This window comes from Bos javanicus, chromosome 23 (genome assembly GCF_032452875.1).
Source record: "Bos javanicus breed banteng chromosome 23, ARS-OSU_banteng_1.0, whole genome shotgun sequence".
NCBI classification, from domain to species: domain Eukaryota; kingdom Metazoa; phylum Chordata; class Mammalia; order Artiodactyla; family Bovidae; genus Bos; species Bos javanicus.
In genome coordinates, this window is record NC_083890.1 from 35,271,167 (window position 1) to 35,343,255 (window position 72,089).

The 72,089-nt window shown below is 39.2% G+C and overlaps 3 protein-coding genes and 3 non-coding genes across 6 annotated transcripts; 3 read left to right on the top strand and 3 right to left on the bottom strand.

Annotated features, from left to right (window-relative positions):
• Window positions 1–6,026: 6,026 nt before the first annotated feature.
• LOC133236013 (chorionic somatomammotropin hormone 2-like) lies at window positions 6,027–17,336 on the bottom strand. Its single transcript, XM_061397756.1, has 5 exons — window positions 17,162–17,336; window positions 10,883–11,064; window positions 8,883–8,990; window positions 6,843–7,022; window positions 6,027–6,218 (listed from the first exon to the last, which is right to left on the bottom strand). The coding sequence occupies exons 1-5, from the start codon at window positions 17,334–17,336 to the stop codon at window positions 6,027–6,029; spliced, it is 837 nt and encodes a 278-aa protein (XP_061253740.1).
• Window positions 13,441–13,549, top strand: LOC133237123 (U6 spliceosomal RNA). The gene has a single exon (XR_009733153.1). It is a non-coding gene; the product is annotated as a U6 spliceosomal RNA (small nuclear RNA).
• Window positions 17,337–32,637: 15,301 nt separating the features above from the next.
• LOC133235958 (chorionic somatomammotropin hormone 2-like) lies at window positions 32,638–45,282 on the bottom strand. Its single transcript, XM_061397724.1, has 5 exons — window positions 45,228–45,282; window positions 37,619–37,800; window positions 35,617–35,724; window positions 33,462–33,641; window positions 32,638–32,833 (listed from the first exon to the last, which is right to left on the bottom strand). The coding sequence occupies exons 1-5, from the start codon at window positions 45,280–45,282 to the stop codon at window positions 32,642–32,644; spliced, it is 717 nt and encodes a 238-aa protein (XP_061253708.1). The 3' UTR covers window positions 32,638–32,641.
• On the top strand, window positions 40,214–40,322 carry LOC133237114 (U6 spliceosomal RNA). The gene has a single exon (XR_009733144.1). It is a non-coding gene; the product is annotated as a U6 spliceosomal RNA (small nuclear RNA).
• Window positions 45,283–58,804: 13,522 nt separating the features above from the next.
• On the bottom strand, window positions 58,805–70,733 carry LOC133235959 (chorionic somatomammotropin hormone 2-like). The gene is made up of 5 exons (XM_061397725.1): window positions 70,679–70,733; window positions 63,525–63,709; window positions 61,553–61,660; window positions 59,622–59,801; window positions 58,805–58,996 (listed from the first exon to the last, which is right to left on the bottom strand). Exons 1-5 carry the CDS (start codon window positions 70,731–70,733, stop codon window positions 58,805–58,807), a joined length of 720 nt encoding a protein of 239 aa, XP_061253709.1.
• On the top strand, window positions 66,027–66,133 carry LOC133237105 (U6 spliceosomal RNA). Its single transcript, XR_009733136.1, has one exon. It is a non-coding gene; the product is annotated as a U6 spliceosomal RNA (small nuclear RNA).
• Window positions 70,734–72,089: the final 1,356 nt, after the last annotated feature.

The following is a 72,089-nucleotide window of genomic DNA, read 5'->3' on the forward strand; positions in this document are numbered from 1 at the left end:
TTTTAAATGTCATAATATATTAGAATACCAATGCATATATAATACTTTTACATAATATAATTACATCACTGACAGTGTGTTGAAAAATGGAAATAGTTTGGAGATGAGTTCTTCAGGAATCAGAAAATTATCAAAATTTGCTGCATAAAATGTTACTTAATTTTAGGGAGTTTACCAACAATTTTTTATGAAACTAATTCAACTGAAGAGAGGCAGAATGTTCAGAACATGCATATTTGCATGAGTTTGCAAAAAGCCTCAAAGACGGAAACATTTGAAAAAAAAATTATACTAGTTTTTTTGTTTTCTTTATCCAAAATATAATTATATTCCTTTTCAAAAATTTTCCTAACATAGGTGTGTGTACCTATATGTTTATATATATAAATACAATCCCATCTAGTCAAAGCTATGGTTTTCCCAGTAGTCAGTATGGATGTGAGAGCTGGACCATAAGGAAACTGAGCACCAAGGAATTGATGTTTTTGAACTGCAGTGTTGGAGAAGACTCTTGAGAGTCCCTAGGACTGCAGGGAGATCAAACCGGTCCATACTAAAGGAAATCAGCCTTGAATATTCATTGAAAGGACTGATACTGAAGCTGAAGCTCCAATACTTTGGCCACTTGATGCAAATAATTGACTCATTGGAAAAGACCCTGATACTGGGAAAGATTGATGGCAGGAAGAGAAGGTGATGGCAGAAGATGAGATGGTTGGATGGCATCACCGACTCGATGGGCATGAGTTTGAGCAAGCTCCAGGAGATGGTGGAGGACAGGGGAGCCTGATGTGCTACAGTCCATGGGGTCTCAAACAGTTGGATATGACTGAGTGACTGAAGTAAATTGAAGGTATGATATGTGCTATGTCCATATTATAATGATTATATGACCATTATATTATAGAAATCATTACATAAGTCACATTGACAAATATGCTATTTCAGTTTCAGGTATCATTATACATAGATAATATTGACATATGATGTTATTTTGGTTTCAGGTGTACAACCTAATAATTTGATATATATTGCGAAATGATCACCATATAGTTACAATTTTCTCCTTGTGATGAAAACTTTTATGATATCTTGGCAGTGTTCAAATAGGCAATAAGTATATACCCTTTTTGACTTAGTGCAGTTAAATGAGACAAGTGGTGCTGAGTCTTAGAATCACAGAATCATGTTGAAACAGTTGAGTTGAATCAAACTTCTCAGTGCCAACTCATATAGAGCTGTCTTGAAAAATCCACCCCTGATTAGGCCCACCTGACTCCCATCACACATGGTATGGTGTGCAGGCATAGATCAGTGTTTAAGGCTTATGGTGTCTTTTCCACTTGTCCATGCATTTCTTTCTTGATATCTTTCAGTGCTTCATCTGTCTCCTGTCTTCACTATCCAAAGAGGTTATAATTATGGCAGAAGATGTCCAAGTAGCTAGACTCACAATTGCTGCCCACTGGGCATTTCCAAAGCAGATACATTACTTTGCCAACGAAGGTTCGTCTAGTCAAGGCTGTGGTTTTTCTTGTGGTCATGTATGGATGTGAGAGTTGGACTGTGAAGAAGGCAGAGCGCCGAAGATTTGATGCTTTTGAACTCTGGTGTTGGAGAAGACTCTTGAGAGTCCCTTGCACTGCAAGGAGATCCACCAGTCCATTCTGAAGGAGATCAGCCCTGGGATTTCTTTGGAAGGAATGATACTAAAGCTGAAACTCCAGTACTTTGGCCACCTCATGCAAAGAGTTGACTCATTGGAAAAGACTCTGATGCTGGGAGGGATTGGGGGCAAGAGGAGAAGGGGACGCCAGAGGATGAGATGACTGCATGGCATCACTTACTCGATGGATGTGAGTCTGAGTGAACTCCAGGAGTTGGTGATGGACAGGGAGGCCTGGCGTGCTGCGATTCATGGGTGGCTGAGAGTCGGACACGACTGAGCAACTTCACTTTCACTTCTCACTTTCATGCATTGGAGAAGGAAATGGCAACCCACTCCAGTGTTCTTGCCTGGAGAATCCCAGGGATGGAGGAGCCTGGTGGGCTGCCGTCTATGGGGTCACAAAGAGTCGGACACGACTGAAGTGACTTAGCAGGAGCAGCAGCAGGCTGGGTCTGTAAAGGTATGTGTTGTTTCCATTTGATTTCCATTCATCCTCTATGCTTTACAATGTATATCTTATTTAAGTGTTGAACATGATTAGTGACTTACTGCTTGTTATCACTGGGTAGTCCTGCCTTGGTTCTGGTGTTCCATAGGGTCTAGCAGAGGCACCTTAGAGTACTTATTTCTATCATTTGCTGCAGAACCTTAACATTTTTTGGTGATTTCTGGTACTAAGTTGATGAAATTCAGGAAAATAGAGCTCAGGTGCTTTTGGATAAAACCTTAATTTATCTCCCCCCTTTTCTCTGACGTTTCAGTCATTTATTGACTCAGCTAGTCCCATGTTGCTGGATGCCTTTTTTGGCTCTTCTGACTGCCTCATTCCTTGCATGTGGTCAAGGTCTATTTCATTTCCTGTATCTCTCACATACTTTGTGACTTTTTTCTTGGCAGAGCCCTCTTTGATTTTTAGTGTCATAATATTCCCAGCTCTTTCTGGTCTTTTTTTTTTCTCTACCAGCCCCAACAGACACAACTACTTAATCCACATTAAAGTTTCTGTTATCTAATTCTGGACATAGTGCTCTCTTGGACTGAATGTTCTTGGTTACCTGTTGCATTGTAGAATAAACACAAACTCTCCATTTGCAATATATGATTCTCCCTAATGCATAAAAATCCATACAAGTATTTCCCCATTCTAACCCTACAAAATATATGCAATATACCATGGAAGGTTAACCATGAAAGATACAACATGCATGGTAAAAAATGAACATTTCTTGTGTTTTTGTCAGACTTGATTATTCAATGATACCTTATAATGCTATGTGTATTAATATCTCAGTTGCCTTGATCTAGGATGTCAGAGATCCTTACTTCATAAGATGATCATACATGAATTGATAGATATACTGTTTTCCTATTTTTGCACATCAATATCCCATCAACTTTTCAAAACTCCATCATAAAGCCATCCCATTTGAGTCACTCCTATGACACACTCAGATGGCTGCTAGCTTTACTTCAATCCACTGTAGCCCCGTGGTGGCTCCACATCTTCTTCTTCCCCCAGCCATGCAATATAGCAGTTTGTGTGTTTATATCACCCTCTCCTTCTCCACAACTTGTGGACCTGCTTTGGGAAAAAAGAGATTATTTTAAACCTCAGTTTAAGTCCTCATTGTATCCATGACATGTGACTTACTAATCTATAAGGTCAGTGAACGTCAAAGGTTCTTCCTTTGTTTCCTTTTGGTCACCACTGCTACTATTCTTGATATAATAGGGCCATTTCTTCAAATGTAATTTTACGTGGAAATTTGTAAAAGTTGGGAAAATCAACGCTTTCTGGATGGCAAGGGAGTGGTTGTTAAATCCTGTCCAAATATCCCTGCTTTGGCTATTCCTGACTGACTCTATAGTATATCTATGGCTCTGTTCAATATTGTCTGGCACCTACAGTATTCACTTTATATGTCACAGTCAAGCAAGGAGAGCGCTCTGAATGTCACCACTTCTGTTGTTGATCTAAAGTCCTAAATTTATGCTTGAAATAAATTTTATAAGAGACAAATACATGAGGATGTGTGTGGTCTATTGGTGTGTGTATATTTCCTCCAATGGCATTGTCCCCCTTACCGCCAAATTTTCCCTCTAATAAATATCATCCTCTCTGCTGGAAATATTGAAACATTGAATGAAAGAAAGTTAAGCAAGTAACAAAATAGAATTAGATGTTTAGGGCAGTAAATGACTTAGAAAGTGCTTACAAGGTTTTTTCATGGAAAGGGAATATGAGATATTTGCTCTAGGATATTAAAAAGAGCATATACATTTGGGTCCTTCAAAATAAAGTGTTCTAACAGCATTTCATCCTTCACTACCCAAGTCTTAGACTCACTTTCCCTTTGCTGCTTTTCCTTCCTTCTGTCTTTCTCTGCTTCTCTCTTATTCATCCCCCTTTCCCTTCTACCTTTTTATTTCCCATTTTTTTTTACCATGAATCACTGCTAAAGCCGGAAAGATGCTGCAAAACCAGCCTCTTCTTAGGAAGAGCCACTATCTTCCTAGTGACTGACTTCTAGGTACTGACTTCTTAGGAGAGCCAGTCAAGTGATTGGCCCTCATCCCAGGTTGTTTGGCGGCTGTTGAACAAGCTGAGCATCACTAATCCAGTCACATTGCTCCAGTCTCAGTAGAGACTCAGTCTATTTGGAGAATTTTATAATTCAGGGACCTACTAGGGCATGTTTGTAAGGCAAATAATTAACGGCCAGGATAGTTACTCTAAAAGGAAGACAGAATGGTATCTCATTTTCAGATAAATGTGTTTTTGAATCCAGCTTTCTGATCTACTCAGTGTCTACGTGACCAGTTGGACAATTGTCCAGAGGCCTCAGGCGGTGGACAGATGCACACCCATATTTCTGCCATTCAATTGATCAGAGTGTTTATTATACATGGGGTTCCTGTGGGTCAGTTAGTAGGCAGCTCACTGTGGGCTGCTAATTTTCTCCAGATGGTGCTTGCAGAGTGAGGGAAACAGAAAGGCTGTGGAGAAAACTGCAGGTGTGGTGCTGTGGTTCTAGAACATTTTCCCTGATAAAAAAGGAAACCAGGAATTTGGGGATCCCCAACTTGTGAATATCCTGGAATATAATCAGGTTACCCCTCAAGAGAAACACTTGTTAGTCAGGGGGAATTTCAGATCAGTCCGTGGACCAAGGGAAGGCTACAAGGGCACCATGGAAGTCAGTGATGTCAGAACTTTCCCATCTCATTACCATCTTCCCAGTTCCAACATGGCCCAAGGAATGAAGATCCAGAGAGGGAGAGAGGAGGAACGTTGCAGAAATGGACACATCTGTACTTCCTGGTAGGTCCCCTGGGCCTCAGCAGGGGAGAGGGAGACATTGAATAGGCTGAATATGAGATGGAGCTGACACTTGACTGACCTGGACTTGTGAAACCCAGAGTGATAGAATGTATGGAATGGCTGCAAGGTGATGCAGGAAATGAGGATGCAGTGGAGTGTGGGTGACGACAGCCACTGGAGGAGGATGAGCCGGTTCACCTTTGTATCTGCTATAGTCTCAGCCTTTGTGTCCCCCAGAAATTTCATATGATGAAATCCTGATTCCCATGGTTATGTTACCCCTAGGTGGGGCCTTTTTGAGGTGATGGAGTTGTAAGGATGGACCCTCTTCTGTGAGATGTGTGCTTTTATATATAAGAGACACTCAGAGCTCCCGAACCCTGCCCCGTGTGAGGATACAGTAGGAATTGTGTGACCAGAAAGGACCCTGCATGACCCCGCTGTGGAAATCCATTTCCATTGTTTTTAAGCCTGTGATATTTTGTTATAACATCCCAGAAGCACTAAGACAACATCCTACCAATCTTTAGACAGTTCAGTAAACCTCATGCTATTTACACAAAAGTGCAAAGCACTTATCTTGTCTGGTGTAACACTGTGATAGTTGGCTGAAAGTCGTGGCTGGGTTTCATAAAGAATCCTGAGATTCAGCCTTCTTGGTAGCATGACCAGAACCATGAACAATTGTCTAATTCTTTGACTCTAATAACTTGACCCAGAATAATTGGCTGTGATTCTTACACAATCTCTTAATGGTCGTCTTTGTAATGCCAGCTTCTGCTATTTGTGACCAATTTTAATAGGCGCTTCATTCTCTCAATTGTAGGGGTGGATTTTCTTTTAATTTACTCTTAATGAAGATAAGAAATGTTAACACATTGCCCTCTTAGATTTTGACATCTCTAAAGCGTCTGTGTTTATTTTTTAAGAGGAGACCCATTACAGAGCATGCATTAAAAAGCTCTAAATTTCAAGAAGCTCGCTATGGGATAGATCATTATGCCCATCTCAGAGCTGGATGGGATGGGTGTGGATTTAGCACGTTTTCTGTGTTCGGCACGCCAGGATGTTGATGTACATGTCAACTTTACGTGAATCCCTGCACAGGCAGGTGAACAGGTTATAAAATTCAGAAAGACGCCTATCTTCATCGCTGAACTTCATGGATGAGAATCTTGACCAGGGAATGTGAGCCTCGTGTATCGTCTTCAAGACTGGAAAAATAATCTGAATACCCAAATGATAATGACCTCTTATGTGTTTTATTAGTATTTGCTTATCTTTTTGCCTTCTAATTATCAAATAAAGATTTGGGGAAGACATATGAATATAAAACTCTCTAGATATGGATTTTGGAGCCAGCATCTGAGAAAACAATTAGAAATCTAAAAACTAGAAATGGAACTCAAGTTTAAACTTTCTCTTTTCTTCCTTCCCACTCTCATCCTTTGATTTGAGGAGAACAGAGAAAAAAGACAAGTGGAACTTCAGTAGCAGATGTCCTGGGATACTTTAGAAAAATGCTGATCTTGGAAATTCTGTTCTCTAGTACTATTACTCTTGAAAACATTACAACCACCAGTACCCAGGAAGAGGCAAGCTGTTGGTGGAAGTGTGTGCAATGCAGGGAAGGCTGCACATGTCAAAAATTGCAGTGAAATTCGGATTCCTTTACAGTAGAATCTATCACTATGAATGTCTAGGCTCCTGGTTTATGTAGTAGCCACCTAGTATATAGAAGTCATGAATCTTTTTCTTACAAAATGAGATATTTCCAAACTCCTTATGCATTACAGTGGTCACCTCTTTCATTCATGAACAAAGCAAGAAAGCCCTCTGCAGGATGCTCACCTTCCTGAATTGACTCTCTATGATTGTTTCAAGTTTCTCTGACATATTCTCAATCTCCATGGCACTTGATATGACAGCCTCTGACAGATTTTTCATACTCTGAATCTCCATGGCTAGATAATACAGAGGATTATTCCAGGAGTACAGTAACACGAGTGTCCACTTACTAAGGTCTTCATTCTAAGCAACCAGAAGAAACGGTCTCATTAAAAAAATCATAATTCAATGGTTTTGGTAACGTGATCTTTGCTCAGAGCAGCTGAACAAAAAACTTTTGGTTATTCCTATGTGCATGCAGAGATTTTTGAAGGTAGTAAAAGTTGCAAAAGTATAAAATGTAAGCTATTACTTCACACTTTGCTGAATTTTTAAACATCTAGGTTATTTTAGGAACTAATTCTTCTGATGCATTCTAATGTATAACATGAAGAAATTTATTTTTACTTCTGAAATTCTACCACCACTCAGTGAGTTCTTTTGTGTTTGTATATTCCCGTGAGAGAATCTAAGTATTTACGCAAGTCAGTATGTGCTGCAGTGCCTGACCCAGGAAAGAGGGATTCCACCTGTGCCCACATCATTGTCACCCAGTGATTCACTCGTATTAATGAATCAGATGAGTCCTTCCTATTGATTGTAGATTGGTAATTGCTTTATGATATTATAACAAAGAGACAAGGAAGAAGACATGACGTTCCTAAATAGGTTTCTCTCCTCAGCTGATCCCATACCAGCCCCCTACTGATATCAGAACAGTCTGTTTGTTGACAAGTGTCTGGGCAGAAAATGGCACAGTGTTGTCTTTAGTAACAGCATCAGTGGGATTCACAATGGAGGGTCCCCCTAGTTCACTACTACTAGCAGAATTGAGCCCGAAAAACCCAGGGGCTGAAGATCTCTAGTTAATATGCTTGATTTCTTTACAGCCATGAAGTGTTTTACTGGTAAAGAACAGAGAACTGAATAGGATTAAATATAGTAACACACATAAAGTGAAGTTCTCAGTCATGCCCGACTCTTTGTAACCCCATGGACAGTAGCCTGCACCAAGCTCCTCTGTCCATGGGATTTTCTAGGCAAGCCACCAGGGAAGTCTTGTCACATAAAGTGCTGAGTAAAATGTAAGGCCATGTAGTAACTCTCAATAAACTTTACATTTAAGCTTATTGAAAATCCCTCCTCTTATTCCTCTTTGTCCTTTTTCCTTTACTTGTTCACCCTCATTATTAATGAGCTTAACAGGAGAATACAATGCTAGTATCATTAAGAAGGTTGTAGAGAGAGAAGATAGAATTTTAAGGGGGGATACATGTGAAAATATTTTAAATAATGTTAGGAGGAAGAATAATGCAGGAAATCAGAAAGAGATTATAACAGTGAAAATTTGGAGTTGCCATAAATGATTGAGGCTTGATACATAAACTGTGTTGTCCTCAGAACAGATGCAGTTGTTGCCGCCATGAGAAGCAAAGCAATGTTTTATAGGCCATTGTGGGGGAGACTTACATATTAAGAATATAAGGTGACAGAGGAGTCGTTGAGAATGACGAACGAAGAAGGTGTCAGAGAAGTAGAAGCAGAATCAGGAGAGCTTTGAAAGGCAGATGCGAGGGCTCGGTTGGTGCACTATAGGATTCCCAAGTAGGAGTCACTAGTAACAGGGTGTACTCAAAACTGGGGTGTGTTTCTTACATATTCATGAATTTTGCAATCTTATATTTTACACATGGAAGTTCCCATTCATTTCCTGTTTTCATACAGAATAATAGCTGCGATCCTGTGTCTAATGCATGGGTTGAACTAAAGTTGTCTGCATGGACAATTTATGGATCTGTTATTTATCTTGCTACTACAGATCTTTAGTCATCCCTTGATTTCGCTCATGCTTCATCAGCTGCATAATACAGTTTCTCTTCTATTGCTTACGGTTCCTCCACCTTTTTCTGCATATACAGTTAACATAACCTCTAATAATCTGAAGTCTGGTTACCTACAGACTGTCTCTTTTGATCCGGTGAAAAACCCAGGTGAAAGACTCACATTCATCTGCTGGGCTTTATCTCTTTCTTCGGGAGTATGGAAGGAATTGGTGTGGCAGCTCTTGGTGGCATTGATATGGTACAGTTTGCCCTGGGCATATTTTTCTTTCTGAAAGTAATCAGGCAATTAGTTAGGGTTGTTGGGCATTCAGTAGATGAACCCATTACCAGAACACTAACATGTTTGATAGACGTGTATTTTTTTAACAGGGGGAGGGGGGGGATCACAAAATTTGAAAGTCATTCTTTTCCTACTTTTCTATATATTGTCTCTATAAAAATGATTTTAAATTTGACTTTTCTAAATTTAACCTTTTCCCTTCTCTGTTTTATTATTATCCTTTTTTTTTTTTACTATTTAAATCAAATATAGCACATATGTACCAATATTTGGTGCTTCCCAGGGGACGGTAGTGGTAAAGAATATTCCTGCCAATGCAGGAGATATAACAAGACTGAGGTTTGAACCCAAGGTGAGGAGCTTCCCTTGCAAGAGGGTACAGCAGCCTACTCCAGTATTCTTGCCTGGCCAATCCTATGGACAGAGGAGCCTGTTGGGCTACAGTCAGAAGGGTTGTCAAAAATTGGACACAACTGAAGTGACTTAGAATGCATGCATGCACCTCATTTAATCATTTAATATTTTGTTTACTTGTAAGAGTTGGAAAAAAAATAGACAGTCAAAATGGAGGATGAAAGAAAAGCTAATGAGTAAAAAGATCTACGTGAATTTAATAGAAGTCTTTAGCTCCACCTTTTATTAGCTGTCTGCTCTACTGTGTGCTCCTTGATTGACCTAAAAGAATTAACATAACAACTTTCAAATACCTTGCTCAGAAAGAGAATAATTGTTTCCAATTGTAAACACCCCTTCTATTGCAGCTCGAAACCTATTCACTGAAATCTTAGAACAATAATTTGTACCTTTAAAAAAACTACAAAGTATTCGTTTCTGTGACCGGGATTCAGCTTTGTTTTACATGTTCCACCCACCCAGTTCACTGCAGAGCAGTTCTCATTTATTGGCTATTTACTCTGAGCCTGGAGAAGAAAGCTCAGAGAGAAAGGACCCAAAAATCAACACACTTCCTTTTCCCCAGTCCCACCTGAAAGTGCTTTGTGTCAGGTAGTATTGTGGGCTGAATCTCTGTTCTTCAAATTCATGCATTAGAGCTTTAACTGCCAAAGTGCTGTGTTTCGAAAAGGGTTCTGACTTTTGGGAATCCCATGGTCTATAGCCCACCAGATTCCTCTGTCCATGGGATTTCTCAGGCAAGAATACTGGAGTGCTTGCCGTTCCAGTCTCCAGGGAATCTTCCAGACCCAGGGATAGAACCCAAGTCTCTCACACTGCAGACAGATTCTTTACCATCTGAGCCACCAGCAAAGCCCATTAAGGTCAAATGAGCTCTTAAGGTGGAACACTGATCCAATAGGTTTAGCATCTTCATGAATTGAAACACCAGAGAATTCACTCTGTGTCTCTGTGTCTTTTCCTCTATCTCTCTTCCCCACCCGCCATGCTTTGGGAGGAGTCACAGAGAAGCCAGCCTGGGAAGAAAGAGTTCTTACCAGAACCTCACCTTGCTGGCACCCTGATCTGGGACTTCTATCCCCCAGAACTGTGAGGAAAGCAATTTCTGTTGTTTATTCCACTGAGTCTATTGTATTATTTTATGGCATTCCTAGCTGATAAATACCAAATCATTTATTTTGGAAATTTAAAAAAGAAAATGAATGAAAGGAAATTGAAAAAATTATTGCACTTCTTAGGAATCTTTGAGATTTCACAAAACTGATCCTTTCTTCGATTTCAACTTCTTATGAACTGACGGCCTCTTTGACCTAGAGAGGGTGTTATTGCAGCCTTCTTGTTTAAAGAATAGTATAGCCCTGTCACTTAGGCGAATTTTCCTTCTGGGAGCCTGGCAGGCTACAGTCCACAAGGTCTCAAGAGTTGGACACGATTTAGCAACTAAACCACCACACCAGAGTACTTACAAACTCATTGAACATTATTGTGGAAAGGTTATGGAAGTCGTGGGAGAGGCTGGCGGCATTGATAAACACATCAATAAGGGATTTCTGTAAGGAGACAAACATGTCAGGACGGCAGGACAGGCATGAGATGCCTTGGCACAGGAGCAGATTAGACACGACCAGCAGCAGCAGCAGGCAGGACCCTGTTTAAATAAAAACATGAGCCATTCTGAGATGATCTAGTCACCTGAGGTCATCAAATCCATCCTGTGGAGGGAAGCCTTTTCTTTCCCTGTTGCTCTGACCAGGAGTTCTTGCTGTAGAAGCTGGGGTGGGGAAGAAGGAGCACCTTCTGTGTAAATTTAGATGGTTGATGATATTTGCACAGATAGACAGTTGGAGAAGTAGGTTTTTCCATGTATTTTTGAATTGCTCCCAGAAGTACTTCTGTGCTCTGCAAACATTTGGAACTTAGTTCTGAGCCAGAGTGTTTAGGCCATTCTTTTAAGACAGTTTAATCTTGGGACTCTGCATACTCTGAGCAGTGAGGCCTTCTAGGAGTTTGAAATTTTTTTACTCTACATTGACTAATGCTTGAATTTTAGACACTGAAATGACATGAAAAGTCCAGTCGATCTGTATAGTTTACCATCACACTGGGGTAAGAGTAAACACGTGACTGACTGATCACCACTATTGAGTACAGAGAGAATACTAAGAGAAAAAGATACTGTACCTTGGATCTGCTCACTCACCTTAGTAACCCCATGCATGTTCTGATACTTTCACAAAAGCTTTAAAACATCTTAAAATTTATGTTTCGCAGGAACCCTGTGAGAAAACTTTAATCTCACTATGATCATCAAGTTCTGTTAATAAAGATGTGATGACTTGGAGAGGGCAAGTAACTTTCCCCAGGTCACATTATTAGCAGATGCAGGTGACTGGGCACCAGTACACTCATCTGTTCACTTCCTGATGTCACATCACACATGCCTGTGGCCCTCGGTCTCTATGTGTGTAACCAGGACCACATCAGGAGCTGTGATGACTCTGCCTAAAGAGAAAAATATTTTGTCTTTGACTGCAAAACAGCAGTGACCCTCGAACATTGCTTTTATCCACTTATTCTGCTCTGTCTATAAAACACTCACTAAGTCTTTGACAATTATCAGTGTGGGGGCCTGATTCTCTTGGCTAGCCTTTCTTCTTGGCACCTTGGCAGCTCTTCTACTTTTATGCATCTTTATTCTTCTCATTATGTTTGTTTCTTCAAGAAAATAGCAAATAAATCTCCAAATGATAACACAAGAATATTACCTGGTCAGCACCCAAGACAACGTCATGGGCTCTGCAAACAAGGCCTGTCTCTTCCTGACTTTGACTTTTTAGGGATAAAATTTACCTGTCTGGTCAGGAATACATCCTGACAACCCATGGGGCTTAGTTTTTGAACCATCTCCAAACATCTCCTCTTTGACAGTAGAACTAGACCTTCATGCTTCCACGATGTATTGTAATATTTCAGAAATTATTCCTGGCCCTACCTTTGGCCAACTAAGCATAAATCATAGACTCTTGCAAGCATGATTTTAATATTACTTTTCCTGTCTGACCTTTGTAAGTAAGCAGAATTTAAGACTAAAGTGAGCAAGAATTAAGTTTGGACAAGAGAACTGAAAAAATAGAGATTTTATCCTCCTGAATGAGATCTGAACATGATTCTTTTTCCAATTTACCAGAAGAGTGATAATTTAATGAAGGATAAGATATCAGCCTTTATTAGGTTTTCTCTGCTCTTAGTTAGTTTAAATGGGCATGGTATCTAAGAATAAAATGAATATTTAAAATTAGGTGATGAAAATAAAAGAAAGTGAAAGGGAAGTCACTCAGTCCTGTCCGACTCTTACTGACCCCATGGACTACAGCCCACCAGGCCCTCCTTCCATGGGATTTTCCAGGCAAGAGTACTGGAGTGGGGTGCCATTGCCTTCTCTGGAAAATAAAAGAAGTGGTCCTCAAAAACAAGACATATAAGTTGGAGTAATTTGGGACCATCTCTCTCATCAAGTAAAGATCTTATTGTGACAGGCCAGGAGGATAATAGCTTATATAACATATATTTCTGTGCATATATTTCTGTGCATGTATACATGTGCTATGCATAAATATGTGCTTAATTCCTTCATGAAACTTTGGACCTTATAAAATTCAATTTTATAAGAGGCGGTAAATATAGCAGAATACCCTAATTCCTAATGTAATTGATCATCTATTGGTAGATGACTAACTATATGATTTTTTTTCTGTTAAATTGTTTTTTTAATATTTTATCTCAAATACTTATTTTTTTATTTTTTTAATTTAAATTTATTGATTTTAATTGGAGGCTAATTACTGTACAATATTCTATTGGTTCTGCCACACATCAACATGAATCCGCCACGGGCGTACACGTGTTCCCCATCCCTAACCCCCCTCCCACCAGCCCCAAGGATCCTGTTTCGAACCTGGACTAGTGATTCGTTTCCTATATGATATTCTACATGTTTCCAAACATTCCCCCAATTGTTATACGTGTGTTTGCTTTCATAGCACATATATTAAAAATTTGGAATAATACTGAGAAGATTAGCATGACCCCTGCCGAAGGATGACACACAAATTTGTTAAGGCTTCCATATTTTTCTGCAACAGCTTCAAGGGGTGGGATGGGAAGGATGGTGGCAAGGAGGTTCAAGATCGTGGGGACATAGGTATCCCTATGGCTGATTCATGCTGATGTTTGGCCAAAACCAGTACAGTATTGTAAAGCAATTACCCTTCAATTAAACATCAAGAAATTCAATTATAAAAACTGTTATAGGGGATCATATAACAGGTTCAGATATCCATTGTATGACTAAAGAGGATCTGACTGGAAACTGATGGTGTCAAATATCATTGGTTAGTGATTCATTAACTTTATAGTTGAATGAGAAAAGCAAACTCACAAACACTACTGTCTGTGATTCAGTGTCATAGCAAGCTATAATACTTGTCTGCGTTTGCTTTTCGGTGGTATGGTGCCCAAACTTTGAAACTGCGGCTATTCCCAGAAGCGCACAGTCGTGAGTCCTGCCCAGGGTTGTTGTTCTTGATGCTGGAGGCTTCTGTTCGCTGGTCACTAAGGCCGAAACTTTCTCTGCTGAGAATTCTCTGGGTCTATCACGTGCACAAGTCTTTATATTTTGGTTTTCTAATTTGATTATCTTATTCTTTTCATCAGACTACTGATGATTTATTTTTCAGACCTTTTGTGCTTTGATCTTTCTGATGCTCATTAGTGTATTTGCTTCCATGTCTACCTCTCTGAGTAGTTTTCAGCATCACATAAACCCTACCCTATTTTCTTACTGTCTGGATTTTGGCGTTTAGTATCAGCATATTTTTATGAACTTCATTTTCCTTCTGGTGAGGTTTCTGGTACACAGCTTAAGCTGGTTGGCTCACATCTGGCTTGTTCGTGTTGTCTCCAAACAATTAGAGAACTCTGCTTTCTTTCTAGGCAATACTGCACTTCGTTTTGATACCGTTGCTAATTTTCTGTGATTTCCCTTCCAGCCTCATAAGCTTTGTCTTTCTCAATCTACTGTACCCTGAGCACTATGTGCTATATGTTGTTATTACTATTTTAAATCAATATCCACTAGTATAGCAGAGAATTAAAGGCAATAAAATTGCAATAGTATTACTAATAATACATTCCCCAAAAATGTAATTCAGTAATGCTCCCAGTTTTAAATGACTTCTATGCATGTATTACTTAGGTCCCCTATTCATTTTTCCATACTAGGTGTTTCAATTTTGAAAAAGAATGTAGAAAACAATGGAGTGGAAAATACTAACAATCACCTTAGATTTCAAATGCCTCAAGATTAAGTATGTAATTATTAGTTTGTTATAGTTAATAAGGCTATTCTGAGCACATATAGCTCAGTGTCGGGTGATTGCTATTGGGTAAAGGATGTATACTGTGAACTGCATCACCAAACAGATGACTGGAGATAAAGAAAGCAATGCCAGGAAGACACAGGCTTTTTTTTCTGGAAGGAAGAACTTACAGGCTCTGTCATCTACAGTCTACTCATCAGATTTTTCAAAACACTTACTCTTCCTTTGCTCATTTAATAATTTGGGTTGTTTGATTTCTTTTCATACTGAGTTGCATAAGTCTCTTATATATACTTGGATACGAAGCCCTTAGCAAATATGTGATTTGCAAATATGTTTTTTCATTCCATAGGTTGTCATTTCATTTTATTGATGGCTTCTTTTACTATGCAGAAGGTTTTGAGTTTGATGTGGTCTCACTGGTTTATTTTTGCAGTTCTTGCCTTTGCTTTTGATGACTGAGTTGTTTGAGCTGCTTGTATTTTGGAAAGCAATCCTTTATCGGTTGTTTTATTTGCTATTATCTTCTTCCATTCTTACCAAAAGACTCAGACTGGCTGAATGGATACAAAAACAAGATCCATATATATGCTGTCTACAAGAGACTTACTTCAATCCTACAGACGCATACAGACTGAAAGTGAGTGGATGGAAAAAGATATTCCATGCAAATGGAAATCAAAAGAAAGCCAGATTGGCAATGCTCGTATCAGAAAAAACAAACCTTAAAATCAAAACTATTATAAGAGATTAAGAAGGACACTACCAAATGATCAAGGGATCAGTCCAAGAAAAAGACATAACAATTTTAACTATTTATGTACCCTACATAAGAGCACCTCAATACATAAGGTAAACACTAACTGACACAAAAGGGGAAATTGACCATAACACAATAATAGTAGGCATGTTAACCCCACACCTACACCAGTGGACAGATCATCAGAACAGAAAATATAAGGAAACATAAACCTAGAAGGAAATATTAGAGCAAACAGAACTAACTGATATCTTCAGCACATTCCATCCAAACGCAGAAGAACACACTTTCTTCTCAAGTGCACATGGAACATTCTCCTCATCTTGGGCCCCAAATCAAACCTCAATAAATTTAAGGAAATTGAAATTATATCAAGAATTTTCTCTGACCACAACACTATGATACTGCTATTGCTACTGCTGCTAAGTCGCTTCAGTCGTGTCCAAGTCTGTGCGAGCCCATAGGCAGCAGCCCACCAGGCTCCCCCGTCCCTGGGATTCTCCAGGCAAGAACACTGGAGTGGGTTGCCATTTCCTTCTCCAATGCATGAAAGTGAAAAGTGAAAGTGAAGTTGCTCAGTCGTGTCTGACTCTTAGCAACCCCATGGACTGCAGCCTACCAGGCTCCTCCATCCATGGGATTTTCCAGGCAAGAGTACTGGAGTGGGGTGCCATTGCCTTTTCCGTGTGACCTATATAGGTAAATACTATTTAGCCTTTAGAATTGGAAAGAAATCCTTCCATTTGTGGCAACATGGATGAAACTGGAGGGCATTACACTAAGTAAACTAAGTCAGAGAAAGACAAATACCATAGAATCTCAACTATAAGGAGTTTCACAAAAAAAAAAAAAAAAAAAGGGAACTCAGGGTAGACAAATGTTTGCCAAAGACTGAAGGGTAGGACAAATAGGGAGAGATTTTTAAAGGTTACATATTTTTATGTATAAAAAATTATTAAGATGAAGATCTAAGTTTGAGCTTCGGGTCTAATCATGAGATTGAACAAGCTGTGGGAGTCGGGATGTACAGAGAATCCTGGCGTGCCACAGTCCCTGGGGTCACACAGCGTGGGACACGACTGAATGACTGACTGAACTGAAGAGAGTGGAACTTACCTGTGTTCTCCTCAAAAAGCAAAAGTTAAATGTGTGTGGTGACGGCAATGTTACTTAATAGAAAGGGAAACTCGTTTCTAATCCATGCACAAACGGGGTGGACAAGATGACGGAGGGGTAGGTGGAAGTGGGGTACACCTCTCTCCACTGATGCATCAAGAACGTCTAAAGAAGCAGCAGTTCTCACAGAAGACCAGGTGAATCCTGGCAGGACTCCCTGACTACTGAGAAGGAACATCTGGATCCACACAGAACTTGGTAGGACAAAGGAAAGAAGGGACAAGGAGGAAGGGGAAAGAAGGAGGAGAGCAAGTGGGACCAGCCTGCACCTGGAGTGAAGGGGCTGAAGCACTGGGAGAGATCCCCGTGTCCATGGCCATCCACTGGGACGGGGGAGGCATTTGAAGCAGTTGGGGAGTGAGCTCACTAATATGTGACAGTCTGAATGGAGTGAGAACCACATAGACAAGCCATGCTGCAGCCTCTCATACCTCGGACAGGGTTGTAAGTCCACTGGAGTCCACAGAAGCTGGGAGCTGGAGCCCTGGCGAATGGGGAATGATCCCAGGGTGAGGATGCCTGCTGACCAGGGGGAGTCAGCCTGATGGGATGGGGTGGAAAAAATGTGCTGCATTGAATGCTTCTTAAGGAAAGCCATGAGGCCATAAAAGAGGATTCAACTGCCTGTGGAGTAGAGCTATCTCCTTCTCCATGCTGGTACCTGTAGGTTGAGCAATAAAGACTTCAGTGAGGGTGGTCCTTGAGTGCCTGATGCACTAATCAATGGAGAACTTGGAATGTCTATATACCCGACCCCACACTATTCTCTGTCTAAATTTTGGGTTTTAGCATCATAATGTTTTTATGAACTTAAATTTCTTCTGGTAGAGTTTCTGGTTTACAAATTAAGCTAATTCCTGACAGCTGGCACGATCTTGATGTTTCAAGAAACTTTGAGAACCTTCGTTCCTCTCAAGGTAAAACTGCCCTTTACTACCATTGCTGACTTCCCATACTTTCACTTCTTGCCTAATATATTCTATGTCTTTCTCTATTCCCTATAACTTTAGTAGTATGTATCCCTGTGTTGGTATTAATATTTATCATAAATTATTAATGGATGCAGTAGAGATTCGAAAGGACTACAGTTACAACAGTAGTAATAAATAACCCCCAAGTTATAATCCATTAATGCTCCCATTTAAAACTGATTTTCTGTCTATATATTATTGAGGTCTCTTAACTCATTTTCCTTACTAGGTGGCTCAATTTTGAAATGAAATATAGAAAACAATGTAGTGGTAAACTCTGGAAATTACCTTCCTTTGGATATGCCTCATTAGTAAGGATTCAAATATTTGATATTTTTCCCCTGGTGGGGCTGTTCTTAGTACATATTATGGCTCATTGTGGAGTGATTGCTATTGACTGAAGAATGTACACATTGAATTGTAATTGTCAAATAAGTGAGTTGAGATAAAGAAAGTAATGCAGGAAGGCACAGGCTTTTATTGTTCTAGAAGGAAAACCTTGCTGTGTCTCTCATCTGTAGTCTAATCTTCAGATTTATTGAAAGTCTTACTATTCTTATGCTCCACTAAAAATTTGGATTATTTGGGGGTTTTTGTCCTTGAGTTGTATGTGTCATGTATTTTTGGATATTAAGCCCTTATCAAATATATGATTTGGAATATCTTCTGTCAATCTGTAAATTGCCATTTGATTTTACTGACGTTCCTTTCTTTGGACTCAGATGTGGATCCACTTGTTTTGCAGTTGTTGCCTTTGCTTTTGGTGTGAAACCCAAAACCTCATTGCAAACACCGATGGCAAGACGATTACCGCAGTGTCTTCTTCTAAGAGTTTAATTGCTTAAAGTCTTATGTTCTAATTTTTAATCCATTTTTTATGCATGGTAAAGACAGGGGTACTGTTCCATTATTTCACTGGACTATCCAGTTTCCCCAGTGCCATTTTTGACAAGCTTGTCCTTTCCCCACTGGATAGTCTTAGCTCCTTTTTCATAAGCTAACCGACAATATATGTGTGTGTTTCTTTCTGGCTTCGCTATTCTACTCTGTTGATCTATGTGTCTGTTTTCATACCAGAAGCAAAACATTCTGTTTTGATTACTTTAACTTTCTAATACAATTTGATATCAGCAACCCTAGTCTCGAACTTTGTTCTTCTTTCTCTAGATCACTTTTATATTTGGTGATTTGTGACTTAATACAGCAGAATAGACCAAGAAGAGATGGAAAAAGTACACAGAAGAACTATACAAAAAAATATCTTAATGACCCAGATAATCACAATGGTGTAGTTTCTCACTCAGAGCCAGAAATTCTGGAATGTGGACTCCAGTGGGTCTTAAAAAGCACTGCTGCCAGCAAAGCTAGTGGAGGTGATAGAATTCCAACAAAGCTATTTAAAATCCTGAAAAATGGTGCTATTAAAGTGGTCCACTTAATATCTCAGAAAATGTGGAAGAGCCAGCAGTGACCAGAGGATGGGAAAAGATCAATCCTCATCCCAGTTCCCAAGAAGGGCAGTGTTAAAGAATGTTCAAGCCACTGAACAGGTGCACTCATCTCCAGTGCTAGTAAGGTTATGCTCAAAATCTTTCAGGCTAGGCTTCAGCATTATGTGAACCTAGAACTTCCAGATGTTCAAGCTGGGTTTAGAAAAGAGAGATGAACCAGAGATCAAATTGGCAACATTTGCTGGAACATAGAGAAAGTAAGGGAATTCCAGAAAATCATCTGCTTCATTGATCTCACCAAACTGTGTGGATCATAACACAGTGGAAAATTCTTAATGAGATGGGAATACCAGACGAGAAACTTGTATGCAGTTTAAAAAGCAACAGTTAGAAGCAGACAAGGAAAAATAAACTGGTTCAAAATTGGTGAAGGAGTCCATCAAGGCTTAATATTGTCACCCTGCTGGTTTAACTTATATGCACAGCATGTCATGTGAAATGTTGGACTGGATGAGTCCTAAAGGCTGGAATCGATATTGCTGGGAGAAATATCAACAACCTCAGATATGTGAATGATACAATATTAATGGCAGAAAGTAAGAGGAACTAAAGAGCCTCCAATCAGGGTGAAAGAGGAGAGTGAAAAAGCTGGCTGAAAACTCAATATCAAAAAAGCTAAGATCATGGCATCTGGTCCCATCACCTACATGCAAATAGAAGGGGAAGAGGTGGAAGCAGTGATAGACTTCTGCTTCCTGGGCTCTAAAATCACTGTGGATGGTGATTGCAGGCACAAATTTAGAAGAAGATTGCTTCTTGGCAGGAAAGCTCTGACAAACCTAGACAGTGTGTTAAAAACAAAGACACCACGTTGCTGACAGAGGTCTGTATAGTCAAGGCTATGCTCTTTCCATTAGTCATGCACACATAAGATCTGGACAGACAATAAAGAAGGCAGAGTGCTGAAGAACTGATGTTTTTGAACTACGGTGCTGTAGAAGACTCTTGAGAGTCCCTGGGGCACAAAGGAGTTCAAAACCAGTCAACCTTAAAGGAAATCAACCCCATATACTCTTTGGAAGGACTGATGCTGAAGCTCCAATACATTGCCCACCTAATGTGAATAGCTGACTCATTGGAAAAGACCCTGATGCTGTGAAAGACTGAAGGCAGAAGAAAAAGAGGCTGACAGAGGATGAGAATTGGTTGAATGGAATCACCAATTCAAAGGGCATGGACTTGGGCAAATTCTAGGAGATGGTAAGGGACAGGGAAGTCTGGCGCACTGCAGTCTATGGTGTCAGTAAGAGTCAGACATGACCTGGCAACTGAACAACAACAACAGTTTTATACAAGTTGTAGAATTTTTTTGTTTGTTTTGTGAAAAGTTTTGAAATTTTGAAAGATACTGCAGTGAATATGTAGATAACTGTGGGTAGAATGGATGTATTAACAATATTAATTCTTCCAGTCAATCAATATGAAATATGTTCCTTTTTTCTGTTTTAAACATTTTCTACATGAGTGTCTTGAATGTTTCCATACATAGATCTTTCAACACCTTGCTTTAATTTATTTAAGTATTTTATTTTTTGATGCAATTGTAAATGTGATTATTTGTATTTCTGTAATGTGTTTTGGTGTGTGGATAGGTAACTGAGTTTTATATATTCAAATACAGTATACAAAATACATGCTATTTATTCCAGAATAGACAATTTCCCCCTAAATATAACAATTTTAATCTGGACAGTTTTTTATCTGTATCTTTCAAAATTCTGCAATCCCCTGGGTATATACTAGGAGAAATCTATAATTCCTTAGTCCTTGGCTTCGTATCAGCACTACAGAGCATTCAGTATGGATGAGGCTCTGGGTTACCTTAGACAAGTCATTCTCTTCGTTGGGTGCCATGGTCTAATTCTTGTGTTCTCCCAAGATTCATATGTTGAAATCCTGATCCCCAATGTGACGATTTTAGATGGTGGGACCATTTGAAAATAATTAGGTCATGAGTTCAGAACCCACATGAAGGCAGAGCCCATACGAATGGGATTAGGGCTCTTGTGAAAGCCCTAGTTCACTGTATGCTGTGAGAGCAGCATCAAAAATTCATTGAAATTTTATTCTGCACAAATAAAAGTGTTTCACTGAACAAACACATAACAAAGGCCTGATGGGTGCAAAGAATGGATAGCAGTGAAGGGCACACATGTGGACTTGATGAATTAGGACTTAAATTTTAACAGAAAAACAGAAATGAGGTGAATTTCAAAGTTAAATGTTGCACTACAATTGGGACACGTGTCGACAGGGAAAAGCACAGAATGCCCTATGTCCACATAACAAGGAGACCTGAGCTGTGTCAGCATCAGGAAACACTGTTTGGAGGAACTGATTTTTACTGAGATCTGAAAGATGTCGAGGAGGTAATCATGTAAGAGAGAGAGGGTGTTCCAGGGAGAAGAAGGCATTTATAAAGAGCTTTAGCCATATGTGAGAATATAGAGTGAGAAGAACCGACATGCCAGGATTGAGCTTTCAAGGAATTTAATTTGCTTGGTAAAACTTATGCTAACTGGACAATGAATACAAGGTGGAATATGATCAGTTCTGTGAAAGAGATAAGAATCAAGTTTTTCAGAGCATAGGAGATATTTCCTTTTGCAGGGTAATTCGGTAAAGATTGATTTAAACCTAGGAAACCTGGTTTCTATTGCTACTTTTGCATCGAGTTTCATAAGTTTAGATAAGTGACATAATCATTCATGGATTTACTTATATATTCTTAATATGGGAGAATTGCCTAGATAATTTCCAAGGTTTCTTACTTTTCTGAATATCCAATGAATCCCACTGGTTATTATCTGGAAAAAAAAAAAAAAAACCCTTTACACACCAAGTGTAATATTTGAAATAAATTATATAAAAAGCATTGAAATTCTTGCTATTTTTGTTTTTCAGTTTTTTGTTTGTTTCTTTGTTTCTTAAAATTAAATTTATTTAATTGGAGGCTAATTGCTTTAAAAATATTTTTCCAGATAAAATTGCAAGATATTTAAAGAATACATGACAATTTATATAGGTATACATTATTAATGGATTTCCTCATTGATTTAATTAACATATCTATTAATATCACCTCACATATCTCCTTTCAAGATCTTTTTGGTGAGGACTGTTAAGCTTTACTCTCTTACATGTGTGCTAACTGACTTCAGTCATGTCCAACTCTTTGTGACCCCATGGACTATGTAGCCTGCCAGGCTCTTCTGTCCATGGAGATTATCCAGGGAACAATGTTAAGGTGGGTTGCCATGCCCTCCTCCAGGAGATCTTCCTGACCCAGGGGTTCAACTCTGTATTCTTTATGTAATGTGCTTATATTCCTTTGTCTTTGGAAATTTTCTTTGCTCTCAACTCTACTTTATCTAATATTAACATATGTTTTTATCCTTTTATTTTCCAAATATCCATGCCATTATTGAGTTTCTTGGGCTTCCAGGTGGCTCAGACAGTAAGGAATCCACTTGCCTTGTGAAGACCCGGATTCAATCACTGGGTTGGGAAGATCCCCTGGAGGAAGACATGGGAATCCATATTCTTGCCTGGAGAATTCCATGGATAGTCCAACCTGATGGGCTACTGTCCATGGGGTCACACAGAGTCAGGCACAGCTTAGCAACTAAACCACCACCTGGTGTTCCCTCACATTTGTTCCTTGGGAGGAACAGCCCTACTCAGGCTGCCTTCTGACGCTAGGTTGGAGGTCAGGAATGCTGGGCCTGGCTTGTCTTCTCTTAGGTGCTGCTGTGTTGCTCTTCCATTCTTCAGGCCCTAATCTAGTTCACCTTCTTCTTGCCAACTATACAAGGTCTCCTTTAGTGGTCTCTTCTTTTTTCCAGAACACACAGAGGAGTGGGCACAAAGAGATCAATGTCATCTTGTCTGAACCAGAAGCCCAAGGTGTGTTTTATAACCTAGGGAAGAGATTTCATGGAGGGAAGTTGAGGAGGAAAGTGGAAAGGAGTCCTCAGTAGGCTGGAGATGAAAGTCATGGGGTCCCTTTCTTTAGAAGTCATCAGAAACTGAGAAAGTATTTTTTCTAGGTGATATGTATATTCAGCTCTGAGAGAGTACACTTTCTGTTTCAGCAAACTGTAAGTCTGTATTTTTTCATTAATTGTCTTTACAAATGCATATATATCATGATGTCCATAAGACATTTTATTCATTCTAGGCCATTGTTCCACTTTTATTATGACTTGAGATTTAAACCCAGAAAATAAGATATCTATTGTAGAGTTTGGATTATTTACCAGTAGATGAATTGATGGAATAACAAAAGAACTAAAGATGATTACTTAATTGAGCTCACACAATTTTATATATGCATATGAAGAGAGTTATTGACATACAATTGTATTCCTGGCCCCTTGTGGTATTCTGAGAACTTTGATTGAAACTATATGTAAAAGATATTACTTTATCATGATAGTTAAATAACTGGTATAATTATGTGTGTACATTCATAATCCATTAGTCCAGTGGCCATAAAAATGAGTGTCCTCATCCCCTGGGGAAGAAAATGTTACCATTTCCATTTCTATTTCTATTTATCTCAGTGTCATTTAGTTTATATTTTGTGTATATTTTTTAAATGGCATAATATATTAGAATAGCAATGCATATAATACTTTCGTAGAAGGCACTGGCACCCCACTCCAGTATTCTTGCTTGGAAAATCCCATGGACGGAGGAGCCTGTTAGGCTGCAATCCATGGGGTTGCTAAGAGTCGGACATGACTGAGTGACTACACTTTCACTTTTCACTTTCATGCATTGGAGAAGGAAATGGCAGCCCACTCCAGTGTTCTTGCCTGGAGAATCCCAGGGACAGGGGAGCCTGGTGGGCTGCCGTTTATGGGGTCGCACAGAGTCGGACACGACTGAAGTGACTTAGCATAGCATAGCATATAATACTTTTACATAATATAATTACGTCACTGACAGTGTGTTGAAAAAAGGAAATACTTTGGAGATTAGTTCTTCGGGAGTCAGAAAATTATCAGAATTTGCTGCATAAAATGTTACTTAATTTGGGGGAGTTTACCAACAATTTTTTTTTTTTTACCAACAATTTTTTATGAAACCAGTTCAACTGAAGAGAGGCAGAATGTTCAGAACATGCATATTTGCATGAGTTTGCATAGAGCCTCAAAGACATAAACATTTTTTTAAATTTTATTTTATTTTTAAACTTTACAATATTGTATTAGTTTTGCCAAATATTGAAATGAATCCGCCACAGGTATACCTGTGTTCCCCATTCTGAACCCTCCTCCCTCCTCCCTCCCCATACCCTCCCTCTGGGTCGTCCCAGTGCACCAGCCCCAAGCATCCAGTATCGTGCATCGAACCTGGACTGGCGACTCGTTTCATACATATTATACATGTTTCAATGCCATTCTCCCAAATCTCCCCACCCTCTCCCTTTCCCACAGAGTCCATAAGACTGATCTATACATCAGTGTCTCTTTTGCTGTCTCGTACACAGGGTTATTGTTATCATCTTTCTAAATTCCATATATATGCGTTAGTATACTGTATTGGTGTTTTTCTTTCTGTCTTACTTCACTCTGTATAATAGGCTCCAGTTTCATCCATCTCATTAGACCTGATTCAAATGTATTCTTTTTAATGGCTGAGTAATACTCCATTGTGTATATGTACCACAGCTTTCTTATCCATTCATCTGCTGATGGGCATCTAGGTTGCTTCCATGTCCTGGCTATTATAAACAGTGCTGTGATGAACATTGGGATACACGTGTCTCTTTCCCTTCTGGTTTCCTCGGTGTGTATGCCCAGCAGTGGGATTGCTGGATCATAAGGCAGTTCTATTTCCAGTTTTTTAAGGAATCTCCACACTATTCTTCATAGTGGCTGTACTAGTTTGCATTCCCACCAACAGTGTAAGAGAGTTCCCTTTTCTCCACACCCTGTCCAGCATTTATTGCTTGTAGAGTTTTGGATTGTAGCCATTCTGACTGGCGTGAAATGGTACCTCATAGTGGTTTTGATTTGTATTTCTCTGATAATGAGTGATGTTGAGCATCTTTTCATGTGTTTGTTAGCCATCTGTATGTCTTCTTTGGAGAAATGTCTATTTAGTTCTTTGGCCCATTTTTTGATTGGGTCATTTATTTTTCTGGAATTGAGCTGTGGGAGTTGCTTGTATATTTTTGAGATTAATTATTTGTCAGTTGCTTCATTTGCTATTATTTTCTCCCATTCTGAAGGCTGCCTTTTCACCTTGCTAATAGTTTCCTTTGATGTGCAGAAGCTTTTAAGTTTAATTAGGTCCCATTTGTTTATTTTTGCTTTTATTTCCAATATTCTGGGAGGTGGGTCATAGAGGATCCTGCTGTGATGTATGTCAGAGAGTGTTTTGCCTATGTTCTCCTCTAGGAGTTTTATAGTTTCTGGTCTTACGTTGAGAAACATTTTTGATGTTGGGTAGTCTATGGGGTCCCTAAGAGTCGGGCCCGACTGAACGACTTCACTTTCACTTTTCACTTTCACGCACTGGAGAAGGAAATGGCAACCCACTCCAGTGTTCTTACCTGGAGAATCCCAGGGATGGGGGAGCCTAGTGAGCTACTGTCTATGGGGTCACACAGAGTCGGACATGACTGAAGCGACTTAGCAGCAGCAGCAGCAGACGAAGATCAAGAGACCTGCCGGGACAGGGGAAAACTTGACTCTTGAATGCAAGAGAGCATGTTTGCTCCCCTCAGTGTGGTCTAAGTTGTTTTTCTTTAAATCACCTCCCTTTCTTCACCTTTATTCCCTAAACCCCATCCTCTGCTTTACTAGTTCTTTTCCAATAGTACAGATCACCTGTTAACATACCATAAAATGTACTTGGATTCATGTTTATTGCAGATTATCTGTCTTCCCCCAGCTAGAATATCAGTTCCATGAGGATAAGTGTCTGCCTGCTTTGTGTATTGATGTAAACAAAGCACCTATAAGTGTTTCTGAGTCAAGGAGGAATTAAGTCAATAATAAATTGGTTAAATGACCAATAGCAGAGCACTGGGCAAGCGTATAGGTTTCAAAATTTTGTGACTTTAATTAGCTATTGTAAATAAGCTGTTCTACAGTTAATGTTACAAGGTTAAGACATGTTTCTGTATCTATTATCAGCATAAACATAAACTACATTTAAAGAGAAGGTTTTAAACCAAACATGATAGCCAAAATGCACATTTGAAAAAAAAATTATACTAGTTTTTTTGTTTTCTTTATCCAAAATATAATTATATTCCTTTTCAAAAATTTTCCTAACATAAGTGTGTGTACCTATATGTTTATATATATAAATACAATTCCATCTAGTCAAAGCTATGGTTTTCCCAGTAGTCAGTATGGATGTGAGGGCTGGACCATAAGGAAACTGAGCACCAAGGAATTGATGCTTTTGAACTGCAGTGTTAGAGAAGATTCTTCAGAGTCCCTAGGACTGCAGGGAGATCAAACCGGTCCATACTGAAGGAAATCAGCCCTGAATATTCATTGAAAGGACTGATGCTGAAGCTGAAGCTCCAATACTTTGGCCACCTGATGCAAAGAATTGACTCATTGGAAAAGACCCTGATACTGGGAAAGATTGATGGCAGGAAGAGAAGGTGATGGCAGAAGATGAGATGGTTGGATGGCATCACCGACTCGATGGGCATGAGTTTGAGCAAGCTCCAGGAGATGGTGGAGGACAGGGGAGCCTGATGTGCTATAGTTCATGGGGTCTCAAACAGTTGGATATGACTGAGTGACTGAAGTAAACTAAAGGTATGATATGTGCTATGTCCGCAACATAATGATTATATGATCATTATATTATAGAAGTCATTATATAAGTCACATTGACAAATATGCTATTTCAGTTTCAGGTATCAATATACATAGATAATTTTGACATATAATGTTATTTTTTTTTCAGGTGTACAACATAATTATTTGATATATATTGCAAAATGATCACCACAATAAGTCTGGTGAACATCCCTCATTGGAAATAGTTATAATTTTCTCCTTGTGATGAAAACTTTTATGATCTCTTGGCAGTGTTTAAATAGGCAATAAGTATATACCCTTTCTGACTTAGTGCAGTTAAATGAGACAAGTGGTGCTGAGTCTTAGAATCAAAGAATCATGGTGAAACAGTTGAGTTGAATCAAGCTTCTCAGTGCCAACTCATATAGAGCTTTCCTGAAAAATCCATCCCTCATTAGGCCCACCTGGCTCCCAACACACATGGTATGGTGTGCAGGCATAGATCAGTGTTAAAGGCTTATGGTATCTTTTCCACTTTTCCAGGCATTTCTTTCTCGACATTTTCAGTGCTTCATCCATCTGTTGTCTTCACTATCCAAAGAGGTTATAATTATGGCAGAAGATGTCCAAGTAGCTAGACTTCCAATTGCTGCCCACTGGGCATTTCAAAAGCAGAAACATTACTTTGCCAACGAAGGTTCGTATAGTCAAGGCTGTGGTTTTACCTGTGGTCATATATGGATGTGAGAGTTGGACTGTGAAGAAGGCTGAGCACCGAAGAATTGATGCTTTTGAACTCTGGTGTTGGAGAAGACTCTTGAGAGTCCCTTGGACTGCAAGGAGATCCAAATAGTCCATTCTGAAGGAGATCAGCCCTGGGATTTCTTTGGAAGGAATGATGCTAAAGCTGAAACTCCAGTACTTTGGCCACCTCTTGTGAAGAGTTGACTCATTGGAAAAGACTCTGATGCTGGGAGGGATTGGGGGCAAGAGGAGAACGGGATGCCAGAGCATGAGATGGCTGGATGGCATCACTGACTTGATGGATGTGAGTCTGAGTGAACTCCGGAAGTTGGTGATGGACAGGGAGGCCTGGCGTGCTTTGATTCATGGGGTTGCAAAGAGTAAAACATGACTGAGTGACTGATCTGATCTGATCTGGCCATTTTGGGAAGGAGTCCTTCCAGAATTAGAGTTTTACTTTCAGGGGATTAGAAAGCCTTCATTTGAAGAGTCCATCACTACAAATATGTTTCAGGAGTGAACACTGTTTAATTATTTATTTGATTAGTGATTAGCTGACCGTCTGTTGAGGGTAAGGCAATGAAGGGTTAGTAAAGAAGGGAGATTCAGGCAAAAGGAATGAGAAACTCTTCCAGAAAGTGGGAACATGATTAAGGAGACCATTACCTCTATTTGGTGTAGGTTTCAGGTTTTGTTTAGGCTGGCTCTCGGAGAAGACAATGGCACACACTCCAGTACCCTTGCCTGGAAAATCCCATGGACGGAGGACCCTGGAAGGCTGCAGTCCATAGGGTCGCTGAGGGTCGGACAAGACTGCACGATTTCACTTTCACCTTTCACTTTCATGCATTGGAGAAGGAAATGGCAAGCCACTCCAGTGTTCTTGCCTGGAGAATCCCAGGGACAGGAGAGCCTGGTGGGCTGCTGTCTATGGGGTCACACAGAGTCGGACAGGACTGAAGTGACTTAGCAGGAGCAGCAGCAGGCTGGGTCTGTAAAGGTATGGGTTGTTTCCATTTGATTTCCATTCATTCTCTATGATTTACAGTGTATGTCTTATTTAAGTGTTGAACGTGATTAGTGACTCACTGCTTGTTATCACTGTGTAGTCCTGCTTTGGTTCTGGTATTCCATAGGTTCTAGCAGAGGCACCTTAGAGTACTTATTTCTATCATTTGCTGCAGAACCTTAACATTTTTTTGGTGATTTCTGGTACTAAGTTGATGAAATACAGGAAAATAGAACTCAGGTGCTTTTGGATAAAACCTTAATTTATCTCCCCCCTTTTCTCTGACTTTTCAGGCATTTATTGACTCAGCTAGTCCCATATTGCTGGATGCATTTTTGACTCTTCTGTCTGCCTCATTCATTGCATGTGGTCAAGGTCTATTTCATTTCCTGTATCTCTCACATGCTTTGCGACTTTATACTTGGCAGAGCCCTCTTTGATTTTTAGTGTCATAATACTCCCAGTTCTTTCTGGTCTCTTTCTTTTTCTCTACCAGCCCCAACAGACACAACTACTCAATCGACATTAAACTTTCTCTTATCTAATTCTGGACATAGTGCTCTCTTGGACTGAATGTTCTTGGTTTGCTGTTGCATTGTAGAATAAAAACAAACTCTCCATTTTGCAATACATGATTCTCCCAAATGCATAAAAATCCATACAAGTATTTCCCCATTCTAACCCTACAAAATATATGCAATATATCATGGGAGCATAACCATGAAGGATACAACATGAATGGTAAAAAATGAACATTTCTTGTGTTTTTGTCAGACTTGATTATTCAATGATACCCTATAATGCTATGTGTATAATATCTCAGTTACCTTGATCTAGGATGTCAGAGATCCTTACTTCATAAGATGATCCTAAATGAATTGACAGATATACTGTTTTCCTATTTTTGCACATCAATATCCCATCAACTTTTCAAAACTCCATCATAAAGCTATCCCATTTGAGTCACTCCTATGACACACTCAGATGGCTCCTAGCTTTACTTCAATCCACTGTAGCCCCGTGGTGGCTCCACATCTTATTCTTTTTCACGCTACCATGCAATATAACAGTTTGTGTGTTTATATCACCCTCTCCTTCTCCACAACTTGCAGACCTGCTTTGGGAAAAGAGAGATTTTTTTAAACCTCAGTTTAAGTCCTCATTGTATCCATGACATGTGACTTACTAATCTATAAGGTCAGTGAACTTCAAAGGTTCTTCATTTGTTTCCTTTTGGGAACCGCTGCTACTATTCTTGATATGATAGGGCCATTTCTTCAAATGTAATCTTACGTGGAAATCTGTAAAAGTTGGGAAAATCAATGCTTTTTAGACGGCAAGGGAGTGGTTGTTAAATCCTGCCCAAATATCCCTGCTTTGGCTATTCCTGACTGACTCTATAGTATATCTATGGCTCTGTTCAACATTGTCTGAAACCTACAGTATTCACTTTATATGTCACAGTCAAGCAAGGAGAGTGCTCTGAATGTCACCACATCTGTTGTTGATCTAAAGTCCTAAATTTATGCTTGAAATAAATTTTATAAGAGACAAATACATGAGGATGTGTGTGGTCTATTGGTGTGTGTATATTTCCTCCAATTGAACTGTCCCCCTTATTGCCAAATTTTCCCGCTAATAAATACCATCCTCTCTGCTGGAAATACTGAGACATTGAATGAAAGAAAGTTAAGCAAGTAACAAAATAGAATTAGGTATTTAGGGCAGTAAATGACTTAGAAAGTGCTTACAAGGTTTTTTCATGGAAAAGGAATATGAGATATTTGCTCTTAAGATATTAAAAAAAAGCATATACATTTGGGTCCTTCAAAATAAAGTGTTCTAACAGCATTTCATCCTTCACTACCCAAGTCCTAGAATCACTTTCCCTTTGCTGCTTTTCCTTCCTTCTGTCTTTCTCTGCTTCTCTCTTATTCATCCCCCTTTCCCTTCTACCTTTTTATTCCCCATTTTCTTTACCAGGAATTACTGCTAAAGCCGGAAAGATGCTGGAAAACCAGCCTATTCTTAGGAAGAGCCACTATCTTCCTAGTGACTGACTTCTAGGTCACTGACATCTTAGGAGAGCCAGTCAAGTGATTGGCCCTCATCCCAGGTTGTTTGGCGGCTGTTGAACAAGCTGAGCATCACTAATCCAGTCACATTGCTCCAGTCTCAGTAGAGACTCAGTCTATTTGGAGAATTTTATAATTCAGGGACCTACTAGGGCATGTTTGTAAGGCAAACAATTAATGGCAAGGATAGTTACTCTAAAAGGAAGACAGAATGATATCTCACTTTTCAGATAAATGAGTTTTTGAATCCAGTTTTCTGATCTATTCAGTGTCTACATGACCAGTTGGACAATTGTCCAGAGACCTCAGGCAGTGGACAGATGCACACCAGTATTTCTGCCATTCAATTGATCACAGTGTTTATTATATATGGAGTTCCTGTGATTCAGTTAGTAGGCAGCTGACTGTGGGCTGCTAATTTTCTCCAGATGGTGTTTGCAGAGTGAGGGAAACAGAGAGGCTGTGGAGAATACTGCAGGTGGGGAGCTGTGGTTCCAGAATATTTCCCCTGATTAAAAAGGAAACTATGAATTTGGGGATCCCCAACTTGTGAATATCCTGGAAAATCACCCGGATACCCCTCAAGAGAAACACTTGTTAGTCAGGGGGAATCTCAGATCAGTCCGTCTGGACCAAGGAAAGGCTAAAAGGGCCCCATGCAAGTCAGTGATGTCAGAACTTTCCCATCTCATTACCATCTTCCCAGTTCCAACATGGCCCAAGGAATGAAGATCCAGAGAGGGAGAGAGAAGGAACGTTGCAGAAATGGACACATCTGCACTTTCTGGTAGGTCCCCTGGGCCTCAGCAGGGGAGAGGGAGACACTGAATAGGCTGAATATGAGATGGAGCTGACACTTGACTGACCTGGACTTGTGAAACCCAGAGTGATAGAGTGTATGGAATGGCTGCAAGGTGATGCAGGAAATGAGGATCAGTGGAGTGTGGGTGATGACAGCCACTGCAGGAGGATGGAGCAGTTCACCTTTATGTCTGCTATGGTCTCAAGCTTTGTGTCCCCCAGAAATTTCATATGATGAAATCCTGATTCACATGGTTATGTTACCCCTAGGTGGGGCCTTTGTGAGGTGATGGAGTTGTAAGGATGGACCCTCTTCAATGAGATGAGTGCTTTTATATATAAGAGACACTCAGACCCCCCGAACCCTCCCCCGTGTGAGGATACAGTAAGTAGTGTGTGACCAGAAAGGACCCTGCATGACCCCGCTGTGGAAATCCATTTCCATTGTTTTTAAGCCTGTCATATTTTGTTATAACACCCCAGAAGGACTAAGACAGTATCCTAACAATCTTTAGACAGTTCAGGAAACCTCATGCTATTTACACAAAAGTGCAAAGCACTTATCTTGTCTGGTGTAACACTGTGATAGTTGGCTGAAAGTCGTGGCTGGCTTTCATAAAGAATCCTGAGAATTCAGCCTTCTTGGTAGCATGACCAGAACCATGAACAATTGTCTAATTCTTTGATTCTAATAACTTGACCCAGAATAATTGGCCTTGATTCTTACGGAATCTCTTAATGGTCTTCTTTCTAATGCCAGCTTCTGCTATTTGTGACTAATTTTAATAGGAGCTTCATTCTCTCAATTGTAGGGGTGGATTTTCTTTTGATTTACTCTTAAATGAAGATAAGAAATGTTAACAAATTGCCCTCTTAGATTTGACATCTCTAAAGTGTCTGTGTTTATTTTTTTAAGAGGAGACACATTACAGAGAATGCATTAAAAAGCTCTAAATTTCAAGTAGCTCGCTATGGGATAGATGATTATGACCATCTCAGAGCTGGATAAGATGGATGTGAATTTAGCATGTTTTGCGGGTTCGGCACTCCAGGATGTTGATGTACATGTCAACTTTATGTGAATCCCTGCGTAGGCAGTAGAACAGGTTATAATATTCAGAAATACTCCTATCTTCATCGCTGAACTTCATGGATGAGTATCTTGACCAGGGAATGCGAGCCTCGTGTATCGTCTTCAAGACTGGAAAAATAATCTGAATACCGAAATGATAATGACTTCTTATGTGTTTTATTAGTATGTGCTTATCTTTTTTTCTTCTAATTATCAAATAAAGATTTGGGGAAAACATATGAATATAAAGCTCTCCAGATATGGATTTTGGAGCCAGCCTCTGAGAAAACAATTAGAAATCTAAAAAGTAGAAATGGAACTCAAGTTTAGTTTTAACTTTCTCTTTTCTTCCTTCCCACTCTAATCCTTTGATTTGAGGAGAACAAAGAAAGAAGACAAGTGGAACTTCAATAGCAGATGTCGGGGTTACTTTAGAAAAATGCTGATCTTGGAAATTCTGTTCTCTAGTACTGTTACTCTTGAAAACATTACAACCACCAGTGCCCAGGAAGAGGCAAGCTTTTGGTGGAATTGTGTGCAATGCAGCGAAGGCTGCACATGTCAAAAATTGCGGTGAAATTCTGACTCCTTTACAGTAGAATCTATCACTCTGAATGTCTAGGCTCCTGGTTTATGTAGTAGCCATCTAGCATATAGAAGTCATGAACCTTTTTCTTACAAAATGAGATATTTCCAAACTCCTTACGCATTACAGTGGTCACCTCTTTCATTCATGAACAAAGCAAGAAAGCCCTCTGCAGGATGCTCACCTTCCCGAAATGAGTCTCTATTAATGATTCAAGTTTCTCTGACATGTTCTCAATCTCTTCGGCACTTGATACGACAGCCTCTGACAGATTTTTCATACTCTGAATCTCCGGGACTAGATAATACAGAGGATTATTCCAGCAGTACAGTAACACGAGTGTCCACTTAATAAGGTCTTCATTCTAAGCAACCAGAAGAAACAGTCTCATTAAAAAAATCATAATTCAGTGGTTTTGGTAACATGTGATCTTTGCTCAGAGCAGCTGACCTAAAAAACTTTTGGTTATTCCTATGTGCATGCAGAGATTTTTGAAGGTAGTAAAAGTTGCAAAAGGATAAAATGTAAGCTATTACTTCACACTTTGCTGAATTTTTAAACATCTAGGTTATTTTAGGAACTAATTCTTCTGATGCATTCTAATTTATAACATGAAGAATTTTCTTTTTACTTCTGAAATTCTACCACGACTCAGTGAGTTCTTTTGTGTTTGTATATTTCCGTGAGAGAATCTAAGTATTTACGGCAAGTCAGTATGTGCTGCAGTGCCTGACCCAGGAGAGAGGGATTCCACCTGTGCCCACATCATTGTCACCCAGTGATTCATTCGTATTAATGAATCAGATGAGTCACTTGTATTGATTTTTGATTGGTAATTGTTTTATGATAGTACATCAAAGAGACAATGAAAAGACATGATTTTCCTAAACAGGCTTCTCTCCTCAGCTGATCCCAATACCAGCCCCCTGCTGATATCAGAACAGTCTGTTTGTTGACAAGTGTCTGGGCAGAAAATGGCACAGTGTTGTCTTTAGTAACAGCATCAGTGGGATTCACAGTGGAGGGTCCCCCCTAGTTCACTACTACTAGCAGAATTGAGCCTGAAAATCCCGGGGGCTGAAGATCTCTAGTTAATATGTTTGATTTCTTTACAGCCATGAACTGTTTTAGTGGTAAATAACAGAGAACTGAATAGGATTAAATATAGTAATGCACATAAAGTGAAAGTGAAGTTGCTCAGTCGTGCCCGACTCTTTGTAACCCCATGGACAGTAGCCTGCACCAAGCTCCTCTGTCCATGGGATTTTCTAGGCAAGAGTACTGGAGTGGGTTGCCGTTTCTTTCTCCAGGAAGTCTTTCTGACCCAGGGATTGAACCCAGGTCTCCCACATTGTAGACAGACACTTTACCATCTGAGCCACCAGGGAAGTCTTGTCACATAAAGTGCTGAGTGAAATGTAAGGCCATGTAGTAACTCTAAATAAACTTTAAATTTAAGCTTATTGAAAATCCCTCCTCTTCTTCCTCTTTGTCCTTTTTCCTTTACTTGTTCACCCTCATTATTAATGAGCTTAACAGGGGAATAGAATGCTAGTATCATTAAGAAGGTTGTAGAGAGAGAAGATAGAATTTTAAGGGGGGATGCATATGAAACTATTTAAATAATGTTAGGAGGAAGGATAATGCAGGAAATCAGAAAGAAGAGATTATAACCGTGAAAATTTGGAGTTGCCATAAATGATTGAGGCTTGATATGTAAAATGTGTTGTCCTTTGAACAGAGGCAATTGTTGCCGCCATGAGAAGCAAAGCAATGTTTTATAGGCCATTGTGGGGGAGACTTACAAATTAAGAATAAAAGGTGACAGAGGAGTCGTTGAGAATGATGAATGAAGGAAGTGTCAGAGAAGTAGAAGCAGAATCAGGAGAACCTTGAAAGGCAGATGCGAGGGCTCAGATGGTGCAGTATAGGATTTACAAGAGGGAGTCACTAGTAACAGGGAGTACTCAAAACTGGGGTGTGTTTATTACATATTCATGAATTTTGCAATCTTATGTTTTACACATGGAAGTTCCCATGCATTTCCTGTATTCATACAAAATAATAGCTGCGATCCTGTGTCTAATGCTTTGGTTGAACTAAAGTTATCTTCATGGACAATTTATAGATCTGTTATTTATCTTGCTACTACAGATCTTTAGTCATCCCTTGATTTCCCTCATGCTTCATCAGCTGCAAAATATAGTTTCTCTTCAATTGCTTACGGTTCCTCCACCTTTTTCTGCATATACAGTTAACATAACCTCTAATAATCTGAAGTCTGGTAACCTACAGACTGTGTCATTTGATCTGGTGAAAAACCCAGGTGAAAGACTCACGTTCATCTGCTGGGCTTTATCTCTTTCTTCGGGAGTATGGAAGGAATTGGTGTGGCAGCTCTTGGTGGCATTGATATAGTACAGTTTGCCCTGGGCATATTTTTCATCCTGAAAGTAATCAGGCAATTAGTTAGGGTTGTTGGGCATTCAGTAGATGAAGCCATTACCAGAACACTAACATGTTTGATAGACGTGTATTTTTTTTAACAGGGGGGCATCACAAAATTTGAAAGTCATTCTTTTCCTACTTTTCTATATATTGTCTCTATAAAAATGATTTTAAATATAACTTTTCTAAATTTAACCTTTTCTCTTCTCTGTTTTATTATTATCTTTTTTTTTTTTTTTTTGCTATATGAACCAAATATAGCACATATGTACCAATATTTGGTGCTTCCCAGGGGACGGTAGTGGTAAAGAATATTCCTGCCAATGCAGGAGATATAACAAGACTGAGGTTTGAATCCTAGGTAAGGAGCATCCCTTGCAAGAGGGCAGAGCAGCCTACTCCAGTATTCTTGCCTGGCCAATCCTATGGACAGAGGAGCCTGTTGGGCTACAGTCAGAAGGGTTGTCAAAAATTGGACACAACTGAAGTGACTTAGAATGCATGCATGCACCTCTATTTAACCATTTAATATTTGTTTACTTGGAAGAGTTGGAAAAAAATAGACAGTCAAAATGGAGGATAAAAGAAAAGCTAATGAGTAAAAAAGAACTACGTGAATTTAATAGAAAACTTTAGCTCCGCCTATTATTAGCTGTCTGCTCTACTGTGTGCTCCTTGATTGACCTAAAAGAATTAACATACAACTTTCAAATACCTTCCTCAGAAAGAGAATAATTGTTTCCAATTGTAAACACCCCTTCTATTGTAGCTCAAAACCAATTCACTGCAAATCTTAGAACAATAATTTGTACCTTTAAAAAAACTACAAACTATTCATTTCTGTGACCAGGAATCTGCTTTGTTTAACATGTTCCATCCACCCAGTTCAATGCAGAACAGTTCTCATTTATTGGCTATTTACTCTGAGCCTGGAGAAGAAAGCCCAGAGAGACACTGAAGGACCAGAAAATCAACACGCTTCCTTTTCCCCAGTCCCACCTGAAAGTGCTTTGTGTCAGGTAGTATTGTGGGCTGAATCTGTGTTCTTCGAATTCATGCATTAGACCCTTAACTGCCAAAGTGCTGTGTTTTGAAAAGGGTTCTGACTTTTGGGAATCCCATGGTCTATAGCCCACCAGATTCCTCTGTCCATGGGATTTCTCAGGCAAGAATACTGGAGTGCTTGCCGTTCCAGTCTCCAGGGAATCTTCCAGACCCAGGGATAGAACCCAAGTCTCTCACATTGCAGACAGATTCTTTATCATCTGAGCCACCAGCGAAGCCCATTAAGGTCAAATGAGCTCTTAAGGTGGAACACTGATCCAATAGGTTTAGCGTTTCCATGAAGCGAAACACCAGAGAATTCACTCTGTGTCTCTGTGTCTTTTCCTCTCTCTCTCTTCCCCCTGCCCCATGCTTTGGGAGGAGTCACAGAGAAGCCAGCCTGGGAAAAAAGAGTTCTTACCAGAACCTCACCTTGCTGGCACCCTGATCTGGGACACTATCCCCCAGAACTGTGAGGAAAGAAATTTCTGTTGTTAATTCCACTGAGTCTATTGTATTATTTTATGGCATTCCTAGCTGATAAATACAAAATCATTTATTTTGGAAATTTAAAAAAGAAAATGAATGAAAGGAAATTGAAAAAGTTATTGCACTTCTTAGGAATCTTTGAGATTTCACAAAACTGATCCTTTCTTCGATTTCAACATCTTATGAACTGACGGCTTCTTTGACCTAGAGAGGGTGTTATTGCAGCCTTCTTGTTTAAAGGATAGTATAGCCCTGTCACTTAGGCAAAGTTTCCTTCTGGGAACCTGGCAGGCTACAGTCCACAGGGTCGCAAGAGTCGGACATGATTTACCAACTAAACCACCACACCAGAGTACTTACAAACTCATTGAACATTATTGTGGAAAGGTTATGGATGTCGTGGGAGAGGCTGAGGGCATAGACAAACACGTCTGTAAGGGATTTCTGTAAGGAGACAAACACGTCAGGACTGCAGGACGGGCATGATTTGCCTTGGCACAGGACCAGATTAGACACGACCAGCAGCAGCAGCAGGCAGGACCCTGTTTAAATAAAAACATGAGCCATTCTGAGATGATCAAGTCACCTGAGGTCATCAAATCCATCCTGTGGAGGGAAGCCTTTTCTTTCCCTGTGGCTCTGACCAGGAGTTCTTGCCGTAGAAGCTGGGGTGGGGAAGAAGGAGCACCTTCTGTGTAAATTTAGATGGATGATGATATTTGCACAGATAGACAGTTGGAGAAGTAGGTTATTCCATGTATTTTTGAATTGCTCCCAGAAGTATTTCTGTGCTCTGCAAACATTTGGAACTTAATTCTGAGCCAGAGTGTTTAGGCTATTCTTTTAAGACAGTTTAATGTTGGGACTCTGCAGATTCTGAGCAGCGAGGCCTTCTAGGAGTTTGCGATTTTTTACTCTACATCGACTAATGCTTGAATTTTAGACACTAAAATGACAAGAAAAGTCCAGTTAATCTGTGTAGTTTACCATCACAATGGGGTAAGAGTAAACACGTGATCACCACTATTGAGTACAGAGAGAATAATGAGAGAAAAAGATACTGTACCTTGGATCTGCTCTCTCACCTTAGTAACCCCATGCATGTTCTGATACTTTCACAAAAGCTTTAAAACATCTCAAAATTTGTGTTTCACAGGAACCCTGTGAGAAAACCTTAATCTTCACTATGATCATCAAGTTCTGTTAATAAAGATGTGATGACTTGGAGAGGGCAAGTAATTTTCCCCAGGTCCCATTATTAGCAGATGCAGGTCACCGGGCACCAGTACACTCATCTGTTCACTTCCTGATGTCACATCACACATGCCTGTGGCCCTCGGTCTGCATGTGTGTAATTAGGACCACATCAGGAGCTGTGATGACTCTGCTTAAGAAGAAAAATATTTTGTCTTTGAGTGCAAAACAGCAGTGACCCTAGAACATTGGTTTTATCCATTTGTTCTGCTCTGTCTATAAAACACTCACTGTTACAGTCTTTGACAATTATCAGTGTGGGGGCCTGGTTCTCTTGGCTAGCCCTTCTTCTTGGCACCTTGGCAGCTCTTCTACTCTTATCCATCTTTATTCTTCTCATTACGTTTGTTTCTTCGAGAAAATAGCAAATAAATCTCCAAATGATAACACAAGAATATTACCTGGTCAGCACCCAAGACAACGTCATCAGCCCTGCAAACAAGGCCTGCCTCTTCCTGACTTTGACTTTTTAAGGACAAAATTTACCTGTCTGGTCAGGAATACATCCTGACAGCCCCTGAGGCTTTGTTTTTGAATCATCTCCAAAATATCTCCTCTTTGACAGTAGAACTAGACCTTCATGCTTCCATGATGTATTGTAATATTTCAGAAATTATTCCTGGCCCTACCTTTGGCCAACTAAGCATAAATCATAGACTCTTGCAAGCATGATTTTAATATTACTTTTCCTGTCTGACCTTTGTAAGTAAGTAGAATTTAAGACTAAAGTGAGCAAGAATTGAGTTTGGACAAGAGAACTGAAAAAATAGAGATTTTATCCTCCTGAATGAGATCTGAACATGATTCTTTTTCCAATTTACCAGAAGAGTGATAATTTAATGTAGGATAAGATATCAGCATTTAGTAGGTTTTCTCTGCTCTTAGTTAATTTAAATGGGCATGGTCCTAAGAATAAAATGAATATTTAAAATTAGGTGATGAAAATAAAAGAAAGTGAAAGGGAAGTCACTCAGTCCTGTCCGACTCTTACTGACCCCATGGACTACAGCCCACCAGGCCCTCCTTCCATGGGATTTTCCAGGCAAGAGTACTGGAGTGGGGTGCCATTGCCTTCTCTGGAAAATAAAAGAAGTTGTCCTCAAAAACAAGACATATAAGTTGGAGTAATTTGGGACCATCTTTCTCATCAAGTAAAGATCTTATTGTGACAGGCCAGGAGGATAATAGCTTATATAACATATATTTGTGTGCATATATTTCTGTGCATGTATACATGTGCTATGCATAAATATATGCTTAATTCCTTCATGAAACTTTGGACCTTATAAAATTCAATTTTATAAGAGGCAGTAAATATAGCAGCATACCCTAATTCCTAATGTAATTGATCATCTATTGGTAGATGACTAACTATATGATTTTTTTTCTGTTAAATTGTTTTTTTAATATTTTATCTCAAATACTTATTTTTTTATTTTTTTAATTTAAATTTATTGATTTAAATTGGAGGTTAATTACTGTACAATATTCTATTGGTTCTGCCACACATCAACATGAATCCACCACGGGCATACACGTGTTCCGGATCCCTAAACCCCCTCCCACCTCCCTCCCTGTACCATCCCTCAGGGTCATCCCAGTGCACCAGACCCAAGGACCGTGTATCGAACCTGGACTGGTGATTCGTTTCCTATATGATATTCTACATGTTTCCATGACATTCCCCCAATTGTTATACATGTGTTTGCTTTCATAGCACATATATTAAAAATTTGGAATAATACTGAGAAGATTAGCATGACCCCTGCCCAAGGATGACACACAAATTTGTTAAGGCTTCCATATTTTTCTGTAACAGCTTCGAGGGGTGGGATGGGAAGGATGGTGGCAAGGAGGTTCAAGAGCATGGGGACAAAGGTATCGCTATGGCTGATTCATGCTGATGTTTGGCCAAAACCAGTACAGTATTGTAAAGCAAGTCCCCTTCAATTAAACATCAAGAAATTCAATTCTAAAAACTGTTATAGGGGATCATATAACAGGTTCAGATATCCATTGTATGACTAAAGAGGATCTGACTCTAAACTGATGATGTCAGTTATCATTGGTTAGTGATTCATTAACATTATAGTTGAATGAGAAAAGTAAACTCACAAACACTGTTGTCTTGATTCAGTGTCATAGCAGGCTATAATCCTTGTCTGCGTTCGCTTTTAGGTGGTGAAGTGCCCAAACTTTGAAACTGAGGCTGTTCCCAGAAGCGCACAGTCGTGAGTCCTGCCCAGGGTTTTTGTTCCTGATGCTGGAGGCTTCTGTTTGCTGGTCACTAAGACCAAAATTTTCTCTGCTGAGCATTCTCTGGGTCTATCATGTGCACAATATTTTTGGTTTTATATTTTGGTTTTCCAACTTGATTTTCTTATTCTTTTGATCAGACTACCAAGTCCCTTGATGATTTATTTTTCAGACCCTTTTGTGCTTTGATCTTTCTGATGCTCATTAGTGTATTTGCTTCCATGTCTACCTTTCTGACTAGTTTTCAGCATCTACATAAACACTACCCTATTCTCTTACTGTCTGGATTTTGGCGTTTAGTATCAGCATGTTTTATGAACTTCATTTTCCTTCTGGTGCAGTTTCTGGTACACAGCTTAAGCTGGTTGGCTCACATCTGGCTTGTTCGTGTTGTCTCCAAACAATTAGAGAACTCTGCGTTCTTTCTAGGCAATACTGCAGTTCGTTTTGATACCATTGCTAATTTTCTGTGATTTCCCTTCCTGCCTCATAAGCTTTGTCTTTCTCAATCTAGTGTACCGTCAGCATTATGGGCTGTATATTGTTATTACTATTTTAAATCAATATCCACTAGTATAGCAGAGAATTAAAGGCAATAAAATGGGAATAGTATTAGTAATAATACATTCCCCAAAAATGTAATCCAGTAATGCTCCCAGTTTTAAATGACTTTCTCTGCATGTATTACTGAGGTCCCCTACTCATTTTTCCATACTAGGTGCTTCAATTTTGAAATAGAATGTAGGAAACAGTGGAGTGGAAAATTCTGAAAATCACCTTGGATTTTAGATGCCTCAAGATTAAGTATGTAATTATTAGTTTGTTATAGTTAATAAGGCTATTCTGAGCACATATAGCTCAGTGTCGGGTGATTGCTATTGGGTAAAGGATGTATTCTGTGAACTGCATCACCAAACAGGTGATTGGAGATAAAGAAAGCAATGCCAGGAAGACACAGGCTTTTTTTTCTGGAAGGAAGAACTGTCATCTACAGTCTACTCATCATATTTTTCAAAACACTTACTCTTCCTTTGCTCATTTAATAATTTGGGTTGTTTGATTTCTTTTCATACTGAGTTGCATAAGTCTCTTATATATACTTGGATACAAAGCCCTTTCCAAATATGTGATTTGCAAATATTTTTTTTTCATTCCATAGGTTGTCATTTCATTTTACTGATGGCTTCTTTTACTATGCAGAAGGTTTTGAGTTTGATGTGGTCTCACTGGTTTTTTTTGCAGTTCTTGCCTTTGCTTTTGATGACTGAGTTGTTTGAGCTGCTTGTATTTTGGAAAGCAATCCTTTATCGGTTGTTTTATTTGCTATTATCTTCTTCCATTCTTACCAAAAGACTCAGACTGGCTGAATGGATACAAAAACAAGATCCATATATATGCTGTCTACCAGAGACCTACTTCAATCCTACAGACACATACAGACTGAAAGTAAGTGGATGGAAAAAGATATTCCATGCAAATGGAAATCAAAAGAAAGCCAGATTGGCAATTCTCGTATCAGAAAAAAACAAACCTTAAAATCAAAACTATTATAAGAGATTAAGAAGGACACTACCAAATGATCAAGGGATCAGTCCAAGAAAAAGACATAACAATTTTAACTATTTATGTATCCTGCATAAGGGCACCTCAATACATAAGATAAACACTAACTGACACAAAAGGGGAAATTGAGCATAACACAATAATAGTAGGCATGTTAACCCCACACCTACACCAGTGGACAGATCATCAGAACAGAAAATATAAGGAAACATAAACCTAGAAGGAAATATTAGAGCAAACAGAACTAACTGATATCTTCAGCACATTCCATCCAAACGCAGAAGAACACACTTTCTTCTCAAGTGCACATGGAACATTCTCCTCATCTTGGGCCCCAAATCAAACCTCAATAAATTTAAGTAAATTGAAATTATATCAAGAATTTTCTCTGACCACAACACTATGATACTGCTACTGCTACTGCTGCTAAGTCGCTTCAGTCGTGTCCGACTCTGTGCGAGCCCATAGACGGCAGCCCACCAGGCTCCCCCGTCCCTGGGATTCTCCAGGCAAGAACACTGGAGTGGGTTGCCATTTCCTTCTCCAATGCATGAAAGTGAAAAGTGAAAGTGAAGTCGCTCAGTCCTGTCCGACTCTTAGCAACCCCATGGACTGTAGCCCAGGAGGTCCTACATCCATGGGATTTTCAAGGCAAGAGCACTATGATACAAGATATCAATTATAGGAAAAAAAACTTTAAAGAACACAACCACATGGTGATTAAACAACACATTTCTAAATAGTGAATTTCTTCAGTTTACTGAAGACATAAGGGAAATCAACACATTCCTAGAAACAAAGAACAATGAAAACATGATGATCAAAAACCTAGAGGATGCAACACAAGCAGTTCTAAGAGGGAAGTTCATGGTAATACAAATCCTACCTCAAGAAACACATTCTATAGACAACCTAACTTTACGTATCTTTAACTCTTTTTAAATTTCTCTTATCAATGTCTTAAAGGTTTTGCATAAAATCTTTCAGCACCTTGCTTGTTTATTTCTAAGTGTTTTATCTTTTTTGATGCAATAGCAAATGGGATTGTTTTCTTTATTCCACTTTCTGATAGTTCACTGTTGATATATAGGTAGGCAACTGAGTTTCGTATATTGGAATATAGTAAACATAATGTATGCTCCATCTTTAAAGAATAGACATTTTCTCACAAATAAGACATCTAGATGATCAAGAGGAATATGACAAGATGCTCAGTATCACTAGTAATCAAAAGAAATGCAGATCAAAAGCACAAGGGATATATCCTCATACCTGTTTGAAAGGTTAGTACCAAAAATGTAAGAAATGACAGATGTTATTGAGGCTGAGGAGAAAAAGGAGTGCTTATGCACTTGTTGGTAGGGATGTATACTGGTGCAACTCCCATGAACACATACTGTGGAGGTTATTCAAGAAATTTAAAAGAGAATGTTTACGTGATGCATTATCCCACTTCTTCTTTTTTTTTTTTTAAACTTTACATAATTGTATTAGTTTCGCCAAATATCAAAATGAATCCACCACAGGTATACATGTGTTCCCCATCCTGAACCCTGGACATATAGTCAAAGCAAATGAAATCATTGTCTCAACGAGAGATCTGTATTCCCATGTTCATTGCAGCATTATTCACAGTAGCCTTGTTATAGAAACAACAATCTTTCAACAGGTGAATGGATTAAAACTATCTGATGTGACATATATACTACTACTACTAAGTCACTTCAGTTGTGTCCAACCCTGTGCGACCCATAGACGGCAGCCCACCAGGCTCCCCTGTCCCTGGGATTCTCCAGGCAAGAACACTGGAGTGGGTTGCCATTGCCATTCCCAATGCATGAAAGTCAAAAGTGAAAGTGAAGTCGCTGAGTCGTGTCTGACTCTTAGCAACCCCATGGACTGCAGCCTACCAGGCTCCTCCATCCATGGGATATTCCAGGCAAAAGTACTGGAGTGAAGTGCCATTGCCTTCTGCGTGTGACCTATATAGGTAAGTAATATTTAGCCATTAGAATTGGAAAGAAATCCTTCCATTTGTGGCAACATGGATGAAACTGGAGGGCATTACACTAAGTAAACTAAGTCAGAGAAAGACAAATACCATAGAATCTCAACTATAAGGAGTTTCAAAAAAATAAAAATAAAAAGATTTCAGAGTAGAAAAATGATTGCCAAAGACTAGAGAAGAGGAAAATTGGGAGAGTTTTTTAAAGGTTGCATATTTTCATGTATAAAAAATTAATTAGGTGAGGATCTAAGTTTGAGCTTCATGATCTAATCATGAGATTGAACAAGCTCTGGGAGTCGGGATGTACAGGGAAGCCTGGCGTGATACAGCCCCTGGGGTCACACAGAGTGGGACACGACTGAATGACTGACTGAACTGAAGAGAGTGGGACTTACCTGTGTTCTCCTCAAAAAGCAAAAGTTAAATGTGTGTGTGGTAATGATAATGTTACTTAATAGAAAGGGAAACTCATTTCTAATCCATGCACAAATGGGGGTGGACAAGATGACAGAGGGGTAGGTGGAAGTGGGGTACACCTCTCTCCACTGATGCATCAAGAACGTCTAAAGACGCAGCAGTTCTCACAGAAGACCAGGTGAATCCTGGCAGGACTCCCTGACTACTGAGAAGGAATATCCGGTCCATGCAGAACTTGGTAGGACAAAGGAAAGAAGGGACAAGGAGGAAGGGGAAAGAAGGAGGAGAGCAAGTGGGACCAGCCTGAACCTGGGGGAGAGGGAGCTGAAGCACAGGGGATAGATCCCCGTGTCCATGGCCGTCCACTGGGACGAGGGAGGCATTTAAAGCAGTTGGGGAGTGAACTCACTAATGTGACAGTCTGAATGGAGTGAGAACCACATAGACAAGCCATGCTGCAGCCTCTCATACCTCGGATAGGGTTGTAAGTCCACTGGTGTCCACGGAAGCTGGGAGCTGGAGCCATGGGGACTGTGGAATGATCCCAGGGTGAGGACTCCTGTTGACCGTGGGGAGTCAGCCTGATGGGATGGGATGGAGGACATGCACTGCATTGAATGCTTCTTAAGGAAAGCCATGAGGCCATAAAAGTAGGGTTCAACTGCCTGTGGATTAGAGCTATCTCTTTCTCCATGCTGGTACCTGTAGGTTGAGCAATAGAGAAAGACTTCAGTGAGGGTGGTCCTTGAGTGCCTGATGCACTAATCAGTGGAGAACTTTGAATGTCTATATACCGGACCCTATACTATTCTCTGTCTAAATTTTAGGTTTTAGTATCGTAATGTTTTTATGAACTTAAATTTCTTCTGGTAGAGTTTCTGGTTTACAAATTAAGCTAATTCCTGACAGCTGGCACGATCTTGGTGTTTCAAGAAACTTTGAAAACCTTCCTTCCTTTCAAGGCAGTACTGCCCTTTACTACCATTGCTGACTTCCCGTACTTTCACTTCTTGCCTAATGTATTCTATGTCTTTCTCTATTCCCTATAACTTTAGTAGTATGTATCCCTGTGTTTGTATCAATATTTTAATTAATTATTAATGGATGCAGTAGAGATCCAAAAGGACTACAGTTACAAAAGTAGTCATAAATAACCCCAAGTTATAATCCATTAATGCTCCCATTTAAAACTGATTTTCTATCTATATATTATTGAGGTCTCTTAACTCATTTCCCTTACTAGGTGGCTCGATTTTGAAATGAAATATAGAAAACAGTGTAGTGGTAAGCTCTGGAAATCACCTTCCTTTGGATATGCCTCATTAGTAAGGATTCAAATATTCGATAATTTTCCCCTGGTGGGGCTGTTCTTAGTACATATTATGGCTTACTGTGGAGTGATTGCTATTGACTGAAGAATGTACACTTTGAATTGTAATTGTCAAATAAGTGAGTGGAGATAAAGAAAGTAATGCCAGGAAGGCACAGGCTTTTATTGTTCTAGAACGAAAACCTTGCTGTGTCTCTCATCTATAGTCTAATCTTCAGATTTATTGAAAGTCTTACTATTCTTATGCTCCACTAAAAATTTGGATTATTTGGGGGTTTTTGTCCTTGAGTTGTGTGTCTCATGTATTTTTGGATATTAAGCCCTTATCAAATACATGATTTGGAATACCTTCTGTCAATCTGTAAATTGCCATTTGATTTTACTGACGTTCCTTTCTTTGGACTCAGATGTGGATCCACTTGTTTTGGCAGTTGTTGCCTTTGCTTTTGGTGTGAAACCCAAAACCTCATTGCAAACACCGATGGCAAGAAGATTACCTCAGTGTCTTCTTCTAAGAGTTTAATTGCTTAAAGTCTTATGTTCTAATTTTTAATCCATTTTTATGCATGGTAAACGACGGGGGTACAGTTCCATTTTTTCATAGGACTATCCAGTTTCCCCAGTGCCATTTTTGACAAGCTTGTCCTTTCCCCACTGGATAGTCTTAGCTCCTTTTTCATAAGCTAACCAACAATATATGTCTGTGTTTCTTTCCGGCTTCGCTATTCTGCTCTGTTGATCTATGTGTCTATTTTCATGCCAGAAGCAAAGCATTCTGTTTTGATTTCTATAGCTTTCTAATACAATTTGAAATCAGCAACCCTAGTCTTGAACTTTGTTCTTCTTTGTCAAGATCACTTTCTTCTTTGGTGCTTTGTGATTTAATACAGCAAAATAGACCAAGAAGAGATGGAAAAAGTACACAGAAGAACTATACAAAAACATATCTTAATGACCCAGATAATCACAATGGTGTAGTTTCTCACTAAGAGCCAGAAATTCAGGAATGTGAACTCCAGTGGGTCTTAAAAAGCACTGCTGCCAACAAAGCTAGTGGAGGTGATAGAATTCCAGCAAAGCTATTTAAAATCCTGAAAGATGGTGCTATTAAAGTGGTCCACTTAATATCTAAGAAAATTTGGAAGAGCCAGCAGTGAACAGAGGACTGGAAACGGTCAATCCTCATCCCAGTTCCCAAGAAGGGCACTGTTAAAGAATGCTCAAGCCACTGAACAGGTGCACTCATCTCCAGTGCTAGTAAGGTTATGATCAAAATCTTCCAGGCTAGGCTTCAACATTATGTGAACCTAGAATTTCCAGATGTTCAAGCTGAGTTTAGAAAAGGCAGAGGAACCAGAGATCAAATTGGCAACATTTGCTGGAACATAGAGAAAGCAAGGGAATTCCAGAAAATCGTCTGCTTCATTGATCTCACCAAACTGTGTGGATCACAACACAGTGGAAAATTCTTAATGAGATGGGAATACCAGACGAACCTTACCTGCCTTCTGAGAAACTTGTATGCAGTTCAAAAAGCAACAGGTAGAAGCAGACAAGGAAAAATAAACTGGTTCAAAATTGGTGAAGGAGTCCGTCAAGGCTGAATATTGTCATCCTGAGCGACTTCACTTTCACTTTTCACTTTCATGAATTGGAGAAGGAAATGACAACCCACTCCAGTGTTCTTGCCTGGAGAATCCCAGGGATGGGGGAGCCTAGTGGGCTGCCGTCTATGGGGTCACACAGAGTTGGACACGACTGAAGTGACTTAGCAGCTGATTTCACTTGTATGCAGAGCATGTCATGCGAAATGTTGGACTGGATGTGTCCTAAAGGCTGGAATCAAGATTGCTGGGAGAAACATCAACAACCTCAGATATGTGAATGATACCACATTAATGGCAGAAAGCGAAGAGGAACTTAAGAGCCTCCAATGAGGGTGAAAGAGGAGAGTGAAAAAGCTGGCTTAAAACTCAATATCAAAAAAGCTAAGATCATTACATCTGGTCCCATCACTTACAAGCAAATAGAAGGGGAAAAGGTGGAAGCAGTGACAGACTTCCGTTTCCTGGACTCTAAAATCACTGTGGATGGTGACTGCAGGCACAAATTTAGAAGAAGATTGCTTCTTGGCAGGAAAGCTCTGACAAACCTAGACAGTGTGTTAAAAGCAAAGACATCACTTAGCCGGCAGAGTTCTGTATAGTGAAGGCTATGCTCTTTCCATTAGTCACGTACACATGTTAGAGCTGGACAGACAGTAAAGAAGGCAGAGTGCTGAAGAACTGATGTTTTTGAACTACGGTGCTGTAGAAGACTCTTGAGAGTCCCTGGGGCACCAAGGAGATCAAAACCAGTCAACCTTAAAGGAAATCAACCCCATATACTCTTCAGAAGGACTGATGCTGAAGCTCCAATACATTGGCCACCTAATGTGAATAGCTAACTCATTGGAAAAGACCCTGATGCTGGGAAAGACTGAAGGCAGAAGAAAAAGAGGCTGACAGAGGATGAGAATTGGTTGAATGGCATCACCAATTCAAAGGGCATGGACTTGGGCAAATTCTAGGAGATGGTAAGGGACAGGGAAGTCTGGTGCACTGCAGTCTATGGCGTCAGTAAGAGTCAGACATGACCTGGCAACTGAACACCAACAACAGTTTTATACAAGTTGTAGAATTTTTTTGTTTGCTTTGTGAAAAATTTTGACATTTTGAAAGAGACTGCAGTGAATATGTAGTGGGTAGAATGGATGTATTAACAATATTAATTCTTCCAGTCAATAAATATGAAATATGCTCCTTTTGTCTGTTTTAAACATTTCCTTCATGAGTGTCTTGACTGTTTCCTCCATAGATCTTTCAACACCTTGCTTTAATTTATTCAAGTATTTTATTTTTTGATGCAATTGTAAATGTGATTATTTGTATTTATGTAAGGTGTTTGATGTATGGATAGGTAACTGAGTTTTATATATTCAAATACAGTATACAAAATGCATGCTATTTTTTCCAGAATAGACAATTTTTCCCCTAAATATAACAAATTTTTATCTTGTCAGTTTTTTATCTGTATCTTTCAAAACTCTGCAATCCCCTGGGTATATACCGGGAGAAATCTCTAATTTCTCAGTCCTTGGCTTCATATCAGCACCACAGAGCATTCAGTATGGATGAGGCTTTGGGTTACCTTAGACAACTCAGTCTCCTGGTTGGGTGCCACGGACTAATTCTTGTTTCCTCCCAAAATTCATATGATGAAAACCTAATCCCCAAAATGATGACTTTAGATGGTGGGACCATTTGAAAATAATTAGGTCATGAGTTCAGAACCGACATTAAGGCAGAGCCCACATAAATCGGATTAGGGCTCTTATGAAAGCCATAGTTCACTGTATGCTGTGAGAGCAGCATCAAAAATTCATTGAAATTTTATTCTGCATGAATAAAAGTGTTTCATTGAGCAAACACATAACAAAGGCCTGCTGGATGCAAAGAATGGACAGCAGTGAAGAACACACATGTGGACTTCATGAATTAGGACTTAAATTTTAACAGAAAAACAGAAATGAGGTGAATTTCAAAGTTAAATGTTGCACCACAACTGGGACACGTGTCCAGAGGGAAAAGCACAGAATGCCCTATGTCCACGTAACAAGGAGACCTGAGCTGTGTCAGAGTCAGGAAACACTGCTTAGAGGAACTGATTTTTACTGAGATCTGAAAGATGTCGAGGAGGTAATCATGTAAGAGAGAGAGGGTGTTCCAGGGAGAAGAAGGCATTTATAAAGAGCTTTAGCCATATGTGAGAACATAGAGTGAGAAGAACCGACATGCCAGGATTGAACCTTCAAGGAATTTAATTTGCTTGGTAAAACTTATGCTAACTGGACAATGAATACAAGGTGGAATATGATCAGTTCTGTGAAAGAGATAAGAATCAAGTTTTGCAGAGCATAGGAGATATTTCCATGCGGGGTAATTCCGTAAAGATTCACTTAAACCTAGGAAAACTGGTTTCTATTGTTACCTTTGCATCGAGTTTCATAAGTTTAGATAAGTGACATAATCATTCATGGATTTACTTATATATTCTTAATATGGGAGGATTGCCTAGATAATTTCCAAGGTCTCTTACTTTTCTGAATATCCAATAAATCCCACAGGTTATTATCTGGAATTAAAAAAAAAAAAAAAACTCTTTACATACCAAGTGTAATATCTGAAATAAATTATATAAAAAGCATTGAAAATAATGCTATTTTTCTTTTATCAGTTTTTTTGTTTCTTTGTTTATTAAATTTAAATTTATTTATTTTAATTGGAGGCTAATTACTTTAAAAATATATTTTCCAGATAAAATGGCAAGTATTTAAAGAATACATGACAATTTAAATAGGCATACATTACTAATGGATTCCCTCATTTATTTAATTAACATATCTATTCATATCACCTCACATATCTCCTTTCAAGATCTTTTTGGTGAGGACTTTTAAGTTTTACTCTCTTCCATGTGTGCTAACTGACTTCAGTCATGTCCAGCTCTTTGTGACCCCCATGGACTATATAGCCTTCCAGGCTCCTCTGTCCATGGGGATTCTCCAGGGAAGAATGTTAAGGTGGGTTGCCATGCCCTCCTCCAGGAGATCTTCCTGACCCAGGGGTTCAACTCTTTATTCTTTATGTAATGTGCTTATATTCCTTTGTCTTTGGAAATTTTCTTTGCTCTCAACTCTACTTTATCTAATATTAACATATGCTTTTATCCTTTTATTTTCCAAATATCCATGCCATTATTGAGTTTCTTGGGCTTTCCTGGTGGCTCAGACAGTAAGGAATCCACTTGCCTTGTGAAGACCCGGTTTCAATCACTGGGTTGGGAAGATTCCTTGGAGGAGGACATGCGAATCCGTATTCTTGCCTGGAGAATTCAGTGGACAGTCCAACCTGATGGGCTACTGTCCATGGGGTCACACAGAGTCAGGCACAGCTTAGCAACGAAAGCACCACCTGGTGTTCCTTCACATTTATTCCTTGGGAAGAACAGCCCTACTCAGGCTGCCTTCTGACGCTAGGTTGGAGGTCAGGAATGCCGAACCTGGCTTGTCTTCTCTTAGGTGCTGCTGTGTTGCTCTTCCATTCTTCAGGCCCTAATCTAGTTCACCTTCTTCTTGCCAACTATACAAGGTCTCCTTTGGTGGTCTCTTTTTCCAGAACTGACAGAGGAGTGGGCACAAAGGGATCAATGTCATCTTGTCTGAACCAGAAGCCCAAGGTGTGTTTTACAACCTAGGGAAGAGATTTCATGGAGGGAAGTGGAGGAGGAAAATGGAAAGGAGTCCACAGTAGGCTGGAGATGAAAATCGTGGGGTCCCTTTCTTTAGAAGTCATCAGAAGCTGAGAAAGTATTTTTTCTAGGTGATATGTATATTCATCTCTGAGTGAGTACACTTTCTGTTTCAGCAAACTGTAAGTCTGTATTTTTTCATTAATTGTCTTTACAAATGCATATATATGATGATGTCCATAAGACATTTTATTGATTCTAGGCCATTGTTCTGCTTTTATTATGACTTGAGATTTAAACCTGAAAATGAGATATCTATTGTAGAGTTTGGATTATTTACCAGCAGATGAATTGATGGAATAACAAAAGAACTAAAGATGATTACTTAATTGAGCTCACACAATTTTATATATGCATATGAAGAGAGTTATTCACATACAATTGTATTCCTGGCCCCTTGTGGTATTCTGAGAACTTTGATTGAAACTTTATGTAAAAGAAATTACTTTATCATGATAGTTAAATAACTGGTATAATTATGTGTGTACATTCATTTCCATTAGTCCAGTGGCCTTAAAAATGAGTGTCCTCATCCCCTGGGGAAGAAAATGTTACTATTTCCATTTCTATTTCTATTTATCTCAGTGTCATTTAGTTTATATTTTGTGTATATTTTTTAAATGTCATATTATATTAGAATACCAATGCATATGTAATACTTTTACATAATATAATTAGGTCACTGACAATGTGTTGAAAAATGGAAATACTTTGGAGATTAGTTCTTCAGGAATCAGAAAATTATAAAAATTTGCTGCATAAAATGTTACATAATTTGGGGGAGTTTACCAACAATTTTTTATGAAACCAGTTCAACTCAAGAGAGGCAGAATGTTCAGAACATGCGTATTTGCATGAGTTTGCATAAAGCCTCAAACATGAAACATTTTTAAAGTCGGGTAGTCTAAGGGGTTGCTAAGAGTTGGGCATGACTGAACGACTTCACTTTCACTTTTCACTTTCACACATTGGAGAAGGTAATGGCAACCCACTCCAGTATTCTTGCCTGGAGAATCCCAGGGATTGGGGAGCCTGGTGGGCTGCCGTCTATGGGGTCACACAGGGTCAGACACGACTGAAGCGACTTAGCGGCAGCAGCAGAGAGGAAGACCAAGAGACCTGACTGGACAGGGGAAAACCTGAATCTTGAATGCAAGAGAGCATGTTCGCTCATCTCAGTTTAGTCTAAGTTGTTTTTCTTTAAATCACCTCCCTTTCTTCACCTTTATTCCCTAAATCCCATCCTCTGCTTTACTAGTTCTTTTGCAATAGTACAGATCACCTGTTAACATACCATAAAACGTACTTGGATTCATGTTTATTGCAGATTATCTGTCTTCCCCCAGCTAGAATATCAGTTCCATGAGGATAAGTGTCTGCCTGCTTTGTGTATTGATGTAAACAAAGCACCTATAAGAGTTTCTGAATCAAGGAGGAATTAAGTCAATAATAAATTGGTTAAATGACCAATAGCAGAGTACTGGGCAGGCGTATAGGTTTCAAAATTTTGTGACTTTAATTAGCTATTGTAAATAAACTGTTCTACAGTTAATGTTACAAGGTTAAGACATGTTTCTGTATCTATTATCAGCATAAACATAAACTACATTTAAAGAGAAGGTTTTAAACCAAACATGATAGCCAAAATGCACATTTGAAAAAAAATTTAGACTAGTGTATTTGTTTTCTTTATCCAAAACATAATTATATTCCTTTTCAAAACCTTTTCCTTACATAGGTGTGTGTACCTATATGTTTATATATATAAATACAATCCCATCTAGTCAAAGCTATGGTTTTCCCAGTAGTCAGTATGGATGTGAGAGCTGGACCATAAGGAAACTGAGCACCAAGGAATTGATGCTTTTGAACTGCAGTGTTGGAGAAGACTCTTGAGAGTCCCTAGGACTGCAGGGAGATCAAACCGGTCCATACTAAAGGAAATCAGCCTTGAATATTCATTGAAAGGACTGATACTGAAGCTGAAGCTCCAATACTTTAGCCACCTGATGCAAATAATTGACTCATTGGAAAAGACCCTGTACTGGGAAAGATTGATGGCAGGAAGAGAAGGTGATGGCAGAGGATGAGATGGTTGGATGGCATCACCGACTCGACAGGCATGAGTTTGAGCAAGCTCCAGGAGATGATGGAGGACAGGGGAGCCTGATATGCCACAGTCCATGGGGTCTCAAACAGTTGGATATGACTGAGTGACTGAAGTAAATTGAAGGTATGATATGTGCTATGTCCATATTATAATGATTATATGACCATTATATTATAGAAATCATTACATAAGTCACATTGACAAATATGCTATTTCAGTTTCAGGTATCATTATACATAGATAATATTGACTTATGATGTTATTTTGGTTTCAGGTGTACAACATAATTATTTGATATACATTGCAAAATGATCACCACAATAAGTCTGGTGAACATCCCTCATTAGAAATAGTTATAATTTTCTCCTTGTGATGAAAAGTTTTATGATCTCTTGGCAGTGTTCAAATAGGCAATAAGATATTCCCTTTTTGACTTAGTGCAGTTAAATGAGACAAGTGGTGCTGAGTCTTAGAATCAAAGAATCATGTTGAAATAGTTGAGTTGAATCAAACTTCTCAGTGCCAACTCATATAGAGCTGTCTTGAAAAATCCATCCCTCGTTAGGCCCACCTGGCTCCCATCACACATGGTATGGTGTGCAGGCATAGATCAGTGTTTAAGGCTTATGGTATCTTTTCCCCTTGTCCATGCATTTCTTTCTTGACATCTTTCAGTGCTTCATCCATCTCCTGTCTCATTATCCAGAGAGGTTATAATTACGGCAGAAGACGTCTAAGTAGCTAGACTCTCAATTGCTGCCCACTGAGCATTCTGGAAAGAGGCTAGGGAGGAGGCTTTCCAGTATTAGCGTTTTACTTTCAGGGGATTAGAAAGCCTTTCATTTGAAGAGTCCATCACTACAAATATGTGTCAGGAATGAACACTGTTTAATAATTTATTTGATTAGTGATTAGCTGACCATCTGCTGAGAGTAAGGCAATGAAGGGTTAGTAAAGAAGGGAGATTCAGGCAAAAGGAATGAGAAACTCTTCCAGAAAGTGGGAACATGATTAATGAGACCATTACCTCTATTTGGTGTAGGTTTCAGGTTTTGTTTAGGCTGGCTCTCAGAGAAGGCAATGGCACACACTCCAGTACCCTTGCCTGGAAAATCCCATGGATGGAGGACCCTGGAAGGCTGCAGTCAATGGGGTCGCTGAGGGTCGGACAAAACTGCTCGATTTCACTTTCATCTTTCACTTTCATGCATTGGAGAAGGAAATAGCAACCCACTCCAGTGTTCTTGCCTGGAGAATCCCAGGGACAGGAGAGCCTGGTGGGCTGCCGTCTATGGGGTTGCACAGAGTTTGACACAACTGAAATGACTTAGCAGGAGCAGCAGCAGGCTGGGTCTGTAAAGGTATGGGTTGTTTCCATTTGATTTCCATTCATCCTCTATGCTTTACAATGTATGTCTTATTTAAGTGTTGAAAGTGACTAGTGACTTACTGCTTATTATCACTGGGCAGTCCTGCTTTGGTTCTGGGATTCCATAGGGTCTAGCAGAGGCACCTTAGAGTACTTATTTCTATCATTTGCTGCAGAACCTTAACATTTTTTGGTGATTTCTGGTACTAAGTTGATGAAATACAGGAAAATAGAACTCAGGTGCTTTTGGATAAAACTTTAATTTATCTCCCCTCTTCCCTCTGACTTTTCAGTCATTTATTGACTCAGCTAGTCCCATGTTGCTGGATGCCTTTTTTGGCTCTTCTGTCTCCCTCATTACTTGCATGTGGTCAAGGTCTATTTCATTTCCTGTATCTCTCACATGCTTTGCAACTTTTTATTGGCAGAGCCCTCTTTGATTTTTAGTGTCATAATATTCCCAGCTCTTTCTGATCTCTTTCTTTTTCTCTACCAGCCCCAACAGCCACAACTCTTCAATCCACATTAAAGTTTCTCTTATCTAATTCTGGACATAGTGCTCTCTTGGACTGAATGTTCTTGGTTTCCTGTTGCATTGTAGAATAAAGAAAAACTCTCCAGTTTGCAATATATGATTCTCCCTAATGCATAAAAATCCATACAAGTATTTCCCCATTCTAACCCTAGAACAATATATGCAATATATCATGGGAGCATAACCATGAAAGATACAACATGCATGGTAAAAAATGAACATGGTAAAAAATGAACATTTCTTGTGTTTTTGTCAGACTTGATTATTCAATGATACCTTATAATGCTATGTGTATTAATATCTCAGTTGCCTTGATCTAGGATTTCAGAGATCCTTACTTCATAAGATGATCCTAAATGAATTGACAGATATACTGTTTTCCTATTTTTGCACATCAATATCCCATCAACTTTTCAAAACTCCATCATAAAGCCATCCCCTTTGAGTCACTCCTATGACACACTTAGATGTCTCCTAGCTTTGCTTGAATCCACTGTAGCTCCGTGGTGGGTCCACATCTTATTCTTCTTCACGCTGCCATGCAATATAGCAGTTTGTGTGTTTATATCACCCTCTCCTTCTCCACAACTTGTGGCCCTGCTTTGGGAAAACAGAGATTTTTTTAAACCTCAGTTAAAGTCCTCATTGTATCCATGACATGTGACTTACTAATCTATAAGGTCAGTGAACTTCAAAAGTTCTTCATTTGTTTCCTTTCGGGAACCACTGCTGCTGTTCTTGATATAATAGGGCCATTTCTTCAAATGTAATCTTACATGGAAATCTGTAAAAGAGGGGAAAATCAACGTTTTCTGGATGGCAAGGGAGTGGTTGTTAAATCCTGTCCAAATATCTCTGCTTTGACGATTCCTGACTGACTCTGTTCAATATTGTCTGAAACCTACAGTATTCACTTTATATGTCACAGTCAAGCAAGGAGAGCACTCTGAATGTCACCACTTATGTGGTTAATCTAAAGTCCTAAATTTATGCTTGAAATAAATTTTATAAGAGACAAATACATGAGGATGTGTGTGGTCTATTGGTGTGTGTATATTTCCTCCAATTGCATTGTCCCCCTTATTGCCAACTTTTCCCTCTAATAAATACCATGCTCTGCTGGAAGTATTGAGACATTGAATGAAAGAAAGTTAAGCAAGTAACAAAATAGAATTAGATGTTTAGGGCAGTAAATGACTTAGAACGTGCTTACAGGTTTTTTCATGGAAAGGGAATATGAGATATTTGCTCTTAGGATATTAAAAAAAAAGCATATACATTTGGGTCCTTCAAAATAAAGTGTTCTAACAGCATTTCATCCTTCACTACCCAAGTCTTAGACTCACTTTCCCATTGCTGCTTTTCCTTCCTTCTGTCTTTCTCTGCTTCTCTCTTATTCATCCCCCTTTCCCTTCTACCTTTTTATTTCCCATTTTCTTTACCACGAATCACTGCTAAAGCCCTAAAGATGCTGCAAAACCAGCCTCTTCTTAGGAAGAGCCACTATCCCTCTAAGTGACTGACTTCTAGGTACTGACTTCTAGGAGAGCCAGTCAAGTGATTGGCCCTCATCCCAGGTTGTTTGGCGACTGTTAAACAAGCTGAGCATCCCTAATCCAGTCACATTGCTCCAGTCTCAGTAGAGACTCAGTCTATTTGGAGAATTTTATAATTCAGGGACCTACTAGGGCATGTTTGTAAGGCAAATAATTAATGGCAAGGATAATTACTCTAAAAGGAAGACAGAATGGTATCTCACTTTTCAGATAAATGTGTTTTTGAATCCAGCATTCTGATCTACTCAGTGTCTATGTGACCAGTTGGACAATTGTCCAGAGGCCTCAGGTGGGGACCAGATGCACACCAGTATTTCTGCCATTCACTTGATCAGAGTGTTTATTATACATGGGGTACCTGTGGGTCAGTTAATAGGCAGCTGACTTGGGCTGCTTAATTTTCTCCAGATGGTGCTTGCAGAGTGAGGGAAACAGAGAGGCTGTGGAGAATACTGCATTTGCAGCGCTGTGGTTGCAGAACATTTCCCCTGATTAAAAAGGAAACTATGAATTTGGGGATCCCCAACTTGTGAATGTCCTGGAAAATCACCAGGATACCTCTCAAGAGAAACACTTGTTAGTCAGGGGGAATTTAAGATCAGTCCGTCTGGACCAAGAGAAGGCTACAAGGGCTCAATGGAAGTCAGTGATGTCAAATTTTCCATCTCATTACCATCTACCCTGTTCCAACATGGCCCAAGGAATTAAGATCCAGAGTGGGAGAGAGAAAGTACCTTGCAGAAATGGACACATCTGCACTTCCTTGTAGGATCCCTGGGCCTCAGCAGGGGAGAGGGAGACATTGAATAGGCTGAATATGAGATGGAGCTGACACTTGACTGACGTGGACTTGTGAAACCCAGAGTAATAGAATGTATGGAATGGCTGCAAGGTGAGCAGGAAATGAGGATCAGTGGAGTGTGGGTGATGACAGCCACTGCAGGAGGATGAGCCAGTTCACCTATGTATCCGCTATGGTCTCAGTCTTTGTGTCCCCCAGAAATTTCATATGATGAAATCCTGATTCCCAGGGTTATGGTAACCCTAGGTGCAGTCTTTGTGAGGTGATGGAGTTGTAAGGATGGACCCTCTTCAATGAGATGAGTGCTTTTATATACAAGAGACACACAGTGCTCCCGAGCCCTCCCCCGTGTGAGGATACAGTAAGAAGTGTGTGACCAGAAAGGACCCTGCATGACCCCGCTGTGGAAATCCATTTCCATTGTTTTTAAGCCTGTGATATTTTGTTATAACATCTCAGAAGGACTAAGACAGCATCCTACCAATCTTTACACAGTTCAGTAAACCTCATGCTATTTACACAAAAATACAAAGCACTTATCTTGTCAGGTGTAACACTGTGATAGTTGGCTGAAAGTCGTGGCTGGGTTTCATAAAGAATCCTGAGAATTCAGTCTTCTTGGTAGCATGACCAGAACCATGAACAATTGTCTAATTCTTTGATTCTAATAACTTGACCCAGAATAATTGGCTGTGATTCTTACATAATCTCTTAATGGTCTTTTTTGTAATGCCAGCTTCTGCTATTTGTGACTTGTTTTAATAGGCGCTTCATTCTCTTAATTGTAGGGGTGGAATTTCTTTTGATTTACTCTTAAATGAAGATAAGAAATGTTAACAAATTGCCCTCTTAGATTTTGACATTTCTAAACCATCTGTGTTTATTTTTTAAGAGAAGACCCATTACAGAGCATGCATTAAAAAGCTGTAATTTCAAGTAGCCTGCTATGGGGTAGATTATTATGACCATCTCAGGGCTGGATGGGATGGATGTGGATTTAGCACTTTTTGCGGATTCGGCACGTCAGGATCTTGATGTACGTGTCAACTTTCCCTGAATCCCTGCGCAGGCAGTGGAACAGGTTATAAAATTCAGAAAGACGCCTATCTTCATCGCTGGACGTCAGGGATGGGAGTCCTGACCAGCTACTGCGAGCCTCGTGTATCGTCTTCAAGACTGAAACAATAACCTGAATACCCAAATGATAATGACTTCTTATGCGTTTTATTATTTGCTTATCTTTTTTTCTTCTAATTATCAAATAAAGATTTGGGGAAGACATATGAATATAAAACTCTCTAGATATGGATTTTGGAGCCAGCCTATGAGAAAACTATTAGAAATCTAAAAACTAGATATGGAACTCAAGTTTAGTTTTAACTTTCTCTTTTCTTCCTTTCCACTCTCATCCTTTGATTTGAGGAGAACAGAGAAAGCAGACAAGTGGAACTTCAATAGCAGATGTCCTGGGATACTTTAGAAAAATGCTGATCTTGAAAAGTCTGTTCTCTAGTACTATTACTCTTGAAAACATTACAACCACCAGTGCCCAGGAAGAGGCAAGCTGTTGGTGGAATATGTGCAATGCAGGGAAGGCTGCACAGGTCAAAAATCGCAGTGAAATTCTGATTCATTTACAGTAGAATCTATCACTCTGAATGTCTAGGCTCCTGGTTTATGTAGTAGCCATCTAGCATATAGAAGTCATGAATCTTTTTCTTACAAAATGAGATATTTCCAAACTCCTTATGCATTACAGTGGTCACCTCTTTCATTCATGAAAAAAGCAAGAAAGCCCTCTGCAGGATGCTCACCTTCCTGAATTGACTCTCTATGAATGCCTGAAGTTTCTCTGACATGTTCTCAATCTCCATGGCACTTGATACAACAGCCTCTGACAGATTTTTCATATTCCGAAGCCTCGGGACTAGATGATACAGAGGATTATTCCAGGAGTACAGTAACACGAGTGTCCACTTACTAAGGTCTTCATTCTAAGCAACCAGAAGAGACAGTCTCATAAAAATAATCATAATTCAATGGTTTTGGTAACATGATCTTTGCTCAGAGCAGCTGACCTAAAAAACTTTTGGTTATTCCTATGTGCATGCAGAGATTTTTGAAGGTAGTAAAATTTGTAAAGGATAAAATGTAAGCTATTAGTTCACACTTGGCTGAATTTTTAAACATCTAGGTTATTTTAGGAACTGATTCCTCTGATGTGTTCTAATTTATAACATAAAGAATTTTCTTTTTTCCTCTGAAATTCTACCACCGCTCAGTGAGTTCTTTTGTGTTTCTATATTTGTGTGAGAGAATCTAAGTATTTACGCAAGTCAGCATGTGCTGCAGTGCCTGACCCAGGAAAGAGGGATTCCACCTGTGCCCACATCATTGTCACCCAGTGATTCATTCGCATTAATGAATCAGATGAGTCCTTCGTATTGATTTTAGATCAGTAATTGCTTTATGATATTACAACAAAGAGACAAGGAAGAAGACATGACATTCCTAAACAGGCTTCTCTCCTCAGCTGATCCCACACTAGCACCCTGCTGATATCAGAAGAGTCTGTTTTGTTGACATGTGTCTGGGCAGAAAATGGCACAGCGTTGTTTTTAGTTATAGCATCAGGGGGATTCACAATGGAGGGTTCCCTGCTAGTTCACTACTTCTAGCAGAACTGAGCCTGAAAATCCCAGGGGCTGAAGATCTCTAGTTAATATGCTTGATTTCTTTACAGCCATGAACTGTTTTACTGGTAAAGAACAGAGAACTGAATAGGATTAAATATAAAAATGCACATAAAATGCTGAGTAAAATGTAACGCCATGTAGTAACTCTCAATAAACTTTAAATTTAAGCTTATTGAAAATCCCTCCTCTTCCTCTTTGTCCTTTTTACTTTACTTGTTCACCCTCATTATCAATGAGCTTAACAGGGAAAAAGAATGCTGGTATCATTAAGAAGGTTGTAGAGAGAGAAGATAGAATTTTATGGGGGGATGCATGTGGAAATACTTTAAATAATGTTAAGAAGAAGGATAATGCAGGAAATCAGAAAGGAGAGATTATAACAGTGAAAATTTGGAGTTGCCATAAATGATTGAGGCTTGATATGTAAACTATGTTGTCCTTTGAACAGAGGCAATTGTTGTGGCCATGAGAAGCAAAGCAATGTTTTTTAGGCCATTGTGGGAGAGACTTACAAATTCAGAATAAATGGTGACAGAGGAGTCATTGAGAATGACGAATGAAGGAGGTGTCAGAGAAGTAGAAGCAGAATCAGGAGAGCCTTGAAACAGATGCGAGGGCTCAGGTGGTGCACTATAGGATTCCCAAGTAGGAGTCACTGCTAACAGGGAGTACTCAAAACTGGGGTGTGTTTCTTACATATTCATGATTTTATATTTAAATATTGAATCATATTTTACACATGGAAGTTCCCATTCATTTCCTGTTTTCATACAGAATAATAGATGCAATCCTGTGTCTAATGCATGGGTTGAACTAAAGTTGTCTACATGGACAATTTATAGATCTGTTATTTATCTTGCTACTACAGATCTTTAGTCATCCCTTGATTTCACTCATGCTTCATCAGCTACATAATATAGTTTCTCTTCAATTGCTTACGGTTCCTCCACCTTTTCCTGCATGTACAGTTACCATAACCTCTAATAATCTGAAGGTAACCTACATACTGTCTGGTTTGACCCGGTGAAAAACCCAGGGGAAAGACTCACATTCATCTGGTGGGCTTTATCTCTTTCTTCGGGAGCATGGAAGGAATTGGTGTGGCAGCTGTTGGTGGCATTGATATGGTACAGTTTGCCCTGGGCATATTTTTCTTTCTGAAAGTGATCAGGCAGTTAGTTAGGGTTGTTGGGCATTCAGTAGATGAACCCATTACCAGAACACTAACATGTTTGATAGACGTGTATTTTTTTAACGGGGGCAGGCATCGCAAAATTTGAAAGTCATTCTTTTCCTACTTTTCTATACATTGTCTCTATAAAAATGATTTTACATATAACTCTTCTAAGTTTAACCTTTTCCCTTCTCTTTTTTATTATCTTTTTTTTAAACTATTTGAACCAAATATAGTACTTATGTACCAATATTTGGTACTTCCTAGGGATTGGTAGTCGTAAAGAATATTCCTGCCAATGCAGGACATATAACAAGACTCAGGTTTGATCCCTTGCAAGAGTGTACATCGGCATACTGCAGTATTCTTGCCTGGCCAATCCTATGAACAGAGGAGCCTGTTCGGCTATAGTCAGTAGGGTTGCCAAGAGTTGGACACAACTGAAGTGACTTAGAATGCATGCATGCACCTATATTTAACCATTTAAACTTTTGTTTACTTGGAAGATTTGGGGAAAAAATGGACAGTCAAAATGGAGAATGAAAGAAAACCTAGTGAGTAAAAAGAACTAGGTGAATTTAATAGAAAACCTTAGCACCACCTTTATTAGCTGTCTGCTCTACTGTGTGCTCCTTGATTGACCTAAAAGAATTAACACACAACTTTCAAGTACCTTCTTCAGAAAGAGAATAATTGTTTCCAATTGTAAACTCCCCTTCTATTGTAGCTGGAAACCTATTCACTGCAAATCTTAGAACAATAATTTGTAGCATTAAAAAAACTACAAAGTATTCATTTCTGTGACTGGGATTCAGCTTTGTTTAACATGTTCCATCCACCCAGTTCACTGCAGAGCAGTTCTCATTTATTGGCTATTTACTCTGAGCCTGGAGAAGAAAGCCCAGAGAGACACTGAAGGACCAGAAAATCAACACGCTTCCTTTCCCCCAGTCCCACCTGAAAGTGCTTTGTGTCAGGTAGTATTGTGGACTGAATCTGTGTTCTTCATGCATTAGAGCCCTAACTGCCAAAGTACTGTGTTTTGAGAAGGGTTCTGACTTTTGGGAATCCCATGGTCTATAGCCCACCAGATTCCTCTGTCCATGGGATTTCTCAGGCAAGAATACTGGAGTGCTTGCCGTTCCAGTCTCCAGGGAATCTTCCAGACCCAGAGATAGAACCCAAGTCTCTCACACTGCAGACAGATTCTTTATCATCTGAGCCACCAGCGAAGCCCATTAAGGTCAAATGAGCTCTTAAGGTGGAACACTGATCCAATAGGTTTAGCGTCTTCATGAAGCGAAACACCAGAGAATTCACTCTGTGTCTCTGTGTCTTTTCCTCTCTCTCTCTTCCCCCGCCCCACGCTTTTGGGAGGAGTCACAGAGAAGCCAGCCTGGGAAAAAAGAGTTCTTACCAGAACCTCACCTTGCTGGCACCCTGATCTGGGACTTCTATCCCCCAGAACTGTGAGGAAAGAAATTTCTGTTGTTTATTCCACTGAGTGTATTGTATTATTTTATGGCATTCCTAGCTGATAAATACCAAATCATTTATTTTGGAAATTTAAAAAAGAAAATGAATGAAAGGAAATTGAAAAAATTATTGCACTTCTTAGGAATCTTTGAGATTAAACAAAACTGATCCTTTCTTCTATTTCAACATCTTATGAACTGATGGCTTCTTTGACCTAGAGAGTGTGTTATTGCAGCCTTCTTGTTTAAAGGATAGTATAGCCCTGTTGGTTAGGGGAGGTTTCCTTCTGGGAGCCTGGTGGGCTGCAGTCCATGGGGTCGCAAGAGTCAGACACGGTTTAGCAACTAAACCACCACCACCGTAGTACTTACAAACTCACTGAACATTATTGCGGAAAGGTTATGGAATTCATGGGAGAGCCAGGCGGCATCAATATACAAGTCTGTAAGGGATTTCCGTAAGGAGACAAACACGTTAGGACCGCAGGATGGGCATGAGTTGCCTTGGCACAGGAGCAGATTAGACACGACCAGCAGCAGCAGCAGCAGGCAGGACCCTGTTTAAATAAAAACATGAGCCATTCTGAGATGATCTAGTCACTTGAAGTTATCAAACCCATCCTGTGGAGGGAAGCCTTTTCTTTCCCTGTTGCTCTGATCAGGAGTTCTTACTGTAGAAGCTGGGGTGGGGAAGAAGGAGCACCTTCAGTGTAAATTTAGATGGATGATGATATTTGCACAGATAGACAGTTGGAGAAGTAGGTTACTCCATGTATTTTTGAATTGCTCCCAGAAGTACTTCTCTGCTCTGCAAACATTTAGAACTTAATTCTGAGCAAAAAAAAAAAAAAAAAAAATTTCCAAGCCAGAGTGTTTAGGCCATTCTTTTAAGACAGTTTAATGTTGGTACTCTGCAGATTCTGTGTAGCGAGGCCCTCCAAGAGTTTGTGATTTTTTTACTCTACATTGACTAATGCTTGAATTTTAGACACTGAAATGACAAGAAAAGTCCAGTCGATCTGTGTGGTTTACCATCACGCTGGGGTAAGAGTAAGCATGTGACTGACTGATCACCACTATTGAGTACAGAGAGAATACTAAGAGAAAAAGATACTGTACCTTGGATCTGCTCACTCACCTTAGTAACCCCATGCATGCCTCTGATACTTTCACAAAAGCTTTAAAACATCTTAAAATTTGTGTTTCACAGGAACCCTGTGAGATAACCCTAATCTTCACTATGATCATCAAGTTATGTAAATGAAGATGCATTGACTTAAAGAGGGCAAGTAATTTTCCCCAGGTCCCATTATTAGCAGATGCAGGTCACTGGGAACCTATACAGTCATCGGTTCACTTCCTGATGTCACATCACACATGCCTGTGGCCCTCGGTCTGCATATGTGTAACCAGGACCACATCAGGAGCTGTGATGACTCTGCTTAAAGAGAAAAATATTTTGTCTTTGACTGCAAAACAGCAGTGACCCTAGAACATTGGTTTTATCCATTTGTTCTGCTCTGTCTATAAAGCACTCATTGTTAAAGTCTTTGACAGTTATCAGTGTGGGGGCCTGGTTCTCCTGGCTAGCCTTTCTTCTAGGCACCTTGGCAACTCTTCTACTCTTATCCATGTTTATTCTTCTCATTACATTTGTTTCTTCGAGAAAATAGCAAATAAATCTCCAAATGGTAACACAAGAATATTGCCTGGTCAGCACCCAAGACAATGTCATCGGCTCTGCAAACAAGGCCTTCCTCTTCCTGACTTTGACTTTTTAGGGCCAAATTTACACATCTGGTTGGGTGTACATCTTGAAAACCCATGGGGCTTAGTTTTTGAACCATCTCCAAACATCTACTCTTTGACAGTAGAACTAGACCTTCATGCTTCCATGATGTATTATAATATTTCAGAAATTATTCCTGGCCCTACCTTTGGCCAACATAAGCATAAATCATAGACTCTTGCAAGCATGATTTTAATATTACTTTTCCTGTCTGACCTTTATAAGTAAGCAGAATTTAAGACTGAAGTGAGCAAGAATTGAGTTTGGACAAGAGAACTGAAAAAATAGAGATTTTATCCTCCTGAATGAGATATGAACATGATTCTTTTTCCAACTAACCAGAAGAGTGATAATTTAATTAAGGATAAGATATCAGCATTTACTAGGTTTTCTCTGCTCTTAGTTTAAATGGGCATGGTATCTAAGAATAAAATGGTTGTTTAAAATTAGGTGATGAAAATAAAAGAAGTGGTCCTCAAAAAGGAGACATATAAGTTGGAGAAATTTGGGACTATCTCTCTCATCGACTAAAGAGCTTATTGTGACAGGCAACGAAGCTAACAGCTTATATAACAGAAATGTACTTGTGTGCATATATTTCTGTGCATGTATACATGTGCTATGCATAAATATATGCTAAATTCCTTCATGAAACTTTGGACCTTATAAAATTCGATTTTATAAGAGGTGGTAAATATAGCAGAATACCCTAATTCCTAATGTAATTGATCATCTGTTGGTAGATGACTAACTATATGATTTTTTTTTCTGTTAAATTGTGTTTTTAAATATTTTATCTCAAATACTTATTCTTTTATTTTTTTAATTTAAATTTATTTATTTTAATTGGAGGCTAATTACTGTACAATATTGTGTTGGTTCTGCTACACATCAACATGAATCCGCTACGGGCGAACACGTGTTCCCCATCCTGAACCCCTCTCCCACCTCCCTCCCTGTACCATCCCTCAGGGTCATCCCAGTGCACCAGCCCCAGGGATCCAGTATTGAACCAGGACTGGCGATTCTTTTCCTGTATGATATTGTACATGTTTCCATGACATTCCCACAATTGTTACTCGTGTATTTGCTTTGGTAGCACATATATTAAAAAATTGGAATAATACTGAGAAGATTAGCATGACCCCTGCCCAAGGATGACACACAAATTTGTGAAGCCTTCCATATTTTTCTGTAACAGCTTCGAGGGGTGGGACGGGAAGGATGGTGGCAAGGAGGTTCAAGAGCGGGGGACATAGGTGTACCTATGGCTGATTCATGCTGATGTTTGGCCGAAACCAGTACAGTATTGTAAAGCAATTCCCCTTCAATTAAACATCAAGAAATTCAATTATAAAAACTATAATTGGGAATCATATAACAGGTTCAGATATCCATTGTATGACTAAAGAGGATCTGACTATAAACTGATGATGTCAATTATCATTGGTTAGTGATTCATTAACATTATAGTTGAATGAGAAAAGTAAACAAACAAATACTGTTGTCTGTGATTCAGTGTCATAGCAAGCTATAATCCTTGTCTGCGTTCGCTTTTAGGTGGTGTAGTGCCCAAACTTTGAAACTGAGGCTATTTCCAGAAATGCACAGTTGTGAGTCCTGCCTAGGCTTTTGGTTCCTGATGCTGGAGGCTTCTGTTTGCTGGTCACTAAGGCCGAAATTTTCTCTGCTGAGAATTCTCTGGGTCTATCACGTGCACAAGTCTTTATATTTTGGTTTTCCAATTTGATTCTCTTATTCTTTTGATCACACTACCAAGTCCCTTTACGATTTATTTTCAGACTCTTTTGTGCTTTGATCTTTCTGATGCTCATTAGTGTATTTGCTTCCATGTCTACCTCTCTGAGTAGTTTTCAGCATCTACATAAACCCTACCCTATTCTCTTACTGTCTGGATTTTGACGTTTAGCATCAGCATATTTATGAACTTCATTTTCCTTCTGGTGCGGTTTCTGGTACACAGTTTAAGCTGGTTGGCTTACATCTGGCTTGTCCGTGTTGTCTCCAAACAATTAGAGAACTCTGCTTTCTTTCTAAGCAATACTATACCTCGATTTTTTTTTTACCTCGATTTGATACCATTACTAATTCTCTATGATTTCCCTTCATGCCTCATAAGCTTTGTCTTTCTCAATCTACTGTACCCTGAGTACTATGTGCTGTATGTTGTTATTACTATTTTAAATCAATATCCACTAGTATAACAGAGAATTAAAGGCAGTAAAATTGCAATAGTATTAGTAATAATACAGTCCCCAAAAATGTAATCCAGTAATGCTCCCAGTTTTAAATGACTTTCTATGCCTGTATTACTGAGGTCCCCTACTCATTTTTCCATACTAGGTGTTTCAATTTTGAAATAGAATGTAGAAAACAGTGGGGTGGAAAATTCTGAAAATCACCTTAGATTTTAGATGCCTCAAGATTAAGTATGTAATTATTAGTTTGTTATAGTTAATAAGGCTATTCACTATATATGTGAATATATATTCACATATATATGCTCAGTGTTCAGTGATTGCTATTAGGTAAAGGATGTATACTGTGAACTGCATCACCAAACAGGTGATTGGAGATAAAGAAAGCAATGCCAGGAAGTCACAGGATTTTGTTCTGGAAGGAAAAACTTACAGGGTCTGTCATCTACAGTCTACTTTTCAGAGTTTTCAAAACACTTACTCTTCCTTTGCTCATTTAATAATTTGGGTTGTTTGATTTCTTTTCATACTGAGTTGCATAAGTCTCTTATATATACTTGGATACAAAGCCCTTATCAAATATGTAGTTTGCAAATATTTTTTTTTCATTCCATAGGTTGTCATTTCATTTTACTGATGGCTTCTTTTACTATGCAGAAGGTTTTGAGTTTTAGTGATCTCACTAGTTTATTTTTGCAGTTCTTGCCTTTGCTTTTGATGACTGAGTTGTTTGAGCTGCTTGTATTTTGGAAAGCAATCTTCTATCAGTTGCTTTATTTGCTATTATCTTCTTCCATTCTTACCAAAAGACACAGACTGGCTGAATGGATACAAAAACAAGACCCATATATATGCTGTCTACAAGAAAACCACTTCAGTCCTAGAAACACATACAGACTGAAAGTGAGTGGATGGAAAAAGATATTCCATGCAAATGGAAATCAAAAGAAAGCCGGATTGGCAATTCTCGTATCAGAAAAAATAAGCCTTAAAATCAAAACTATTATAAGAAATAAAGAAGGACACTAGCAAATGATCAAGGGATCAGTCCAAGAAAAAGACATAACAATTTTAACTATTTATGTACCCTACATAAGAGCACCTCAATACATAAGGTAAACACTAACTGACAAAAAAGGAGAAATTGATCGTAACACAATAATAGTAGGCATGATAACACCGCACCTATACCAGTGGACAGATTATCAGAACAGAAAGTTAATAAGGAAACATAAGCCTAAAAGATATATTAGAGCAAACAGACCTAAGTAATATCTTCAACACATTCCATCCAAATGCAGAAGAATACACTTTCTTCTCAAGTGCACATGAAACATTCTCCTCATTTGGGTCCTAAATCAAACTTCAATAAATTTAAGGAAATTGAATTGTATCAAGAATTTTCTCTGACCACAACACTATGATACTGCTATTGCTACTGCTTCTAAGTAGCTTCAGTCGTGTCCGACTCTGTGGGAGCCCATAGACACAGCCCACCAGGCTCCCCGTCCCTGGGATTCCCCAGGCAAGAACACTGGAGTGGGTTGCCATTTCCTTCTCCAATACATGAAAGTGCAAAATGAAAGTGAAGTCGCTCAGTTGTGTCTGACTCTTTGCGACACCATGGACTCTAGCCTACCAGGTCCTACATCCACGGGATTTTCAAGGCAAGAGCACTATGATACGAGATATCAATTATAGGGAAAAAACACTTTAAAGAGCACAAACACATGGTGATTAAACAACACATTTCTAAATAATGAGCAGTTTACTGAAGAAATAAGGGGAATCAACACATTCCTAGAAACAAAGAACAATGAAAACAAGATGATCAAAAACCTAGAGGATACAACAAAAGCAGTTCTAAGAGGAAAGTTTATAGTAATACAAATCCGACCTCAAGAAACACATTATAGACAACCTAACTTTACGTATTTTTAACTCTTTTTAAATTTCTCTTATCAATGTCTTAAAGGTTTTGCATAAAAACTTTCAGCACCTTGCTTGTATATTTCTAAGTGTTTTATCTTTTGTTGATGCAACAGCAAATGGGATTGTTTGCTTATTCCACTTTCTGATAGCTTGTTGTTGATATATAGGTAGACAACTGAGTTTCGTATATTGGAATATAGTAAACATAATGTATGCTCCATCTTTAAAGAATAGACATTTTCCCACAAATAAGACATATAGATGATCAAGAGGTATATGACAAGATGCTCAGTATTACTAGTAATCAAAAGAAATGCAGATCAAAAGCCCAAGGGATATCTCCTCATACCTGTTTGAAAGGCTAGTACCAAAAATGTAAGAAATGACAAATGTTATTGAGGCTGAGGAGAAAAAGGAGTGCTTATGCACTGTTGGTAGGGATGTATACCGGTGCAACTCCCATGAACACATACTGTGGAGGTTATTCAAGAAATTTAAAAGAGAACATTTATGTGATCCATTATCCCACTTCTGGATATATAGTAAAAGCAAATGAAGTCATTGTCTCAAAGAGAGATCTGTATTCCCATGTTCATTGCAGCATTATTCACAGTAGCCTTGTTATAGAAACAACAATCTTTCAACAGGTGAATGGATTAAAACAATGTGATGTGACATATATAGGTAAATATTATTTAGCCATTAGAATTAGAAAGAAATCATTCCCTTTGTGGCAACATGGATGAAACTGGAGGGCATTACACTAAGTAAACTAAAGTCAGAGAAAGACAAATACCATAGGATCTCAACTATAAGGAATTTCCAAAAAAAAAAAAAAGGAACTCAGAGTAGAAAAATGATTGCCAAAGACTGGAGGGTAGGAAAATTTGGAGAGATTTTTAAAGTTTACATATTTTCACGTATAAAAAATTATTAAGGTGAGGATCTAAGTTTGAGCTTCATGATCTAATCATGACATTGAACAAGCTCTGGGAGTCGGGGATGTACAGGGAAGCGTGGCGTGCTGCAGTCTCTGGGGACAAACAGAGTGAGACATCACTGAATGACTGACTGAACTGAAGAGTGGAACTTACCTGTGTTCTCCTCAAAAAGCAAAAGTTAAATATGTGTGGTGATGGCAATGTTACTTAATAGAAAGGGAAACTCGTTTCTAATCCATGCACAAATGGGGTGGACAAGATGACGGAGGGGTAGGTGGAAGTGGGGTACACCTCTCTCCACTGATGCATCAAGAATGTCTAAAGACGCAGCAGTTCTCACAGAAGACCAGGTGAATCCTGGCAGGACTCCCTGACTACTGAGAAGGCACATCCGGATCCACACAGAACTTGGTAGGACAAAGGAAAGAAGGGACAAGGAGGAAGGGGAAAGAAGGAGGAGAGCAAGTGGGACCAGCCTGAACCTGGGGATAAGGGAGCTGAAGCGCAGGGGAGAGATCCCCACATCCGTGCCATCCACTGGAACGGGGGAGGCATTTGAAGCAGTTGGGGAGTGAACTCACTACTCTGTGACAGTCTGAATGGATTGAGAACCACATAGACAAGCCATGCTGCAGACTTTCATACCTCGGACAGGGTTGTAAGTCCACTGGTGTCCATGGAAGTTGGGAGCTGGAGCCATGGGGATTGAGGAATGATCCCAGGGTGAGGACTCCTGTTGACCGTGGGGAGTCAGCCAGATGGGATGGGGTGGAGGAAATGTGCTGCGTGGAATGCTTTAAGGAAAGCCAGGAGGCCATAAAAGTAGGGTTCAACTGCCTGTGGATTAGAGCTATCTCTTTCTCCATGCTGGTACCTGTAGGTTGAGCAATAAAGACTTCAGTGAGGGTGGTCCTTGAGTGCCTGATGCACTAATCAATGAAGAACTTGGAATGTCTACATACCTGACCCCACACTATTCTCTGTCTAAATTTTGGGTTTTAGCATCATAATGTTTTTATGAACTTAAATTTCTTCTGGTAGAGTTTCTGGTTTACAAATTAAGCTAATTCCTCACAGCTGGCTCATTCTTGGTATTTCAAGAAACTTTGAGAACCTTCCTTCCTCTCAAGGCAATACTGCCCTTTACTTTACTACCATTGCTGACTACCCATACTTTGACTTCTTGCCTAATATATTCTGTCTTTCTCTATTCACTATAACTTTAGTAGTATGTGTCCCTGTGTTGGTATTAATATTTATCATAAAGTATTAATGGATGCAGTAGAGATCCAAAAGGATTACAGTTACAACAGTAGTAATAAATAGCCACAAAATTATAGTCAATTAATGCTCCCATTTAAAACTGATTTTCTATCTATATATTATTGAGGTCTCTTAACTCATTTTCCTTACTAGGTGGCTCAATTTTGAAATGAAATATAGAAAACAATGTAGTGATAAACTGGAAATTACCTTCCTTTTGATATGCTTCATTAGTAAGGATTCAAATTTATGATATTTTTTCCCCAGTGCGACTGTTCATAGTACATATTATAGCTCACTGTGGGGTGATTGCTATTGACTGAAGAATGTATGCATTGAATTGAAATTGTCAAATAAGTGAGTGGAGATGAAGAAAGTAATGCCAGGAAGGCACAGGCTTTTGTTGTTCTAGAACGAAAACCTTGCTGTGTCTCTCATCTATAGTCTAATCTTCAAATTTATTGAAAGTCTTACTTTTCATATGCTCCATTAAAATTTTGAATTATTTGTGGTTTTTTGCCCTTGAGTTGTATGTCTCATGTATTTTTGGATATTAAGCCCTTATCAAATATATGATTTGGAATATCTTCTGACAATCTGTAAATTGCCATTTGATTTTCTTGACGTTCCTTTCTTTGGACTCAGATGTGGATCCACTTGTTTTGGCAGTTGTTGCCTTTGCTTTTGGTGTGAAACCCAAAACCTCGTTGCAAACACCGATGGCAAGACGATTACCTCAGTGTCCTCTTCTAAGAGTTTAATCGCTTAAAGTCTTATGTTCTAATTTTTAATC

What these genes read in the sequence shown, in the direction of transcription:
- LOC133236013 (XM_061397756.1), bottom strand. Translation starts at nt 17,336, where the DNA reads ATGGCCTCATGGCTTTCCTTAAGAAGCATTCAATGCAGCACATTTTTT. An exon ending in CAATAATGTTCAATGAGTTT is followed by an intron (nt 8,991 to 10,882) that starts GTAAGTACTCTG and finishes GATTACTTTCAG; the next exon opens with AAAGAAAAATATGCCCAGGG. An exon ending in TAGAGAGTCAATTCAGGAAG is followed by an intron (nt 6,219 to 6,842) that starts GTGAGCATCCTG and finishes TTGGGTATTCAG; the next exon opens with ATTATTTTTCCAGTCTTGAA.
- LOC133235958 (XM_061397724.1), bottom strand. Translation starts at nt 45,282, where the DNA reads ATGGCTCCAGCTCCCAGCTTCCGTGGACACCAGTGGACTTACAACCCT. An exon ending in GACTTACAACCCTATCCGAG is followed by an intron (nt 37,801 to 45,227) that starts GTATGAGAGGCT and finishes TTATTTAAACAG; the next exon opens with GGTCCTGCCTGCTGCTGCTG. An exon ending in CAATAATGTTCAATGAGTTT is followed by an intron (nt 35,725 to 37,618) that starts GTAAGTACTCTG and finishes GATTACTTTCAG; the next exon opens with GATGAAAAATATGCCCAGGG.
- LOC133235959 (XM_061397725.1), bottom strand. Translation starts at nt 70,733, where the DNA reads ATGGCTCCAGCTCCCAACTTCCATGGACACCAGTGGACTTACAACCCT. An exon ending in CAATAATGTTCAGTGAGTTT is followed by an intron (nt 61,661 to 63,524) that starts GTAAGTACTACG and finishes GATCACTTTCAG; the next exon opens with AAAGAAAAATATGCCCAGGG. An exon ending in TAGAGAGTCAATTCAGGAAG is followed by an intron (nt 58,997 to 59,621) that starts GTGAGCATCCTG and finishes TTGGGTATTCAG; the next exon opens with GTTATTGTTTCAGTCTTGAA.